Source organism: Lissotriton helveticus, chromosome 6, assembly GCF_964261635.1.
Source record: "Lissotriton helveticus chromosome 6, aLisHel1.1, whole genome shotgun sequence".
NCBI lineage: Eukaryota > Metazoa > Chordata > Amphibia > Caudata > Salamandridae > Lissotriton > Lissotriton helveticus.
The window spans coordinates 288,978,134-289,050,222 of record NC_136067.1 but is presented as its reverse complement, the minus strand read 5'-3'; the positions used below and the strand labels follow the sequence as shown (position 1 = coordinate 289,050,222).

General features: G+C 43.6%; 1 pseudogene; it reads right to left on the bottom strand.

Moving 5' to 3' along the window:
- Positions 1-30,262: 30,262 nt before the first annotated feature.
- LOC144762264 (uncharacterized) lies at positions 30,263-61,668 on the bottom strand (annotated as a pseudogene).
- Positions 61,669-72,089: the final 10,421 nt, after the last annotated feature.

Here is a 72,089-nt window from a genome sequence, read left to right as displayed (position 1 = left end):
AGACAGCCTGAATTGGGTCTATCGGCATGGTCATGTATGCATACAGCAGTGTATTATTTATTGGTACGCAAGGGCTTTTGGAAAGTGAGCAATCAGACAGCACGAAAAGCTGTGCCCTTTTTCTTCCCTCTGTTCCCCTCGCTGTCCCTATGCTCTCTCTGCCAGGTCTTTCCTTCTGTACCCCTCGCTGCCCGTGTCTCTGCCCAGTTTTCCCTTCTGTTCCCCTCGCTGCCCCCGTGCCTCTCTACCGGTTCTGCCTTCTGTTCTTAGCTTCCCCTATATTTCTGTATTCTGCCTCCTTGCCTTTAGTTTTTTGTGCCCGTCTGCCCTCTGTGCCACTTGTTTTTCTGCCCCTTTTGCCTTCTGTTCCACTTGTTTTTCCCTCCCTTTTTGTGCCTTTCTGCCCTCTGTTCCACTCGTTTTTTGTGCCTTTCTGCCCTCTGTTCCGCTTGTTTTTTGTGCCTTTATGCCTTCTGTTCCACTCGTTTTTGCCCTCTGTTCCAATCGTTTTTAGTGCCTTTATGCCCTCTGTCCCACTTGTTTTTTGTGCCTTTCTGCCCTCTTTCCTACTCGTTTTGTGTGTCTTTCTGCCCTCTGTCCTACTCGTTTTTTGTGATTTTCTGCCCTCTGTCCCACTCATTTTGTGTGCCTTTATGCCCTCTGTCCCACTCTTTCTGCCCTCTGTACGACTCGTTTTTTGTAACTTTATGCCCTCTCTCCCACTCGTTTTTTGTGCCTTTCGGTCCTGTGTTCTACTCGTTTTTGTGTCTTTATGCCCTCTGTCCCACTCGTTTTTTGTGCCTTTATGCCCTCTCTCCCACTCGTTTTTTGTGCCTTTCTGTCCTGTGTTCCTCTCGTTTTTGTGCCTTTATGCCCTTTGTCCCACTCGTTTTTTGTGTCTTTATGCCCTCTGTCCCACTCGTATTTTGTGCCTTTATGCCCTCTCTCCAACTCGTTTTTTGTGCCTTTCTGTCCTGTGTTCCACTCGTTTTTGTGCCTTTATGCCCTCTGTCCCACTCGTTTTTTGTGCCTTTATGCCCTCTGTCCCACTCGTTTTGTGTGACTTTCTGCCCTCTGTACCACTCGTTTTGTGTGCCTTTATGCCTTCTGTCCCACTCTTTCTGCCCTCTGTCCCACTCTTTATGCCCTCTGTCCCACTTTTTATGCCCTCTGTCCCACTCGTTTTGTGTGACTTTCTGCCCTCTCACCTTCAGTTCTGCTCGTTCCCCACCTGCGCTGGCCTCTCGTATAAGTATTGCTGATAATCAGAGCCCATTCACGGGCTCCGATTAACAGCAATACTTAAACAAAAGGCCACAGTCTGCCTCACGCTTTACTAACAAAAGCGTTGATACTTTCCAAACACAGCGCATGCTAAAGTACACGCTGTGTTTGGAAAGTGTCTACGCTTTTGTTAGTAAAGCGCGGGGCAGACTGTGGCCTTTTGTTTAAGTATTGCTGTTAATCGGAGCCCGTGAAGGGGCTCTGGTTATCAGCAATATTTAAACAAAAGGCCACAGTCTGCCACGCTCCCACACAGCCGCAAGCGCCACAATTGCCACAATCGCCACAATCCCCACCAGCCCCCCGCCTCCTTACCTGCACTCCTCACGCCCGCTCCGCCGCCACCGCCATCACATGGAAAAGTGCCTCATGATCACGCCGCTCGCTTTTTAAAAGCAGCGGGCGGTGCGACTCTCTAGCGACGTCCACCCTAGGTGGTGCGCGCTGACGTCAGGGGAGGTGCGCGCGTGCGCGTGGCCTAGAGGGAACGGTGTTTACATGTAAATATCATGGGAATGGATATGTATATGTGTGGAAGCAAAGAATTGTAAAATAATATCGGTGTAGGGTAAAAAGTCAGGTGACAGTAGCACTATCAAGCCAGACCCAAACATTCAAAGAGGTTACTGACTGTCCTCCTCCCAACTGTGCTGTGCCAGAGAAAAACACCATAAATTATATAGTTATCTAAGATACTTTAATAGCATTACAATGTCATGTGTATGCCGCTGAAAGTTCAAGCTCATGCAGCTGGATAAACAAAATGATCACAGCTGTTTGAAGGACAAGGACATTTTTTGTGGAAGCAAATCCAAACATGCACTCCTGGCTTCCAACATGAAGGTGGAGCTAAAGCCCCTCTCCTGGTGATTCTTACATAATTTTATGGCAACAGCCATAACAAACCAGACCATAATAACCATCAAGAAGAGTGTTCTTCAGTGTCACAGTTGGTGAACTTCAACTGCGGGTCTGCTCCTTTTTAAAATATTTTATATATTTTTGCCAATTTTCTTTTTCATATTGCATAGGCAAATATATTTTTAAATCACACACTTGCCAAAACCAGACCAGTAGGTGCTGCTACTGCTTGTTTAATTCAGGGGACAATTTCTCCTTTTCATGCAATATTTCAGATGCACCAAAGGTGATTTGAGTGAACTGTGTGTAATAAACATTGAAACTTGCTTATCACTGGGTGGCTTCATTGCCACTCCAATTAGATTGCTTATTTGTTTGCTCATGTGGGCTTTCCTTCCTCGTCTTGTGTTTGTCCCTTTCCTAGAGTATGTGCGCATTACTTGCGTCCTTCCACTGCTCACTTTTCAGGTACGAATTGAGTAGATGTACTTCTTTCATAGACTTCACAAAAATCTATTATAAAAAGCATCAATATCTGAGGTTACACTACCCTTAAATCAAAAGATTTTATTCCACAGAGGATACAGTTGTTTATGTTTATTTACAAAACACAAATGCACGTTAAGTTTAACCCTTCTTCAAACCACCTGTAAGCATGTACAGGCATGACAAGTGTAAATATAGGAGTTCCCCTGTTATTGGATAAGTTCCGAAGTCAGGGATACAGCAACAATTGTATGAAAAGTTACTTTGGCAACAGCATAAAATGGGGGCATTAAAGTATAAATACAAAAACCCAGATCGTGAATGGCAATCAAATCTTTTATTTACATCAAAAAGAGAGTAAAACATCATCATGAATATGCATTTCAATGTATATATCAAACAAATTAATTAAAACGGACTTTCAAGTTGATATATAATGTAACAACCCTATCACTCAGTCATACTTATTCATTCAACCTACAATATTGCTAAACTGTCCATATGATTCAGTATTCCATGAACATAACAATAAAGTCACAGGTCTATTAAATGTTCTCATTTATATCTCACATGGAGGGTTTTTGTATTTATACTTTAATACCCGGATTTTCTGCTGTTTTCTAAGCATGTACATGCATGGTCATGTTTTTTCGCCTCAATAACACACTGCAAATTTGCACGAAATGACACTCAAATGACAAAACACAGTGAATCGTTCGTTTAACTATTCAGATTCAAGAGCTTCACTCCAAACGTATAATTTAACAAAATCATTCGTTGAACACCATTCTTCTGCATGGAAACCATAACTGGCTTGCTCGGTTAGGGATCGAATAACAATTCAGCCTATGGTGCATTTTTGGGATAGTTGAGATACTTTTTGCAACATTTCCAGTACTGAAGCAAGGAAATTGTCTCTGTTAGTTTACTGTAATACATTGTTCAGTGATCTTCCACCTATGGTTTGTACTTCTATACATCTTTCTCATTACTTTAACTGTACTTACGCTGCTATATGGAAGCTAACACAACAGCAATGTGACTGGAGTATTTATTGAGGAAGCCTACAATGAAGACAGTTCATAACAGTGCCAAAGTGGTTTCTGAAACATGGTTATGCAGGTGAAAGCTGGACTCTAAATGACCGGCACCCACAACATTGTAGGTGTGGCTGGTCCATATACATCAATCGTCTATCATGAAGATATTTTGCAAAACAGCGAAATGACTCCTTTATCAACATAGACATGACTTGCTTTAATAATTTCTCAAGTCAACGATACCTTTCTGGGACCCGTCCATCATATTTTCAACTCGGAAAGAAACTGCACCCTATAGTATAGTATAGGTGTACAGCATGAGAGAAATTACTTGAATGGGTTCTTGCAGATGTATACAATATATGTGTGCGTCCCAAGGTTTTTGACTGCCTTCCTTGTCATTGCCAAGATCTTTTTTGACCATTATACTTTTGAATCTTTAAAAAAATGGAGAATGAGATTATCCACCCTTGTACTGGGTGAATCAGGGAATGATTACAAGTTTGCCGGTCCAGTAGCCCGCTGAACCCCTGGTGGAGGTGTGGTTGGGGACTGCCGCATCAGCAGTCCAACTACCGAATTACGAGCATGGTGGTCGGAGAGCTTTGGGATTGCTGCAACAGCCAGGGATCCACGATCCCGGGCGGTGGCCTGGGGAAGCAATATAAATAGCCGTGCCACTGCGGCACCGCTATGCATATTACAAATTTCCCCAACGCCAGCCTTTTCATGGCAATGATCCACCCATGGAAAGGCTAGCAGTGGGTAAACAAAGGGGGCCCTTCCCTGTGCATTGGGATGCATGCAGGGGGGACATGGTGTGCCCCCCTGTCTGCATGCACCCACTTTCCTGCACGGCATGGACTGGCAGTCCATGCCGTGCAGGAACAACCTTAGGCGCTCCCATTGCGGTGCCTTTTCAATAGGCACCACAATAAGACCGCTGCGCTGCCCGCCAGACAACGAGGAAACTCATAATCTGGAGGGCAGGTGACTTTGGCGATCTGGGAGAGGGGCGTTGGTGTGGCAGCCCGCTCTATGACAGTTAAAGTCATAATCAGGCCCTTACTGCCTTGCAGGGCTAATACTGTTAACAGCACTACAAGTAATAATACTGCAGATAATTTACTAAAGAAAATGAATAATACATGTTATATACCACCTAGTGACACTGCTTGCCTATTAAAGACCTGGCTTTGGGCTCTAATTCCATATCCGGGGACAACAACACATGGCAATCCCAATGCTCTGCAAGGAATTGTACTATGAGATTTGAACACACCAGAAGCATATTGTGTTGGCTCCATGTTTAAGGGGTCACAATGCATATACTGTGGGCTAGGCAGCATTGCCCCAGTGAGCAGCGTTTAAAACCCAGCACTATCAGTCAGAAAAAATGGAAGTAACTACGCAGTATTGCAACTTTTTTATCTCATGTTTTTAGTAGAACTTTGGGTTTCATTGGCATTAGAAGAGATGTTGTGAGAGGCTGGCCTGGTATATGATATATGATGTACACTTATGTAAGTGGACACCCTGCACCAGTCCAGATAACCCTTATGGTGATTTAGGAGGTCCTAGACAACCATAGAAAGCTCTCTAAGTGGTAGTTGTGGAGAACAGCCTTCAGGCTTAGTCCAGAAGGAGTGTAAAGTAGCTTGTTTTACCAAAAGGCAATCTTAGAGGTACAAATTAAATGAAAAAGAACCACACAAGGTATTTATAAAAATATGTATTTATTATATAACACTCACTAACACGTACAGATATCTCCTATCCGGAGATATACACAATGAACACACTACTTTGCATAGAAATCAAGTAAATAGCACGGAATGCACAGTGGACCCCGGGGGGGCCAAACCATATACTAGGAAAGTGGTATTAGAACCATGACTCATGTCACGACAATGCCCAGAGGATGTAGAAGTGCTGGGGACCCAAGAAACCACCCAAGGTGTGTGACTAGGAACCCCACAGAGAGCGTGTGAAGTGTGTGAACACAACTACGTTCTCCGTACAAATCAACGTGTAAGTCGCTGAGCAATTTTAAAGAATAAGGACCCTTCCCAGTGGACCCTGAAGAAACCCCTTGGAAGATAGAAGGTTGGAGAGCCACCCCACCCGTGTATACCCCAGTACCCACGTTGCATACACCAGGGAAGCCGGGTGCATAGGTGTTTAAGTGGTGTCCGAAACCGCCATGGAACTCAATGGAGAATTTCAGGAAAATGGTGCTGCTGGAGAAGGAGAAAGTGTCCGGTGGAATCCAAAGGAGAGGGCACAGAGTATATGTCACTCAGGAGTGACCTGGAGACCTGGAAGACCTACCGATGTCGTGAGTTGCATGAGAGTTCACAGTGACCTTGACTCTGCAGCTGTGAGGACCAGGTGACGCTATGGGAGACCAGGAGCCATGCACAAGCTGTCCCATGTCAGATGTCGAGAGTTGAGGGGTCGGTGTCCATCTGGAGCACCAACAAACCTTGGCAATGGCAAACAATGTGAAAGTCGAAGAAGGTGTAATTTCAGGACCAGCAAGGAGAGGAGTCAGGGCAGGCCCGAGCAATCAGGGGAGCCCAAAAGAAAGAAAGGTGACCCTTGACAGGACCCACAGGCCAGAGGCACTGGAGTCGCCAGAGGACCCCGAGCAGCTCACCAAAAGATGCAGGCCACGGTGCAAATGATGCAATGTGGAGGAAAATTTTGGTCACTGGGGATGCTTGAGGTTGGGGCTACTTGAGTCTGAAGATCTTGGTGGAAGGAAGCCAACAAGTCTTTGCAACAGCAAGTCAACGCGGTGCATAGGGGTTCGGTTCCTGCGGCTCCTACAAGGGATAATGGCCTCAAACTTTGTGAGAGGGCAGGACAGGCCTCAAGAGCCGTGGAGAATCACCACCTGTGTTGCTGATCCTTTTGCAGTCCGTGGACATCAGGATCAGCAGACCAGTCAGATTAGTTTTGGTGCCTGCAGATGCAGGGAAGTGACTCCTTCACTCCAAGAGAGATTCCTTAAGGTGTCGTGGATACTCACAGGCCTTGGAAGGTTCCTGTATGGTACACAGGCACAGACAATGCAGCAGACTGGAAGGGAGACTAAGTCGAGCCCAAACGAAGTTCAGCGAAGTCCACAGTGCACAGACGGTCGAAGTTGAAGTGGTATCTATATTGAATCGTGTCCCATGACGAATCTAGGCACCTACACCCAGGTAAGCCCTTAAGTACCATAAGGAAAGGGTTGGGACGATTGAGGGGACCCTCCCAGGGGAGAGTCTGGACAGGGGGAGGTTAATCCCATGTCCTTTGTCCAGTTTTGCACCAGAGCGGGAGCCAATGGCTCCCAGGACTGGTTTGAATTGGACTATGCACAGGGATACCAAATGTGACCCTCATGCAGACTTAGTGGCGTTGGCAAGCACACCCATCCGGTGCCAATACAAGAAATCCTGTCTGGGAGGTGGTTACACCTTTCTGTGACACGATCCATATTGTTCTGCCTTCCCCTGCTCGAGCTTGGCTCAGCAGCAGGGGGGCATAAATGCGTCTCTGGTCGGCAGCAACCATTTTGTGCTGTCCGGGCCTAGAATGTTGGCACCGGGACCCCTGAGAGCTTAACGGAGTGCTTTTCCAGTGCTTGGAATGTAACCTCCCCACCTTTTATGGTGTGGGGGTATGATTCCAATATGATTGATACCAAACATGATAGGTTTTGTTTCAACCAATTTCGAGATGGTCATCGCATAATTACACAGTCCCCTCTATATGGTAAATGGCGGCTTCACTTACAACCCGGGATAATGGACTCTATAGGCTGTAGCAATGTCCTGCTCATGCAGGGGCAGCCCTCACACTTAGAACCAAGCCTCCTACCTTCAGGATTGCAAAGGCCTGCTAGAGGGGCGACTTATAGATTTTAAGTGCAGTAACCCTAGATATAGGAAACCTATATATTTCTTAAGTGGTGCTAGCAGGCCTGTAGTTACAGTTTGAATGGTCTCCCATGGGCGGCATAATACATGCTTCAGCCCATGGGAGACCTCTGGGGTACCTGTGCCCTGGTTACCTTAGTACCATAAACTAGGGACTGATAAGCGTACTTCAGTATCCAATCTGGGATGTACCTAAGTACTGAACATAACAATTTAGGGGCGAAAGCAGAGAGACTGTGGTCCTGATTATCAGGATTCCAGTCAGACTAGTCAAAACCAGTTTAGCACCAGGCAAAAAGTAGGGGTAATTATGCAGAAGGATCCTACCTTCCTGCAGATGGTGTATGAGAGTGCATTTGTATTGTCTGGATGTGTGTGTGCAAGCATGCATGCATGTTCGTGTATGTGCTTATGTGTCTGTACATATGGGTGTGGAGGGAATCATGTGTACTGTGCAAGAATTGGAAGAGATTGATAATCCCTTTAGTTTCTCTATAATTTTTAGAAAATCATTACATGGTGCAAATTTGAGTTCAGACTGGACAGATGATAATGGGATCTTATCTGACTGTCAGTATGGGTTTCGCCCAGGGTGTTCGACCACCGCCCAGTGTCTTAACTTATATTTAATCCTTAATAAATATACGGTAGTGCATCCCGGTACAATTCACCTTGCCTTCATGGACTTGTCTTCCGCATTTGATTGTGTTAATAGAACTAAATTATGGCAGTCCATGGAGGCAAGATCTGGTGGTGATATAATTCCTAGCACAAAGGTTTTTTCATATCTTGGAGTCCTCTTTGATGACCAGCTAAAATGGGACCCCTTGATCCAAAAAAAAGGGGATATGGCCCGGGCAAATGCGGCAATCTTCAACTTTACCTCAAAGGTGGGAAAAAAAACTATAGGAGCCATGCTACAGGTTTATAGAGCCAAAAGTATAGCAATAGCAAGCTACGGAAGCGAGCTCTGGGGGCGAGGCCCTATTACGTCATTACAGATTGAGAAAAATAAGTTTTAAAAAAGACTACTATGTGTCCCCAGGGTACTCCAAATCTAGTAGTTCATGAGGAATTGGGGTCCCTTATCTGTGTGACCTTGTGACAATGCGCCCCCTGATCTTTTGGCTGCAATGCTGGCTCAATGGGGATATCCATCTTACTCATGCAATACTTAAAGATTGCATGTCGCTTGACAACATGGCCCGAATTCCCTGGTTCAGCTACTTAAAAAAGAGTTTTGATCAACTGGGAAGGGGTATCTTATTTACCAACCCAGAATCTATCTTAACCCCTTCGCTGCGGCTGCGATTTTTCCCCTGTGCGGTAAACAAACGAACAGGGCGGCGCCGTGACAAACCCCAGCCGTCATCAGCACACGCCCACTGCGGGGCGTGACGGCTGGGGTTCGTCACCAGCCTGGGAGGGGTTAAAGAAGGACATTGTATCAATCAAGACTGCTTTTCTGATCCAGAAGAGATTAGATAGGGAGGCCGCGGAGTCTATGAAACCATGTGTCTGGGCCTATCTTCCCCTTATCACGTCTCCTTCTGTGGAACCCTATCTCTTGGGGACATTCACCTCACACGAAATGTTTTTATTAACGAGGCTACGGATGAACACCTTCCATCTTTTGCTAGCTAGACCAAAGGTGACCTCCAGAGGTCAGGTGCTATCCCCTTGTAGTTGTGATGGGAAGTCCCCACAGGATCTGTTACATTTTAAGTGTCTTTGCCCATTATATTCTGACCTTAGAAAACTTTTCTTGGTACCACTTTTAAAGAAAAAGAATTTTGAACAAGTCAGACCTGCACTGATGTTTTTTAACTATTGCCCATTGATTGTATATATTTTATTGTTATCTTTTTAAAGTCTACTGTGAAATCTAGATATTTTATGGATATTTAATGTATTCAATGGACCCGCTCTCCTTTTGTAATTATAATATTAGCCTGATATGTCTTCCCACTGCTGAGTACTTGTTATATGTATGTGTGTGACTTTTATGGATTTATAACCTAAATCTGAATAAAGATATTTTTGATTTGATTTGATTTGAGTTCAGTCAAAAGTGTCCCTTTATGTGCCATCTGTGCCCATAGTGTTGTCCCTGCAGTTCTGTGCACTACAGCATGTCAAAAAAACTGTGTTCCTTTCTGTGTTATTTATCTTTTTACTTTGTGACCAACAGGCCTACACAAGAATATCAACGTTGCTAGTATCCAGGGAATGGTTTAGGATAATTATTTCTACACAACACTATGTTTATCTCTATCTCTTTCTCTCAGCAATTTATTTTCATCACATTAAAAATCATTTGAACAAGGTTCATGGTTAATAACAAAACATTTGGTTGTATCTATTCAATTTAAAAATTCCTAGACTAATACACATATCAATCCTAATCTAATTTAAAATGAAAACAACAAATTAATCTTGTTATCTCAGATACATAAAATTATATCAGAGTCCTTTGTCGACGCGTTTCGGTGCACTGGTTCTTTTAAACACCTTCCTCAGGACAGTAATTATATATTAAAAACAATCGATCTTCATTCTAGAGAGATTCAAATACATACAGTTAGTATATTTCATTTTAATGTGTGCTTATCTTAATTGCTATAGTGTTGACAGTCCTTATTTTAATTACCAAATCCCTTTAAGTCTACAGTTAATAACGAGCGAACATTCTTACTTGGAATGTTTTTGAATCAAATGTTGCCTCTATGGGATGTCCTCCTTTATTAAACTGGTCCCAAATCGAGAGATTACAAATTTTGCTAGGAACAAGGACAATATATATATTTAGGACCCTTTATTCTGCATTTGTCACTTATATTACAATGTGACAGTTACCGTTGTCAGTGACACTTACTTAAAAACGGGAAATTGTACTTCTTTGCGGCGGAGTCTTATGTCTTTCAATCTGCACAAGATCTCACGTTTGTTGAGGGTTCTGGTTTTAACCTATTGGACAATATTTGATTAAACCAATGTCCCAGAAAAGTAGTCTTTTAATCTCATCTATCGTTAGTTCAATAACGTCCACATGACTACATACCTTCTTGAAACTCCTTTTACGTCTCTCTGTTGTGTACGCGAGAGATTCTTCACTCTTTTTAGGTACTTTATTTCGGGTTTTTCCTCATTCAGTTGTTACAGGAATATCTTTAATGCCCGTACCTATACATATGGAACATAGATATATTTTGCATCAGTTCATGCCTTTATTCTATTTCTATTGCCACATATTTTATTATATTCTCGGCATGTTCGAAACTATTATTATTTCTACTTTTCCTTTTATATCGCTTTATTATTAAGGAGTCCCTTCTTATTTGAGGCCACATTTTCTATCTCTGCCTCATTTTGCCACGTTAAATCGGCATTCAAGCTCTACGTTATGCCGGTGTCCCATTAAATACCACCACTATTCGATGATACTAGCGGGGCTGCTATTAAAATTTATCTGTTATTGGAGCTACTTGACTGTTTGCAGTGCCCATAGTTGTTATTACAAAAGTACTAACCCCCGGATTAACCAGCCCTCGAAACCTTTAACTACAGTTGTATTTACCCTTTCTATTGGGTGGTATTAAGCTATTCTATCGCTGCCATGAAAGTAGAAAATGTTACCGGGTCGTATCACACTCATCTTAACCTAAAGCGATCGCTCACCTGATTCTTCCTTTTAGGAGCCGTCAAACACGTCCTCTTTCCCGTGGGTATACATCGAGATTAGTTTTCGGAGCTCAGGTTTTATACTTTTTTGAAAAGCCAATTTATATTTAATTGGCAACCGGTGTGTCCGTAGGATCTTTACACTTTTAACCGCAAGGGTGTATGTACCTCTTTTATTTCGATATTCCCCTTATTCGTTTTATTCATTACTGGCAAAGTAGTTTCGTGTCAGTGACTTTATATTTGTCCTGGGTCATGGGTATATACGGCAATTTTGATCTTTTTGTTTTGGTGGGCGTCTCATAATATTTTATCTTTAAGAATGGCCGCCATGATAGTAGTTTATAACATATGAACTACAGAGTCATCCATTTTTGTAGTTTGTTTACGTTTTCACGAGACGCTCGATCTTTATTGTTATTATTTCTTTTTCGGCCGATCATAATGTCAGTCTGCCGTTTCTATATTGACATTCTTTTACTCGAATACATATATTTACCCATGTTAACCCAACAACGAGACATTTTCGTAAACACATAATCAATAGAGTTTGTTTCCAAATTCAATTATGGTAAGACGACTATGTCTTACGGTTGTGTTTTCATTTACAAGTCAATTACACACATGTACAGTTATATGAATCGATTTGACAAGAACTGTGAGTTTTTATACATCAGGAATGTTCTATCAGACCACTTATTGCTCGTTTTCAGCCTATATATACCATTCTCTTAAGTATATTTCTGTTCAAATTGATGACACATTATATACATTATTACACATACTTTCACGGGTATCGTCAAATCTCCCTAAACCTTGAAACCTGCCCGCTCTTTTTGCTCAGATAATTTCTCCAGTCTATTTGTTAGTATTTTTAAACAACCATATTAATGTAGTACTCATTTATCATATTTTTTCAAGATGGTATTTGTGACGCGTATTTACCCAGTCCTTTCTGGTTTTCAGGGACACTCTCTTCTTTTGAAGGACACTACAGCATGTCACCCAAACTGTCCACTTTTATGCAATATGAGCTAAAAGCACAGCTACTCAGTTTTATGCTCTAAATAGTAGTGTCATGAACCCCCACTCTACAATCTAAGGCGCGGGATGGGCAATTACTATTGATTCTGGTGAGTTGGTAGTTAGGGTGCCCTAAAAATTGATTGGTTCTGTATGGACCGCTTCTGACTACACATCTGCAAAGAAAAGTTCACAGATGACAATGTAAGTGGGAACAAGGACAGGTGAGAGGAGCCGCCAGGGCTGCCAAGGGCTGCCAGATGAACAAAGAATTGTGAACCAGACTGAGAAGGGAAATTATTAAAATGCAGGGGCTCGGAGGAGAGAAAGAGAAAATAATAGATGGACGAGGGTGAAAGGAAATATGAAAGGAAGGAAAGGTGAACAGAAAGAAGGGTGAAAGGAAAGACAGAATGATGAATATAAGACGTTGATAGGAAGGAAAGCAAAGTGGAAGGAAGGACAAAAGTAAGGCTGACTTGTAGGATGAAAGGATAGGTTCAACAGTGAAATAATAGGTCTGTAGACAGAAGATTTGGAAGTATCACTGAAGGACACAACAATGGACTGAAGAGGGAAAGGTTGAAACGATGCAAAGATAGGTGGATGGATGAAAGGGTGAGTGGATGGAGAGGTGAAAGAAAGGATGAAATTGAGAATGGAAGTACAGATGGATGGGTGAAAGAGTGTTTAAGTAAATGGATGTATTGATAAACAGACTGATGGATGGGCGAACCTATGAATAGAAGGGAAGGTGTAAATCAGTCAATCAATCATGGAATTGTGAAGCGCGCAACTCACCTGTGAGGGTCTTAAGGCGCTGGAGGCAGGGGGTGCATCTGATGTTGACTGGGATCTCATTCCAAGCCTTGGCTGCGATGTAGGAGAAGGCTCTTCCACCCACTCTGGTTCTGCGAATGCATGGGGTGTTGTCTAGGGAGAGGTCGACAGAGCAGAGGTTTAATTTGGGTATGTGGAAGGAGATTCTTTCATTGAGATATTTGGGTCTCATGTTGTGAAGACATTTGTAGGCGTGGGTGAGTAGCTTGAAGGTTACTCTCATCTTGACGGGGAGCCAGTGGAGGTCTTGCAGGTGTTGGGTGATGTTGTGGAATGCCGAGGACGAGTCTCGCTGTGGTGTTCTGGATGGTCTGGAGTTTGCGTAGCAGGGATTTGCTGATTAGAGCGTAGAGGGCGTTCCCGTAGTCCAGTCTGCTAGTTATGAGTGCGTGGGTGACTGTCCTTCTGGCTTCGGGGGATCCACTTGAAAGTCTTGCGAAGGATGCAGAGGGTGTGGAAGCAGGTGGAGGCGACGGAGTTGATCTGGCGGGACGTGGTGAGGGAGGAGTCAAGTATGATGCCAAGGTTCCGGGTGTGGTCAGTGGTGGTGTGGGGTTTGCCGAGGGCAGTGGGCCACCAGGTATTGTTCCAGGCTGAGGGGGTGGGCCCAAGGATGAGGACTTCTGTCTTCCCCAAGTTGAGCTCCAGACAGCTGCTACTCATCCAAGCTGCAATGTCTTTCATTCTTTCGTGGAAGCTGCGTCTGGTGTCTTCGGAGTTCTTCGTGAGGGAGAGGACGAGCTGGGTGCACCTACAGATGGATCGGAGGATGGATGGATGGGTGGAAGGATGGGTGGGTGGATGGATTGATAAATAGATGAATTAACGGAAGGAAGGGTGAAAGGATTTCAGTGAACAGATGCGTAGATGAGGGAAAGCATGGTGAATTAGTTAAATGGTGTATGACAGAGTGAAAGGGTGAATGTATGGAAGAGTGGATTGGTGTGTGAATGGGTTAAAGGATAGTTGAATGGGAAGGTAAGTGAGTTGATAAAAAGGTGAAAGCATGGATAGCGAAATGGAAAGTAGGATAGAATAGTTACGGGATAAGTGGGCGAACAGATGGAGGAAATTACAGTTTCCTGTGTGGATTAAAGGATGGATAGGTGAATGGGTGAATGGAATAGTGAAAGGAAGGACGGAAAAAATGGTAAAAGGATGTATGATGGAATGATGAAAGGATAGATGGACGCCAAAAGTTTGCATGCTTAGATGGATGGAAGGATGGAGCGTGAAATAAACTTCTATGGAGGTTTGGGGTTGCCTATCTCACCAGGCTGGTACCATTGGTAGCATGGCTGAAAGTAGGGGTGTTTTAAGCTTCTGGGTACTTCTATGTTTCTGTGACAGGTGTCACACATGCCGCCCAGTTTGATTCACTGGTGCATCACGCAAACTGCGGCACCAAGGGCATGACTGAGAATGGGAATCAAAGAGATTTTCATTCTTACTTATTAATTACATTAAGATGACGAGTGTAATATGGGGGTCTAGCCTCCCCGCAGTCACGTGACCCACGAGAAGTTATCGCAGGAGGACGTGACGCGGGGGGCTGGCATTTCGACTGCGGCTCAGCAGAAGAAGGACCGCTCTCCCCTTTAGAATACTTATATACTTAAATAAAGTAAGCAGTAACTCGCCCCATAGTCTCTGCTCATCATTTCGTGGGGCCTTGCATTGATATATCCCACAACGAGTAAGGTCATGAGCCAGCCATTATGACTACTCAAGAGCAAATCACGTTTCTTTGCCTTGTGTTGCTCCCAGCTTGAAACTGCCCCGCCACCTCCAGCATATGTTATTACAAGTGACTGGCGACCCAGATATGTTTAATGCCTATTGCTTGTCAGTGACAAAAAGGCACCCAAATGTCCATGGTATGGAGCAGGAAATGATTCTGCGTTTAACATGCCCCCCCCCCCACTCCCCTTTGTTTTCTTTCGTTTCGGCTTCCTCCGAACACACTGCCTCCTTTGTCTGAATCACATCCACCGCTCTCCCCATTCAGAAGTGTTACGTCATTGGCGAATTTATTATTTCACTGCCTGTACAATCATCATGTCTATTAGACTCGAGTCCTTTTCGGTCTGTATTTAGTGCAAAACGCAAATGATTTAATTGCCTTAAATGTATGCAAATTACTCTGTCCACTTATAATTTTAAATGGCTGCGGTTCCTACATTAATGCGCCAATTATATTGTTCCAATCTTGACAAGCAAAAGAATAGAGCAACGAGCAAGGAAGGGCCCAGGGCTCGAGTACATGGGAATGTTTTGCAAGTAGTTTATTTGAGCAGCTATACTAATCTGAGGGTCTTGGTGTTCAAACATTAAATGGAGTATTTCCTGTTCTTTGGATAATCCCCAAAACTCTGGCTGTCTGTTTTATTAATCAAGATGTCACTTCCGCCGCGTTCCAGTGCGTGCCTGCACCTGTTTCCTCCCAGAGGGGAGCAATTTGGAATTCCACTGAATAATGCGCCAGAACTATCAAGCCCGCATGACTTCCGCAGGTCACGTGCTGCTAAAAGAGAAGGACGCCCCACCTCCCCGCCTGTATCCCCCCACCCATTACTCTGTGGCTGTGCTCGGCGGGCCTCCCCTTCTTATATATAGAAAGTGCATACGGGTGCACCCTTCACAACTGAAAGCAGAGTAAATTATGATTACTAGGTAAATCCATATCACAAAGGCACCTAACTGGTTTCCCCTCCTGTGGGCCCATGTAAAAATATCAGCGCATCGGAAGGTATGGTGCTATAAACCAGCAAAATGGCTTTATGATTTACCACTCGCCGCTGATATCTGATGAGATTATAAGGTTAATTCCCAGGTTACTTCCCAGTAAAATTTATTATACAAAGCTCTGATCAAGCCCGAAGCCAGCCCCTTTATTCAGGAAAGGGAGGGATTGGGAAACCTTAACTGTGGTGAGGAAGACCTGGATTTGGAGAAATGAAGATTATCGGTAAGTAACCAGGGCATGACCTCCTCATCCATCTTCCTCACCGCAGTCTGATACCAAACCAGATTTTGGCTGCATGATTGACTCCAAAACAAGAATGTGTTGCAGACAACAACTGCTAAACAAAGATATTATTTTTATTGTAAAACAGTGCAACCATTCCAACATTGTTCGTATATTACTTCACATATTATCTGTGTCTGTAAATGCAATACTGACAAAGCAAATGCTGTCAAAGAACTTTCCCCTAGCTGTAAATGATAGTGATTCAGAAACATGCAACGGGCTGCGAACGTTCCTGTATTGCAAATATCCTCTACCAAAGCTCCTTTGAAAATGCCTGAGAAACCAACATACCTCTTGTGACCTGCTCTGCACTTGGGGCACCAGCTCTTTTATCTGGGATTCATTGGCTACAGTAATGGTCTGTTTTATCCACCTACTCGTCTTGAAACTAGAAGGTTCCAGACCACTACATGCTTGACAAAAGTCACAAATAGGTTATCAACCCTCTAGAAACTCTCAGGTTTCACCAAATAAACCAGAATTGCTTTCTTCACATCCATCCAGTGTAACAGCAACTCCTTGTCTAACACCACATTAGGAGCCAACACTGGGAGCACGACCTCTCTGCTGGTATGGAGCTGTGAAGGAATCTTTGGAAGGAACCTAGGGGCATATTTACAAGCCCCTATTGCCACAGCAATGTCACAATTAGGTAATCACAAATTCAATGTATGAGCCACTTGCAAATTGCAAATGGTGGCAAAATGGGGATTTTGCATGTGCAATTTACCACCAACTCAAATCGGGTGGTAACAAGGTGCAACCTATATAAACAGGCCCAGAGTGCATCAGCATTTTCCACAATGGCTGCTTGCTCTGTCATGGGGAGGAGGGTGAAGATCCAGGCAGGTTTCCAGACAAGGAGGAGACAAGAGCGCATTTTCAGAATGCACATAAGATTGTTTGACCAGACTGAGGAGGAAACCTATGAGAATTATAGATTACATTGTGCCATCATATGTAAAAAAATTACCTTGTAAATTTTATCTAGTACCAGGTGGCCCCTTGTATTCCTAGTTGAAGGCCCAACAAATACCCTCCTCACTTCCCGGACGGCACATTAGTTCTGATGTCTTCTCCTTAACGTCTGGATTATGTGCCCCCTTTTTGCCGTTTTATTTCTCCTCTCCACCGCTTTCACAGTAACACCCTTCTCTTATCCCCCCCACCCTCATCCGCCTCATTTTCCCACCATGGCGACTACTCGAGTTAAGGATGGAACTAATTGCTACAAAATCATTTATCCTCACAGCCTGACTAAAGCTGCAATAAAACGATTGAAGCATAACACTATTGAACGTTTCCCGGATTCCCTTTTTGTTGATAAATTTTACAATGGTCGTTTTGGGAGGCTCAAAAACGATTTCATTTTCTTCACCCACGACAGCCCCTCTTGGTCCATCAGCTTATACAATTCCCTTAACGTCACCTCCTCCTCCTCTATCCCTCATGGTAGACAACTAAAAATGTCCCCCTCTGCGCGTTTCAACGGTTACCTCACTATCTCACTCTATAACAACTGTACTGTCATGATCCAAGGCAAAGACACCTGTCTCTCGCTCTTTGACCACCTCTTCCCCTCCCTACTCCCCTCCTCTGTGACTAGATTTTCCCCTGACTCTCCTTCTAGCTCCACCCATTACTCCCTTTCTCCTCCCCTGACCCCCCTACAATCCAATTGGCTGCACTCTCGAGAAGCACAGGTCGGCCCTCTTCCCTCCCCCTCCCCTGTGACCTCCTCTCCTATTCATCCCCCTTCACAGTATGCCCCCTCCCACATCAATTCAGCCCTACCGCTAGGTAATACGCTCCTCGTCCAATCTGCACCATCCCGGTACTCCAATCTCTTCTCCTCCCCCATTTTCATTCCAGTCACCCCCCTTTTTAGTCCACCTCTCCTCCAACCTTCTCCCCCAGTAAACTTTGCCTACGCTCCCCTTATCCCTTCTTCCATCCCTCCTTTCCACCCCTCCTCCCCTCGTTATTCACCCGAATTTGTCCACAATCCCATTGCATCTCTCTTCTCCCTCCCACTCCTCCAGCAATGCTGTGCCACTCCCTTTCCCCCCTTGGTAACCCTTCCCATTTCCCTCCCTCGGGTCCAGCAGTACCACTTCCTTTCCCCAACTTCCCTTTCTCTCAACCCCCCCACTCTGCCAGATGCCCGTTCCCTCACAGCCACCTCTTCTAGCTGACATGCCCTCCACAACCACCTCACCTCTTTTCCTCCCAAACCTCCTACATTCCCATGACTCCACACAGTCCTGCCCTCTCCTTCTACCCTACCGCCGTGTTCCGCACCCATCTCCCCCTAAATTTGTCCTTAATTACTCTCCTTCTTGCAACACCAACAAAGACAACTCTCCCTTAACCTCCGATTCACTAACTCCCGCTCTCAACCTCCACCTTTCCCCACTTGTGAACCCTACACCCCAACTCACCTCCTGTCCCCCCACCTCTCCCTGCCTTCCATCACCAATTCCGCCCCCTCCTGTTTCCATCGAGCCACCCAACCTTCCGTGCTCTGCCTTACTCTCTCTGAAAAATAAGCTAGGTTCTCTTATCACCTCCATCTCCCAGCTAACAGCTGCCATTTCACTTTTAAGCTCTAAGATTTTCACCTTTCCTTGCACCTCTACTCCTTCCCAACTTCCCACGAGATGCACCTCGCCCCCTCACCCCAATATAGCCAAGCTCAACCTGTCATCTGCAAACTTCGTTAACTCACACAAGCCCTTGAACGCCGCCCTTCTTCAAACTTCATACCCTAGCAACCCTACTATCTACACTATTCCGACCATCTCCTCTGTCAGAACCAAGCATCCACCTAAACCCTCCCGAGCACCCCCGCATATGTACAACATCCCGTTCACCCTTCAGAGCCCAAGTGCCCCCGTCACCAAAACAGTTTTAACAGAGCTGCGCTGTCTGCTCCACAACTGCAGATCTGCAGTAAAACACGAACTTGAAATCTCCGATATAATCACCCATCACAATATTGACATGCTCTTCCTCACAGAGACCTGGTTCAAAGATACCTCTCACTCTATGTTTGATCTCCTATTACCCACAGGCTATCCTATATTTAGGAATGATAGAACTGACAGCACGGGGGAGGTGTTGCAGTCATCTTTAGAAACTTTAGAAACTCCCTTCAAATTAAGGAGATCGCAAACAGCCCTGTGGCAGAGGGCTTGTGCGCGGCTATTGGAGCGCTGAGGCAACTCAGTTTTAACTTTATTTTTCTGCTGACTACGAGCAGGGAATTTTAATTTCTTAAACTCCTATTCTGCTGATTACGAGCAGCTGCGCTATTTTTAACAACTCCCCTTCACTTGCCCTGCTGATTTCTAGCAGGGGCACTCACCTTCCATCCTGCCTGGTCCTCCCTAGAAGCCAGCTACCCGCTGTGGACTAACCGCCTAACGGTGCTCCCCAGCGACCGCGGGCGCCATTTTGGATTGGGTTGGTCGGCGAGTTCGACCTCCGCCACACCCCCAGCGTCATATCCTATTTTAGGAACGTCCTTTTCCTCTCCTAGAGATCGCAAACAGCCCTGTGGCAGAGGGCTTGTGCGCGGCTATTGGAGCGCTGAGGCAACTCAGTCTTAACTTTATTTTTCTGCTGACTACGAGCAGGGAATTTTAATTTCTTAAACTCCTATTCTGCTGATTACGAGCAGCTGCGCTATTTTTAACAACTCCCCTTCACTTGCCCTGCTGATTTCTAGCAGGGGCACTCACCTTCCATCCTGCCTGGTCCTCCCTAGAAGCCAGCCACCCGCTGTGGACTAACCGCCTAACGGTGCTCCCCAGCGACCGCGGGCGCCATTTTGGATTGGGTTGGTCGGCGAGTTCGACCTCCGCCACACCCCCAGCGTCATATCCTATTTTAGGAACGTCCTTTTCCTCTCCTAGAGATCGCAAACAGCCCTGTGGCAGAGGGCTTGTGCGCGGCTATTGGAGCGCTGAGGCAACTCAGTCTTAACTTTATTTTTCTGCTGACTACGAGCAGGGAATTTTAATTTCTTAAACTCCTATTCTGCTGATTATGAGCAGCTGCGCTATTTTTAACAACTCCCCTTCACTTGCCCTGCTGATTTCTAGCAGGGGCACTCACCTTCCATCCTGCCTGGTCCTCCCTAGAAGCCAGCCACCCGCTGTGGACTAACCGCCTAACGGTGCTCCCCAGCGACCGCGGGCGCCATTTTGGATTGGGTTGGTCGGCGAGTTTGACCTCCGCCACACCCCCAGCGTCATATCCTATTTTAGGAACGTCCTTTTCCTCTCCTAGAGATCGCAAACAGCCCTGTGGCAGAGGGCTTGTGCGCGGCTATTGGAGCGCTGAGGCAACTCAGTCTTAACTTTATTTTTCTGCTGACTACGAGCAGGGAATTTTAATTTCTTAAACTCCTATTCTGCTGATTACGAGCAGCTGCGCTATTTTTAACAACTCCCCTTCACTTGCCCTGCTGATTTCTAGCAGGGGCACTCACCTTCCATCCTGCCTGGTCCTCCCTAGAAGCCAGCCACCCGCTGTGGACTAACCGCCTAACGGTGCTCCCCAGCGACCGCGGGCGCCATTTTGGATTGGGTTGGTCGGCGAGTTCGACCTCCGCCACACCCCCAGCGTCATATCCTATTTAAACATTTACCATGTGTCAGAGCAGCGGACGAGCGCAGCGGGCGCGTCGTAGTCGCGCCGGAGTTGCGCCTGAGTTAAGCCCGTCTGCGCCCGCCCGCGGCCGGCCGGGGCTAGGGGCTCTCCCTTATGCCCCTTTCATCGCCTATTCCTCAGAGAGTCTTAAACATCTGCAAGGTAATTGGCCGCTTCCATTCTCAATTGTTGCCCCGTTCATCCCCTCCTACCCTCCCTCCTCCCCTGTCCTTCATCCTATTGAACACCAGATCGGCAGTGAAACACCACCAAGATCTGTTTATTCTGCTTGACTCCCATAAGCCTGACATACTGTGTCTAACCGAGACGTGGTTTTGTGAGTCCTCATTGCCATCCCTCTTGGCTGCTCTCCCCCCTGCTTATGCGGCCCTTCGTGTTGACCGCCCGGCTGGGAAAAAAGGGGGTGGCGTGGCATTTATTGCTAGATCAGAGTATAACTTTCAACTTCTCCCTTTCACCTCTATCGACTCCACTGAGTACCTCGTGGCTCGCTCTGCCACTTTCTCCCCCCCGCTTGTTTGTCTGTTAACATTTCGACCACCCCAGTCTACTCCCTTGTTTATATCGGTGTAGCGTGGGGGTGGGGGAGAGCACTCTAGGCTCGTCTGGTAACTCAAGAACAGGCTGAACGCTATGTCTTCGCAAAGAAGGTTTTATTCTGATAAAGGTTTTTCTAGTCCTGAACGTCAAGCGTTCTTTTGCGAACTCCACTCGGTCCGTGGTGACTGGAGGGCTGTCTTGCGGATACGCTGTTGGCTCCCCGTCAAGAGATGGTCTGACCTGTTCAGCTCCGCAACGAGAGAACCAACAGAAAGGGATACCGTCAGTTCAATGCACTGATAACGGTTTTACCACGGGGATCCCAGTGAATGTGAAGGGCACCAGTGCTATACAAATGCTACTGTGCTCGGTGTGCAAACAACAAGGGGGGGGGAAGAGCGTGAGGATGGAAAGGGCGGATAGGCGAGCAGGAAGGGGAGGGTTACTTCGGAGGTAAGCGGGTAGGGTAACTGGAGGGACTAGGTACAGAATTTACACGGGCTCCTTTACTCCCAACCCAAGCTGCCCAACGCTGCCGTACCTGTGACAGCCACACTCCTCCCTCGGGAGTGTGGCACGGCGAGTCACCGGGTCGTTGGCCTCCTGGCTCTCCACCTCTGTCCTCCACTCGTTTCGCTCCGTCTTCTCCTCGCACGCCGTCTTCTCCGCCTCGATTCTCCACGTCCTGACTTCCTTCTTCCTGGGTGTCGACACCCCCCCCAGTAGAGGGCTTCCGGGCCTTTCTCCAGTCCTGGTCCTCCGACGTCACACGGGGGTGTGGCTTCCTCACTACACTGGTCCCAGTTAAAGGCGCCGCTCCTCAGGCTTTCTTCGTCGTTCGGTAGTAGGGGAGCGGAGTCCCAATCCGACTGAAGGGAAGGAGGTGAAGTACAGTCACCTTGCCACCAGTCCATTGGCCGTGCCGCCCCCACCCCGTTACAATCGGCCTTTCAGGATTTACTGGGCACGTTAGTGGTCAACTATGCTTCCGTCTTGGTGTTGGGCGATTTCAACTACTGGCCCAACGATCCGTCTGAATGCCCAGCTTCAAAGCAATTTACTGAACTACTTCAGTCGCTAAATTTTACCTCTCATATCCTAGTCCCCACACATATAGGTGGCCACGGGTTAGACCAAGTCTGGTCTTTTAACCATTCCATCTCTTCCATATCAGTGTCCCCTTGTCCATGGTCTGACCATGCTTTTGTTTTTTTCTCTCTTCACCTCAACCTTGCTGCTAAGATCCCGCTGGTGAAAAACACCTGGGCACGGAATTGGAACCGTGTTGACCTGACTTCACTATCATCCTCTCTCTTACTTTCTGCACCCGACTTGGTCGGTTTACCTTCCTCGTCACAAGCTGCTGGGATTGATACCTAGCTTGCGGAAGGCTGCAATCTATTAGCCCCCCTACGCCGGATATCAACCAAAAGACCTAAGGAGGCGAATCGGTGGTTTAAGGAAGACCTAAAGGAAAAAAGCTCTTACTCCGGCGCGCTGAGAGATCATGGAGAAGGGAATATTGCCCCCTGCAGAAGACGCACTACACCACATTATTGCAGGAATACAAAAAAGCTATCTTACAAGCCAAAACCGCCCATTTTTCATCTAAAATCTTAACAGCAGGTAATCAATCGAGAGAAATTTTTACCATCGTCCAGGAGCTAGCTTTTTCGGAGAGGACTATGTCTAAACCTCCCCCACTCAATCTTTGTGTGATTCTCTGAACCACTTCTTCCTTGAAAAAATTGCGAATATCAAGAGCAATATCCCTTCTCCTTCTGCCACTTATGTGGATCCCCTCCCTCCTATCCTTCAACCCTGTCTAACTTCAATCCCCCTTTTCACGGAAGAGGTGTTCCTGGAAACACTCCTCAAAGTCAAGTCAGGCTCTCCAGCCGATCTTTGTCCGGCTCGCATTCTCCAACAAATCTACTCCGTTTGTACACAGCCCCCCATTATCTTCCTAAATAGTTCCCTGGCACAAGGGGTTGTGACTCCAGCCCTCAAAGCGGCCACTATTGTGCCTATTCTGAAGAAACCAGGCGCCGATCCATCTACTCCAATTAATTACCGGCCCATCTCCTTGCTGCCCTACCTGGGCAAGGTGCTTGAGCGCCATGTTGCCTCAGCACTTAGCGCTCACGTGGAGGTTACTGGAGGTTTGGCATCCTGTCAAGCGGGTTTCCGTCCTAAGCACTCCACTGAGTCTGTCGTGGTGTCGGTCCTCAACAACCTCAGGGAGGGCTTGGACCAAAACAAACATCAAGCTCTGGTGCTCCTCGATCTCTCCGCCGCTTTTGATACCGTGGATCATTCCATCTTGCTTTCACGTATCAGAGCGGCGGGAATCGGGGGTTCAGCACTAGTTTGGCTCTCGTCCTTCCTGCGGGATCGCACACAGGCGGTCCGGCTGGGGGAGTTCACGGCAACTCCATTCAAGATCACTTGTGGTGTCCCTCAGGGTTCTTCTCTCTCTCCCCTACTGTTCAATCTTTATATCTACCCTCTAATCTGTGCACTTCAGCAGCTGGAGGTCAATGTATATAACTATGCAGATGACCTCCAGCTCGTTTTCAATCTCTCCTCTTCCCCCCACGCTATCTCTAATTTTCAAACTATCATGATCTTTATCAGGGACTGGATGAGCCACAACCATCTGAAGCTGAACCCGGATAAAACCGAGCTGGTGCTCACTGGTGGCTCTTCCAGTCCCTGGAACTCTTCCTTTTGGCCCTCTTCCCTTGGTTCCTCCCCTGTCCCCTCTTCCACAGTCAAGACCCTAGGTATAAAAATCAATAATCATCTTACCCTTCACTCACAAATCAGTTCTGTTGTCTCTTCTTGCTTTCTCATGCTCCGCACTATCCGCACTGTGTCCCGATTTTTTTCCCCTCTGGCACTTAAACTTATTATGTCTGCCCTTGTGATCTCCCGGCTAGACTATGCCAATGCCCTGTACAATGGCATCCCAGCCTATAGCCTACGTAAACTCCAGCTCGTGCAAAACCAGGCAGCACGGCTGGTGTACGGTCTCTCCCGCTTTCATCATTCCACGCCACTACTGAAGGCGCTACACTGGCTGCCTGTCCAGCAACGTGTACTCTTTAAAACTGGTTGCATGGTCTTCCAGGCACGCCAGGGAATGGCCCCTGTTTTTATCTCGTCCTTGTTAACAGAATATGTCCCCACCAGACAGCTTCGATCATCTTCCCAATCTCTTTTACAGGTCCCTCGCTACAAGAGGAAAAAAATGGGAGGGTCCAATTTTTCAGTTTTGGCTCCCACGTTTTGGAATTCCCTCCCAGACCATCTACGAGCGACCAAACATTACTCCCTCTTTCGCAAGGGCCTGAAAACTTTTTTGTTCGTCCAAGCTTTCCCGCAATAATTCTCTCTCTTTATTTTTTTGCTTCTCATGCCTCCTAAAGTGCCAAGAAACCGTCTGGTGTACGTTGCGCTATATAAATATTTTAAATTCAAATTCAATTCCTATCAGCTCCTCCCACACCTTTGAATGCCTTTCTCTTGAGCTTCAATTGCACCACCGTTCACCCCTCAGATTCCATGTCATTTACCGCCCGCCTCGTAGTGGCCCTTCGTTCTTGGAGGAACTCTCTGACTTCATCAGTGACCAATACTCGCAAAGTGACAATCAGACTTTCGTGGGTGACTTCAATCTCCACTGGGGCCTACCCCAACTCTCTTCTGCAAACTCCCTGGCCACCTTCCTCTCTGCAAACGATCTTATCCAACACTGCACAGAATCAACACACTCTAAGGGCGCAATCTTGGACCTCGTTATTTCTAAAGCAGGCATGCTTTCTATCACTACCCCTATTCATGTAGATTGGTCTGACCACCTACTCATCCCATTCTCTCTTCAACTATCACACTCCATAACTCTTGGCCAACCCAAGAGGGCTATCTCCTGGTTCCGTGATGCAAAAAATATTGATGTCGGTCCCCTCTGTGAATCAGCTTTTTTTATCACTTCCAAGGCTAGACCAGAACCTAGATGTTGACGAACTCACCTCCCAATGCCTCACAGTTCTTGCAGCCGAAATCAACAACGTCGCTCCACTCAAAAGCAAAAGGATAAGGCCCACTCCCTCAGCACCTTGGTTCAATAAATCCCTCTATGAAGAAAGGAAGCAGCTAAGATTCCTGGAGAAACAATGGAGACTAGTGCCCTCCACCGATAACTTGGCCACGCTTCGCTCAGCAAGATCCAAGTACCACAAGCACATCTTCCTTGAGAAAGCGGCGCACTTCAAAACCCTCCTTGACTCAGCCAAAAATAGATCCAAAACACTATTCGATCTCATCAAGATTACTAACTACTCTCCCCCAACCTCCAAGTTGGAGGATTCTGCAAAGAGAGCAGCGGATTTCGCTATTTTCTTCGATGAAAAAGTGAAATCACTTGTGGATCAGGTCGCTCATCCTACCCCTCCAGAGGAGTGCAAATCCTTAGCCATTTGGCAGAACTTTGACCCCATATCTGAAGATGCCCTTCTCAAGTGCATCCGCGAAACAAAGCCCTCCAACCATTATCTGGACCTCATCCCCAGTGCCATTGCCATTGACTTCTATACCCTTTCCCTTTTCTATTGGACCACTCTGGTTAACCTCTCCCTCTATCAAGGCTCCCTTCCTGTCTCCTTCAAAACTGGGCAGGTCACCCCTCTGCTTAAAAAAACAACTGCTGATGCGACTGACCTTAACAACTTCCGCCCCATCACTAACTTACCCTTTCTTGCGAAGATCACAGAAAGATGTGTAGCGAAACAACTCTCTCGTCATATCAAGGACAATGATCTTCTTGACAATTTCCAGTCTCGCTTCATTCAAAACTGCAGCACTGAAACAGCCCTACTGCAAGTGGTTGATGACGCGCTGAGGATACTCGACTCGGGGGTGTCCTGTCTTCTAATTCTCCTTGACCTTTCTGCAGTCTTTGACACGGTCAATTACAACACGCTCCTCAACATTCTTCAACAGAGAATGGGCATGGAGGGCACTGTGCTTAAATGGTTTGCTTCCTTCCTCTCTGATAGATCCCAAATTATCAAAATAGCGAACAGTCTTTCATCTCCTGTGGCGGTAGGTCAAGGTGTTCCTCAAGGCTCTATACTTGCACCCACATTGTTCAATCTCTATTTAGAACCACTGGGAAATCTCCTAAGTAAATCCGGGATCCACTATCATCTCTATGCAGATGACACTCAAATCTACCTCAAGGTTGCCTCCACTCACAATCTCTCTTTCCTCAGCTCTACTCTCGACTCCATTCAAAACTGGATGTCAACTCATCAACTGATTCTAAATCCCTCCAAAACTGAATTCCTCCTCTTCCCCTCCTCACTCTCTCCTCCCCCGGTGCAATCATGGATGGATCAGATGAATCTACTTAACAACAAACCCATCATTGTCGACAGCGCAAAATCCCTTGGTGTCATACTCGACAAAAAACTCAATCTAATCTCCCACATCAATTCCATTGCAAAGTCTGCTCGATACCAACTGCGCCTTCTTTGGGGAATCCGTCTCTTCTTCCCGGAGCAGGACCTTATAACCCTGGTGCAATCGCTGGTCCTCTCCAGACTAGACTACTACAATTCTCTTCTTACTGGCCTCCCCAAATCCCGCTTGTCCCCCCTTAAATCTGTTTTCCATTCAGCAGCCTGTTTCATTTATGGGGCCAAAAGAAGCGACCACATCACACCGATGTTATCCACCCTCCGCTGGCTTCCCATCGAGGCTAGAGCTATCTACAAGACTGCTTGTATCACCCACAAAGCCTTGCACTCCTCCTCTCCTCGCTACCTGGCGAATAAACTGAAACTCTCTGGAGGCTCTAGACCATCACGTAATGCGGAAAATCTACTGCTCGAACCTCCCACTTTCAAGAAGGAAAGAACGATGGCCCAATCCTCTTGAGGCAACGTGGTGAGAATCTGGAACTCCTTTCCGCCTCAGCTCCGGACCACCGCCTCCTCCCAAGCCTTCAAAAGGGCCTCAAAGTTCTCCTCCTCCAAAGACACCTCCAAAAGTAATTCACGTCCTCTCTATTATCTGAAGGAAGACCTCGCATTTCTGAGAATTCTACTCTCCATGACTATGGAAGTGCCTTCCTAGTGTGTTCTTGTGGTGGGAATGTTTGCCATTTATTGCAGTATTATCCTTGTACTTGTGTTTGGTACTCTTTTGTAACATGCACACACTACTTTTCCCTTGTAACACACGGTTTGCTACTTCTCGCATTTTGTTTGCCTTTGATACTTGCACAAGTGCCACCATTGCCTACGTAACGTTTGTTCTTGTGCCTGAGTGTCTAGCATATATTGCAGTATTATACCTCTAATTGTACTTTGTTTTCTCTTGTAACCTGCACACTTGTCACTTTTTCCTCCTGTGCACTTTTTGCTACCTCATGTACTTTGTTTGCTCACAATTTACCTTATGTAACTTAATGTCTGCTTTTGTAATCTGTTCACGTGTAATGTTCTCATGTATCAGTTCTGTTCCTATTGTGTAGAGCTCTGACGCCTTCGGGTAAAGTCCGCGCTATATAAAAATGCATAAATAAATAAATTAATTAATTAATAAATAAATAAATTATTTTAGACTTAATAGCTAAACTGCACCCACAACTGCAGCGTCACACTCGCAGGACCAATGCTATTCTCACTCATGTGCAGATTTTATGTTCCCTGCACCTCTTAGCCTCAGGAAGCTACCAGGGGGTACTAGCTGCAGCAGGAGGAGAGTCCCAAATTCCACACTTTTTTAATGCATTTATAGATGCACTGCTGATGAAAATAATAATAATAATCCACATTTGTAAAGCGTAAACAATCACCCGTAAGGGTCTCTAGGCACTGGGGGCCGTCAGGAAGATTAAGCAAGCTATTTCCCAGAGTCACATGGTGCTGGGCTAATCTGCCACCGGCACCGGGGATCGAACCATGATCCCCCGATTCTGGAGTCAGTCAACCTGGCAGCAGCGCCACACCTCTTCCTCTTCCTCAATCCATACATTAGATTCCCTAACATACCACAGGACGTGCAGCTCACTAAATTGAAATTTTACCAGATAGCACAATTCCCACATGTCATTGGCTGCATTGATGAGACATATGTTGCAATATGTCCTCCCACTATAAATGAGTATATTCACAGAATTAGGAAATGTAGCCATTCATTAAAAATACAAGTGATATGCAATCCCTCAAATATCGTAACTGATATAGTGGCCAGATTTTCTGGTAGTATGCACGATTCCTTTAGTTTTTGCTATGGTGGAATCTACACACGGCTAATTGGTGCTAAATTAAGAAAAGGATACCTACTAGGTAGATTTCTTTCACACTGTGTAGCATATAGTACATAAGCAGTAACTCATGACAGTGAATCATTTTTTCTCTTGTCATTGTAGAAGACAGTGCATATACTGTTCGTGCATTCATCCTCACATCATATGTAATTCCATACACTCAAAGCGAGCACCACTACAATGCAGCACAAAAAAGCACAGGCATTGTGATAGAGAAGACCTTTCACCTGCTCAGGAGTTGATTCAGAGGTCTACACAAGAGTGGTGGTGCACTACTGTACAGTCTTGAAACAAGCTGCAAAATCATGGCTACATGTGCCATGTTGCACAACATAGCTACAACAAGAGGCATACCCATGGACCTATTCAACAACACAGAGGGACAAAAAAGGGGACAATATTTATGGGGGTCCAGTGTATGTGTCCTATAAACTAATAACCAAGTGATGTACAAAGTTCCCCAGAAGGTAAAGTTTATATGGCTGAGGACGTCTCTCTCTCTCTGAATGGATGTGTGCAAAGGCGTCAGGGAATAAAGGTAATCCCTTATCGGAACTTAGGATGCCTCACACAACTAATCAGCTTGACGACTGTTGTCATCCTGCCAAATGGTTGTTTCGTCTCATCATCGGCCTCCTGCTCCAACGACAGGCTGGCGCTGCAATGCCTGCCGGGTAGCACGGAGTGCTACACTTTTGTGGAGTTCTTTTGTTCCTGGCCGTCGGTTGAGTGCGTGTGAGGGGCCTAAAAGGTGAGATAGTGAGCGTGAAGATGTGTTTAAAAAAAAGGTAAGTATAGTCCACTCAGACAACTTTATTCATGTGGCTAACTGCCTTATTAAAATGGTGAAGGGAGGGGTACCGAAACTCAAAAATGAGGTAGTTTGGCTTCGTTCAACCCTCACCTATAGTATGGTCAACATGTTTCATGCCTTATAGGCAATTCTTCAGGACCTAAATGTGCTCATAAACTTGTGATAAGCCCATCCGGGCTAAAAGGTATGTTATATACAACCTGCGCGGTCAATTACCATGGCAGGAAGGTATCCTGCGTGGAATTCCGCCCCTCAGTCCCTGATAACGGTCCCCACAGACTGTCCTTGTGGGGCCTGAGCTGCTGGGTAATACCTGGTTTGCTCGAGGCCGTTGCCTATAGGCACCTACCCCCACACCGCGGCGAGACTGGGCATGCAGGACAGCTGGCCCATGGACCTGTCTGATTCCGCTTCAGATGATGATGATGTGCCATGTCCACTCCGTCAACATGCAGATGGATCAAGGGCAACAGAACGCAGACAAAGACATTCTGAAATAACGCCCAATTATTTTTAAAGTAAGTAATGATGAGACAATGCATACCATGAGCTTGGTGCTAATTTTCCTATTAATTACCTTAACCTCAGTTTACACATGCTTTCACCCAAAAAAAGTGTTGCCATAATGCACAATTTGTGCAAAATCCAATGTGTCATCATAGACAAAACAAATGTAAGATTATGTCCACAAACAACATACATAGATACATGTCTGTATTACTTTTTCCTTCCATGCACTCCACTAGGCCGTTCAGTGGGCTCTGCAGTATGTCTTGGCGAGGCCTCTGAAGCTGCACTGTGTCTAGAACTGTGAAGCCTATTTTCCATCACAGGGCTAATGACACTACTGAGGCTGGAGAGCTCCTCACTATCCCCTACACCTAAACTAGTGTTTGCTGCAATCCCAGTGGTCTGCATGTTCTCAATTGCGTTTGTGACTTGCACCAAACCTCTTGCAACGTCTCCACTACAATGTGCCATCCCCACTTGCATGGTCACAGAGTGTCACGACCACAATGCAGCTGCATTTGTCAGGCGATGGACAGATATGGTAAACTCATCCAATCTCCTCATTAATTGGTGATGACAACTACAGTGTGTGACATGGTTCTGCTGCATGACTGTGCAAAGTTCCTTGATGATTTTTTTCATTTACTTTAAATTCACAGCAGTGGCTTTTTGCCCGTCCTCCACTATTGCATTGAGCTACCTGATACCATCTTTGATATCACACGTATTGTTGTTCAGTGACACCAACTGTGTGTGCATTGACCTCATGTGTTACATTGTAGGCACTGCACCTTCAACATTAATGCCTCCAGACCTCAGGATACAGCTGAGCCATCAGCTTCCGCTGATGGGCGTCTTACAGCCACTCTACTCCTCATGAGGGGATTGTATTGACAACGGACAAGGGACTGACGTCTGTGGGAGGGTCTATCCTCAGATGGTGGTGTAGGCATGTCTGTTGGAATAACATCCGCTTCTACATCAAAATCAGAGAGTGGAGCCACTGTTGTCCTGCATCTGGTTGGTGCAGTGGGTGGTGGGGGGGACGATATTTTCACACTTAGACAATGGCAGAGTCTCTTTAGTTTTCGCAAGTTCCGTTTCTGCAGCATGTGGTGCAGGTATTTCTGTGACATGAATAAGACACAGTTAAGTTCAAGAAAGTATTTGTTTTTCTCAGTTAACATTGATTGTTTGGAATAAAAAAAAAACCTGACATGGTGTTTCTGCTTATCATTTGCTAAGTCATTTTGTATGGGTAAACACAGTGCCATATTATTTACCATATGTTAACTGTTGTATTACAAACTACTGCTCACATAATGTATTGGTGTGTTGCAAATAAAATGTGGCCTGGAATGTTTTTTGCTTGACGTTTAATACTGACTTCCTAATTGGTAATCTTGTAACATATACCTTTTATATGTTGCAATTTATACATCTTACCTTTGCTGGTACTGGGTGCAGGTGTGGTGTCAATGTCTGTGACCCCAACAATAGATTCTGGCTGCAAACTTGCCTCTACCATTTCCTCCAAAGGGGTGGATGGTCCTCCGCCAGTTATCCTTGCATCCGCAAGCCTGCTTGCTACCTTCTCCTTGGCCTGTGTCCATGGGGCATACCAGTGATCCAGCGGCCTATAGAAAATATATCATAAACAACGCTACCCAACTTCATAACCTATAAACAAAATTCTATACTAAATATGGACCCATTTATAAACCTGACATATTTTGGGCCTACTGAATCAGGTGGTCAGATTAAATCTATATACACATTATCTACAAACTATATACATATTTATACATCTGCGGAAAGAATATTGTCATTAGAATAAAACTTGACCATTTAAACGACCACCATTGGCGACGTGATCTAGCTAATAGTAACCTACACTCCTGAATAACCAAGACCAGCTTGTTTGTCAAAAGTAAGATTTTATTTACTAAATTATGGTATATAAGTTGATAGTTTTATAAATGAATTTTATTAGCAATAGAGCAAGCATGATTGTAAAGAAATATGAGAAAATACAATTTAAGCAAGTAAAATCAAATTTAAAGTGAATATATAAAGTTTAGCATTTCTAAAACCTAATTTCCTAACTGAACTAAATAGATAGAAATTAAAGTAAAGTTCTTTGAGGATTCTTACGTGCTCCACGCAAAGTCCGTCAGCACTTCACCCTCATCGGAAAGTCAGAAAGCAGCAGCCAGCCCATCCCTAGGGGCATGACTTTTTATACCTTTCTATGCTAACTAAACTACGCAAAGGAAAGTTTTCAGAAATCTTCGACGTCCCATTGGCTGAGAGTGACAAGTGACATGTCACCCATTTTTCAAAACTTCCATTAAATCACATTTCTTAGAGACCATTGTCCCTTCCACGTGAAACCAGAAGCTTCCTGAGTTTGCAACAAATGTATAAAGTCATTCTCGCAGCGTCCATTGACTTTCAATTGACTTCCGCGGATGCCAAGTTAAGGACTGACAAAATGTTCTTTTTCGACCTTGGCCATGTCCGACAGAATGATGACAGCACATTAGTTTTTGCTTTGTGAACGCAGCTTTTGACGAATAATTTATTTCAGAATGGGCGTCTCGTGCTTTTGCAGAATTACAAGTCAGCTCTTTTCTGCGACTCAAGTGACTAGGCCCAAAGGCAGGCAATTTAAGCTTTCTAGTATAAAACAAACACAAGAAAAGTATTAATGTAAGAAATAATGTAGATTCTGTATCCACCCCAGGATTTACTAATTAATTAACCCACCCGATTAATCAAAATGTTACCTAGCCAATGCAAACAAATAAAGCAGCGTTTATATCTACCAGTCTCCGTTATTCCATGAGACTCATATGCACCTAGAATAGTAGAAATGACGTCACACAGACAAGGAAAAGCAAAACAAGCACATGCTTCTTTTAAGTTTGCAGCAGTTAGTAATGACAAAAACGAAAACAATAAATTATTTTATTATTTTGCACGAACAAAAAGATGCAACATTTATGCACGTTTATGAGCACACATGTTAGTCCCCCCATGTGTAAAGTTTAATCTAAGTTGTATTAGCACAACATATCACAAATCATTAATATTATTATTCATGTTATGAAAATATGACTTCACGAGATTAAACAAAATTTTGTTTTCTATCTCGCTCCATCAACTCCCTCATCTGGTGATTAACAAATCACCACACCAGCACTCAAAATTTTGATAATTTAAATTTCTAAGAAATCGATTCAAATTCATTTGTATCAGTAAACCTAAAAGTCTGTTTCTGCATAATCTTTGGAATTAGCATAACGCTCTCTATGTAACTCCTGTAATTCGATCTCTCTTTCTTCTTCTTTTCTGAGTTTATAGATTCTTTTCTTTTCTTTCAACTGTTTCTTTCTTTTATGTAACAAACAACCTATTTTGGTCAAAATAAAAATGAATACTATTATAATCAAAGGTGCCAAAATCTTGCCAAGAATTGAACTTCCGATATTATGAAACCAGTTTTTAATTGCTTGAAACCTTTTTGAAAGTTTCCCTGTAAAATCATCTTCTTCTAAAGGAATTATCTCTGAATGCATTTGTGTAATATTTTTAATATACATTTCAATATTCTTACTTTCATCAGGTATATATGTACAACAATGTTGTACATGTAGAATGCCACAGACTCCTCCCTCTTTTGCTAGGAGTATGTCTAAAGCAAGGCGGTCTTGTATTACCATAGATCTAATTGCAATAACTTCAACATTCACTAATTGAAATCCATCAGCTGTGTCAGTTGACAATCTATCAACTATAGTGGACAATTTTCTGATTCTCCCTGCATTTAGGGTTATACCAACAAAAGGTATTACAGCTTGAAAAATATCTCCCAGAACTTCAGTAAAAGTTTCTCTTTTAGCTCTATTTACATAATTATGAATTTTAAACAATCCTTCTGAATCTCTGTCAACATGAAACACTTTAGGAAAAACAATTCCCACATAACAAGTTCCATACCAGTGGTCTGGAAGGTTGTAGTAGGCTTTGTCACCACAAACAAAATAAATCCCAGGAAAGATAGGATCTTTTCCACCTTTAAATCCCCAACCTCCCAAAATCTGATAAGTATCTTCACAGTTACTTGCACCTACAAAGTAATTATCAAAAAGTGTATTATCTCTTCTAATGCAAAGTTTTCCACTAACTGGTTTGTCTATGTGAATTGCAATATTTTCAAGCATTTTGCCATTTAATTTCTCATCCTCTTTTTGCCAGAAAGCTGACTTAGTCTGCTTGACTAATTCATTCCTCTTATAAATTGCTCTTCTCTCCTCAACCATGTTCAAAAATTTCTTTCCTTCAGCACTTAATTTACATGTTAGATTATTCTTGTAAGCATACTCGTAAGTGAGTTCATTAGTAACAAGGAAAAATTCTCTCATTTGTTTTGCTTTCTTATGCTTATTTAAAGCATTATCAATCTTAATATTTGCAAAAATTTCATCATAATTTGAATAGTAATATTCTAAACGTCCAGTTTGATAAAATAAACTAGTTAATACACTACATGTTACAGCATAAGTGAGAGGAAGCATATTATATGTTACTCCCTCAGAAACAGAAGCAGGTAACTTAACGCAGACATAGCAGTCTTTTGCATCCATTACCTTAACATATTCACTCAATAGCTTTGTGAATGTATTACTTGAAAAATCACCAATTGATTTATCTTGATGAATGTTAGGCTGATGATCAATAACTTTTGCAGACGCACTATGTTTAGTTTGGCTAACCAAAGCTTTGCTTGTTATGTTAACTTTGTGTAATTCTCTATTCATTTCCAAAGGGATAATCACAGCTAGAACTAACCAGAGCAGAACTAAAATGAGCAGACACACCAGAGTCATCTTACAGCATCTTTTAAAAACAGAACACTTTGAAGTGCTCTCCTTAACATAAGGCATTCTTGGTTAATTTTAGCCTCAAAAAATAAAAATAAATTTTAAAATTCTAAATTTATATACACCCCCCTTTTAAAATATTTTTTTTTTTTTTTTTTTTTTTTAAACTCTAAACAAGATTTCTTCGACCTTATGTCATACATAATTTCTCTTCAACTAAACAGTTTTTCTTCGACCTTGTGTCAACTAACAAATTTTCTTCAGCCTTTTGCCAATTTAATATTTCTGTACTTCAATCATTGTCACTAATTTCTTGGATTTCGTTTTCTTCTTCACTACTATCATATATGTCAATAACAGGTGGAATTACTAAGTAAGTCCACTCAGGAGACTTGTATTTTTGGTTTGGTCTTATTATTCTCTTCCCTTTTCTCGATATCACTTCAATTTTTCTTCCAACTCCAACTTCTTTTCTAGGACTCTTTTGACTACTGATTTCTTCAACTTGTTCTTTTGGCTTTTTGATCAATCTGACTCTCAATCTTCCACCTGGCCAGTAGTCTGCTTTTCTCACGTACTTCTTCTTTGGTTCAGAATTATTTGATTCTGACTTCCAAGTCCTTTTCTTTCTGTTTTCACTTTCACCTTTCACGTCACTTTCTTCAGTTTCGTAGTCTGAAATTTCAATTGACTCAGGAACTTCTCTATTCGGCAATTTCACTCCTTCAGGAACTTCACTTTGTCTTCCATCACTGGTACTTGGTAATTCGTTTTCCTCCTCTTCCTCAATTACCTCTAACTTCCCAGATTTCGGATTTCTGTTCCTTACTTCAGAGTTTGTTCTCTGCCTTTCGATACTCTCCTGGTCTGAAACTTCTTTTTGTTCTGCTTCTTTGTCTTCAATGGAGACAACCGAATCCTCAGTTATCTTTCCTTTTAACAGATTCTCTTCACCTTCAGAATCTATTTCAATTATTTCCAAGTCTTTTCTTGTCAAATTTCCATTCACTGGCACAGTTTCCAGATGTCGACTTTCTTGTCGATCTTCAGAATCTGGAATTATTTCACCTTCTGTTTTGCCTTCTGCTTCAGAATCAGAATCATCTGTAGTATCACTTTCAACATCAGAACTCTCAGGAGTTGGTACTGGAATAGTATGACTAGGATGTATCCAACGTTTTAATCCTCTGCACTTTACAGCATTAGTAGTGATCAAGATTATCTGCCTGGGTTTCTGCCATCTAGGAGCTAGACAATTCCTTCTCCGATGTACTTTCGTTCTGACCCAATCGCCAGGTCTCAGATCATGTGTCAAAACCTTTTCATCTGATTGAGCTTCAGTTCCCACCTGATTAGACACAGAAGTTACCATATCAGATAACCTTTTACAGTAATCCAAAATTGCACTGTCATTTATGCTCAACAGTTTACCTACAGGTACAAAAGCTTGCCTCATAACTCTTCCCATTAAAATTTCATGAGGACTCAAACCTGTCTTTTTATCTGGTGTACTTCTTAATGACATCAAAACAAGTGGAAGAGCATCAGTCCATTTTATACCTGTTTCAAGACACATTTTTCCAATTCTGTTTTTAATTGTTCCATTTATTTGTTCAACTACTCCTGATGCCTCTGGTCTGTATGCACAGTGTATTTTCTGCTCAATGCTCAAAGCTTCGCAAATTAACTTCATCAGTTTATTATCAAAATGGCTTCCTCCATCACTCTCAATAGTGACTGGAAAACCGTACCTTGGGATGATTTCTCTGAGCATTAGTTTTGCCACTGTAATTGAATCACAATGTCGTGTAGGGAAAGCCTCTACCCATCTTGAAAATAAGCATACAATTACAAGTACATATTTCAAACAATTGTGTAAGGGCATTTCAATGAAATCCATTTGTAACCTGGTAAAGGGACCACCTTCTCGACCAATTATTCCTGTCCCCACCACTGATTTTCTGTTTGGATTCATTTGTTGGCATGACAAACACCTTTGACAAAAAGATTCAGCAATAGTTCTAAACTTGGTATTGAACCATGTTTCTCTGAAAAGTCTAACCATAGAATCTCTTCCTAGATGTGCTGGACCATGATATAATCTGGCCATATCAGCAATCAAGCAATTTGGTAAGACTACTCTGCCATCTTTGTAAACCCACACTCCATCTTCTTCACGTGGTCTACAATCTGATCTTAACCATAAGTTTTTTTTCTTCATCTTCTGCTTCATTTTGTAAATCTCTAATCTCATGCCATGTTTCTACAACAGTTGTTAGCATTAATGAATTTGAATCAGTTTCTTTACTCCTCTCCCGATTGTATGAATAATTTTTCCTTGCGCAGTATTTAGCTGTTTCATCTGCGAAGGCATTTCCCTTGGAAATATAATCAGTTCCTCTAGTGTGCGCTGCACACTTAACAATGGCGATTTCTTTTGGCAATTGTATTGCTTCAATTAATCTCCTAATGAAGACTGCATTTTTAATTGGTGATCCTGCTGATGTCATGTATCCTCTCTGTGACCAGAGTTGTCCATAATCATGCACAACTCCGTACCCATACTGACTATCAGTAATGATGGTAACTCTTATATCCTTTGATATTTCACATGCACGAATTAAAGCAATCAATTCAGCCACCTGTGCTGAACGAACTCCTTCAAGACATGATGCTTCTTCAATATCTACAACTGTACAAACTGAATATGAAGCTTTTAAGACACCTCCTTCGGATCTTAAGCATGACCCATCTACAAAGTAGACAAAATCCGATTCAGACAAAGGTCTGTCTTTGATGTCTTTTCTTGGTTTAGTGCAGAATTCCATGACATCTAAACATTCATGTTCTGTTTCAATGTCATCAACAATTTCAGAATCAGGCAGTAATGTAGAAGGATTCAGATTTAAACATCTTGAAATCGAAACATTATCTGCTCCCAGTATGATTTTCTCATACTTTGTCAATCTACTACTTGTTAAATGTTGAGTCTTACCTCTTGTCAGTAATATTTCAACTGAATGAGGCACAAAAACTTTCACTGGAAATCCCATAATGATCCCCTCACTTTGTTCGAGGCTGATACTTGTAGCTGCAACTGCTTTCAAACAACCTGGTAATGCTTTAGCAATTGGATCAAGAACTGCAGAAAAGTATGCAATAGGTTTCTTTAAATTTCCATGTCTCTGAATTAACACAGATAATGCACATCCTTCTCTCTCACTGCAATATAGTTCAAAATCTTTCTCATAATTTGGCATACCTAAAGCAGGAGCTTGGCATAAACTCTTTTTCAGGTTCTCAAAAGAGTCCATCTCAGCATCATTGAGAATAATTGGATCTTTTACATCTGACTTTGTCAGTCTTTGTAGTGGTTTTGCAATTACTGAAAATCCACTTATCCATTGTCGACAGTAACCAACCATTCCCAAGAACATTCTGACTTGTCTTTGTGTTCTTGGTGGTAACATTGCTTGAATCATTTTTATTCTTTCTATTGTTACTTGTCTTTTTCCTTTTGCAATTCTGTGACCAAGATATTTTACTTCTTGTTTGCAAAACTGTAGTTTTGCTGGGGACACTTTATGTCCTTCTTCTGCAAGGCGATTTAACAGAATTATTGTGTCTGTTACACAATTTTCTCTTGTCTTTGCAGCTATTAACAAATCATCAATATACTGCACTAGCGTAGACCTGCCAGGTAAGTCTAGGTCTTCTAATGATCTTTTTAACAATTCGTTAAAGATTGAAGGACTTTCTGTATAGCCCTGAGGGATTCTTGACCATCCGAGGGTCTTACCTTGGAATCTGAAAGCAAATATTTCATAACTGTCTGGATGTAAGGGAACAGTAAAGAATGCATTGCAAAGGTCAATGACTGTATACCATTCAGCATCATGTGGAATCTGAAATAGAATTACTGCTGGATTTGGAACCACAGGACAACATGGAACAACAATTTGATTAACCTTTCTCAAATCTTGTACGATTCTAAATGTTCCGTTAGACTTTTTAACTCCCATAATTGGTGAATTACAAGAGCTACTCTCCATTTCTTTTAATACACCTTGCTTGATTAATTTTTCAATTATAGGTGTAATACCTTCAATTGTTTCTGTTTTCATTTTATATTGTGGAGTGTTTGGAAATTCTATTCCCTGTTTCAATGTAATCTTTACTGGATCTACATTTTTCATCAGACCCATCTCATTTCCAGTAAAATCCCATATTTCAGATTTCACTGTTTCTTTGAGTTCTTCAGGTAAATCTTTTTCTTCAAATGCAGGAAACAATTTTGTTTCTTCTGCTTCCATCATCATCATTGTCATTCTGTATAAACCATCTTCCTCCATTGTTTGTAACTCAACTCCATCAGGAGAACAATATATTCTGCAATTCATTTTACATAGGATGTCTCTGCCCAATAGATTCACTGGACTACTATTACAAACTACAAATCTGTGTTTGTCTCTGTAATTTCCAATTTCAACTGGTACTGGATCAGTTAAGTCAGTTTTAATTTGCTGATTACTTACTCCGACAACTTGGATGGTATCCCCAGAGAGAGGTAGGTTTTCAATTTCCACTGATCTAACAGTAGAACGGGTAGCACCAGTGTCCACTAGAAAAGTGATGTCTACATCATTAACTTTCCCGTTTACAAAAGGACCAGACTGGTCAACCTCAAGAGTGGCTCCAACAACACACTCTTCCTCCTCTCTCGGGCACCGTCAGCAATAATCATCAGAATCGCTGTCTTGACTTTCTGCTAATAAAAATTGTTGTGAAGCATTTTGCATTTGAACCCTTTGCTGCTTTTGCTGTTTTTGTGGTTTTATTACCTGTTCACTTCCCTGAAATCCCACGTTTGGATTATATTTTTGAACTCCCCCACAATTCGGAAAAGGTGGTTGTGGCAATTGGTCTTGACGATTATTCACCTGTTGTTGTTGCTGTTGCTGTAACTGTCGCTGAATATTAAATTCGTTTAACCCCTGTTGTATCTGTAGCTGTCGCTGCAGGTCAACACCATTCTGCATCTGTGGATTCAATAAGGGATTCTTTAAGTTTTTAGGAGGATGAGGACACTCGTCTCTCCAATGTCCAATTTCGCCACAATTAAAACAAGGTAATCTTTGCTTCAATTCCTCAATCTTTGGGCTAAATTTCTTTGGGAAATTATTATTTTTAAACTTTCCTTGTATCTGGTTTGTATTTCCAGTTTGAACGAAATTAGTGTTCTTATTACCCATGCTGGCAATCTGTTGCTCAGCCACCTTTACCTGAGCCCACATGGCTTTTTCCTTCAGCTTCTTCTGTTTTACTTCTATTTCATCGCTGCAATACTTTGCTTTTCTTAGAATATCATCTACTGATAGGGATTGCCATCCGACAATACTATTTCTGATCATTTCTCCAATTTCAGGTTTTAGTCCATAAACAAATCTATAGACAAAATGGCTCATGTCTTTTTCATCTAATTTTTCATAACCACTGTATTGTTTAAAGATTAACAGTAGTCTTTCATAAAAAGAATGAACTGATTCTTTTGTTTCCTGTTCTGTCCTTTCTATTTTAACCCAATCGACTTCTTTGGGTGGAATTTTGTTTTTCATCCAAACAATTACTTTTTCATAAAAATCCATTACAAGTGGATTTGGAGCACCTGTTTCTTTGATTCGCTCAGGTTCTGTTTTTGGCCAACTAATCGATATCTTGCATTCTGTCCAAAGATCTGATGGAACAACAATATCAAAAAATCCATCTAAATCAATCCACAGAACTTTTGATACTTTGATAAATCTATCGACTTGCCTGTACCATTCAACTGGTTTTTCCCTCAATTTTGGAAAGTCATTTGTAAATAACAGAATGTCCTGTCTCGACCAAGGGACATGAACATATCCTCCACCTGCAATTTCTCTCATTGGAAATTGTTTTGACAATTTTTCCAATCTTTCATCTTCCTTCTTTTTCGTCCATTTTACTCTCCATTTGTTCAGTTCTCCTAGCTTTTTGATATAGACAATCAAATCTTTAATATGAACTATTCTTCCCATTGAGTTTAAACTCTCAATGTCACTTTCTGAAAAGTCTAATCTGTAATGCTTTGCAAAATTCTTTTGTTTACTCACATCGATTTCAAGTTCTGCTGCTAGATCCTCTAGTTGATCATATTTGTTTTTTGTTTTCCACTGAATGCTTTTACAAATGAACAGTAGTTCATCATCTCGATAGTAATTTAAACTATCTGGACCAATTGTTCCAATTATTAATTCTTCGATATTCGCTTTTAATTTGGCCACATCAAGTTTTGGTGTGGTTACCCTGACTTCAGGACTCCCTATATCTGATATAGCACCCATTGGTGTTTTTGGAGATAAATCCTCATTAAAGGTTAAATCAGGCATTCTCGATTTAGAAGAGTTTATTTCAGATAAGTCTGAATAAAATTTTTCAGCAGCCTTTTGAATTTCTGCATTTAAAGGAATAGTTAATCCAGTTTTATTTGTTTCCTTTTGGTCAAATACAGGCTGAACAGGACCAATTGTTACTGGAACTGTCACAGCTTCCATGCCTTTTGTCATTCTTTTTATGAATTCTTCTTTTGATCTTAAATATTCATTATAATCAACATCTTCAACATTTCTTGCCTCTCTTGTATAATCTTTTGGAGGTTCTCTTGCTCTTGGAGCCATTGTAAAATGTCTACCTTCATTTCGAGCATTCTCGAATTCTGGTCTTCTAGGAGTTTCAATGATTTCACAATTATTTGGATAAAGTTTAGGAGCTTCATTAATTGGAGGTGCACTCGGTGAAGTTTCAGTAGAAACCACCGGAGTAGACCATGATCTAGGAGGTCTCAAAGGCTGATTCTTTCTAGCAGTTGTATATATTTCTTCCATAACTGCATCCTCAGATTCACTTTCCATTGATTTCCCTGTAGGAGTACCCATTACCATTTCATGAATTAAATACAATCCTTCACTCATGTTTCCCTGTCTCCACATTCGCAATCTATCTTCATGAGTTTCTCTTCTCCAAGGTGGATTTTTAGAAGGTCTTTTAATTCCACTAGCTTCTCTTTGTAATTGATACATCTCGTCTTCCCACTCAACTAAAGCTTCAAATTGAGTTGGTCTCGGTTTTGGAACAAGAGCATTCATTTTCTCTCGTAAATTTCTTAAAACTTTTACATTAAATGAACCATCATCAGGCCAAGTTAAAACACCGTCGTTTTTAGTATATCGTTTCCAACTATCGAACCATAAGACAGTATGATATCCATATTCACCTTCCATATACGCTGCAGGTGTTTTATACTTATGAAGTAGTTTACCACCTCGCGTTTCGATTTTCTTGTCAGGTGAAAATAAATTCTTAAACTTCTGAAATAATGTTGGCTTTTTCTCAACATGTTTAAAATGATAACTCATTTTTAAGAGTTAAATCTAATTCACAAAATCGTTCGTAAAATATTTCCGGGATGTTCCGTACAACAACCAATCCGTGCGCGAAACACACCAACAAGCCAATGACAGTTGAGCTACGTCACTTTTCTGCTCAACCAATAAATTTGGAGTTTTTCCGAAGGACCAATCAGCTCACAGGTCGTCAGAGACTCAAGAGCCAATCAGAATATAGCTTGTGACGTAGGTCACCCAATCCCAGCGCGGCTCTGTGACGTACACAGCAGCTGCGGTTTCTCGTTTCACACTCCTGGCGCTTACCCCTCCTTCACAAAATCTTTTCACAGCGCCATTTTAAGAACACTTTTCAGTGTAAATTAATTCTTAACGATGACTATAAAGACAACATCTGTTCGTTTCACTATTTAGGATAGTTTACATACATTCAAGTATCCACACTTCGGAATAGACGGCGCTATTCACACTAAGGATAATATTCAATTGTCAGTAGAGTAACCCTTACCCCACCCTTCTAACACGTATAATTATGAACTCGCTTTGCTCTGAACCCACCGCGAAGTGAAAGTTCTAAGAGTTCCACTTGAACATAAAATACAATTCAAACTCGCACTTTCACACTGAAATTTCCCTAATTTCAAACACACATGAAATCCGTACAGGACTCTCACCTGTTTATAGAAATCATGCACCGTTAGCAAAATAACGACGTTATCCGTACAGGGCTCTCACCTGTTTATAGATATGAAACATGTACCCGTACAGGACTCTAACCTGTTTATAGATAATCATGCACCGACGCTAATTTACCCTTCACTCAAGCTCGGATATAACTAATACTCTCATCACAGTGAGTTTTATGGAAGGCGCTTTGTCCCTATTCTCATGCTGCTCTAATTTCTTAGAAAACCCTCACTTTACAAGATTCAGACCTAGCCCTAAAACTGTGCTGCTCGGCGACAACACTATGGTACACGGCGATACCTCTTGTGATACTCGGCGATATCACTACAAACAGAACAGATGGCTTGCGTGACTAATTTCTCGCCACACAATCTATACCGGTATAGCTTACAGATAGCACGAAAAACGAACTCAACATGTGTTAAAACATCGATCCTATTTCCATACCATAACACTTTAGTAACCCTTAGCAACCAACATATTACCTTGGTTACCCTTAGCAACCATCCTCTGCTACCAGAGAATTGATCCAGCGGCCTATAGAAAATATATCATAAACAACGCTACCCAACTTCATAACCTATAAACAAAATTCTATACTAAATATGGACCCATTTATAAACCTGACATATTTTGGGCCTACTGAATCAGGTGGTCAGATTAAATCTATATACACATTATCTACAAACTATATACATATTTATACATCTGCGGAAAGAATATTGTCATTAGAATAAAACTTGACCATTTAAACGACCACCATTGGCGACGTGATCTAGCTAATAGTAACCTACACTCCTGAATAACCAAGACCAGCTTGTTTGTCAAAAGTAAGATTTTATTTACTAAATTATGGTATATAAGTTGATAGTTTTATAAATGAATTTTATTAGCAATAGAGCAAGCATGATTGTAAAGAAATATGAGAAAATACAATTTAAGCAAGTAAAATCAAATTTAAAGTGAATATATAAAGTTTAGCATTTCTAAAACCTAATTTCCTAACTGAACTAAATAGATAGAAATTAAAGTAAAGTTCTTTGAGGATTCTTACGTGCTCCACGCAAAGTCCGTCAGCACTTCACCCTCATCGGAAAGTCAGAAAGCAGCAGCCAGCCCATCCCTAGGGGCATGACTTTTTATACCTTTCTATGCTAACTAAACTACGCAAAGGAAAGTTTTCAGAAATCTTCGACGTCCCATTGGCTGAGAGTGACAAGTGACATGTCACCCATTTTTCAAAACTTCCATTAAATCACATTTCTTAGAGACCATTGTCCCTTCCACGTGAAACCAGAAGCTTCCTGAGTTTGCAACAAATGTATAAAGTCATTCTCGCAGCGTCCATTGACTTTCAATTGACTTCCGCGGATGCCAAGTTAAGGACTGACAAAATGTTCTTTTTCGACCTTGGCCATGTCCGACAGAATGATGACAGCACATTAGTTTTTGCTTTGTGAACGCAGCTTTTGACGAATAATTTATTTCAGAATGGGCGTCTCGTGCTTTTGCAGAATTACAAGTCAGCTCTTTTCTGCGACTCAAGTGACTAGGCCCAAAGGCAGGCAATTTAAGCTTTCTAGTATAAAACAAACACAAGAAAAGTATTAATGTAAGAAATAATGTAGATTCTGTATCCACCCCAGGATTTACTAATTAATTAACCCACCCGATTAATCAAAATGTTACCTAGCCAATGCAAACAAATAAAGCAGCGTTTATATCTACCAGTCTCCGTTATTCCATGAGACTCATATGCACCTAGAATAGTAGAAATGACGTCACACAGACAAGGAAAAGCAAAACAAGCACATGCTTCTTTTAAGTTTGCAGCAGTTAGTAATGACAAAAACGAAAACAATAAATTATTTTATTATTTTGCACGAACAAAAAGATGCAACATTTATGCACGTTTATGAGCACACATGTTAGTCCCCCCATGTGTAAAGTTTAATCTAAGTTGTATTAGCACAACATATCACAAATCATTAATATTATTATTCATGTTATGAAAATATGACTTCACGAGATTAAACAAAATTTTGTTTTCTATCTCGCTCCATCACCAGCACTTGCAATTTTCCTCGACTCCCACTGCGCTGATCCTGACCTGGATGTCCTTCCTTGTTCTCCTTTTTTTCGCTCTCTGGTACCTGTAGGGGGCTCTAGCCAAAGAGCTTTTCATGGCTTTTCAACACCTCCTCTGTGAGCACCTCCAGTTCTTGCTCACTGAATAGTAATGTTCTTTTGTGCCCTCCAGCCTTCTTGCCATTGTCATCAGTGGCCTTGATATGTTCTGTGCACAAAAAGCACTCCAAACAGTCACCAAAGTAGTCTGCTGCAACAGTCTGCCTCCTCCACTGGCTCTGGTTCCTGCAAAGAGCATGGACGGACTCACTTCCTGATTGTGAGGTCATCAAGCTGCTCCACAATGCGACATTTGCAATTTTGCTATTACCTAATTGCGATGACCTACTTAGGTAATCGCTATTTGGTAATCGCAAATTACAATTGCTAATTTTAAGGACTCATAAAATCATTACCTATTCCTATGATACATTGAAAAATGTGATTGCCAAATAGCGATTCAGTGAAATTCGTTATTTAGTCATCGCAAATTCCGATTTTGATACACATGCCCATAGATTTATATTATTATTTATTAATTTTTAATATTGTTTGTTTTCACAGCCTGGCTACTGGTGGCAGTCGTGTTTACTTTGTCAATGTAGTGAATGGCATAATGGGGGCTGCTGTCCACTTGTGATATTTAAATTGCAGGCCGCTGGTTAGCAGGGGTAAAGCGCACAGAGTCCTACAGCCAGCAAAAATAGGGGTGAGCAAAAAAGTCAAAACTCAGGGTGACCCTGCAGAATGGGCACATTTCCAACAGAGAGGATGCTGTAGTGTTTTTTAAAGAGAAATGCGTTCTCAAATCTTTCACAAATTCGATCAGAGTTGGGGCAGTCTAGATAGATACAGGGATCGTATGGTCGCGAAACAATAGTACATCACCCTGTGAGTCGCTGTTAAGAAGCGACGCCCTTGGCACACCCCTTCCTAATAGCTACTCGCATACCCTATTTTGCAAGTAGGTAATAGTTGGTTACCGACTCGCAAAATAGCAATTTCACTAGGCCTGGGCGTAGGACTACGCTACGCTCGCGTAGTTTGCGCAACTATGCACTACGCGAATTGCACGTAGCACAGTGCAAAAACGCGTAGCAGGCATTTTTTGCTTGCTCGCGGTCCTCAACGTCAAGTTGGCGACCGCTAGCGAGCAAAATAACATCCCGGCGAGACTTTTTCCTCGTTCGCGATCTGCAACATCAAGTTTCCGATCGCGAGCGTGGAAAATAAACCTCCCGGCAAGATTCTCAACGCGGGGAGGTCAAGTTTCTCATGGCGAGTGGTCGAGCATGCTCGGGACCGCTCGCAATGAGAAACTACCAGTCCGCGTTAAGAAAGCTGCCGCTAGAGTAAAAGTCTACTTGAGCGGCAGAAAATGACCGCTTGCACTGTGCAAGATGCGGGTTGCACTGATTGCACAGTGGGGACAAGCATCCGGCACTGTGCAATCAGTGCGAACAGCATTCTGCACAGAGCACTGCGCAGTTCGCGTAGCTCGCTTAGTGCGAAGTGCACTACGCACAGCTACGCGTAGCGCTGCTACGCAAACTACGCCCAGGGTTAATTTGTACATGCTCCAACTTGAAAGCGGCCTGATTTTCTGTTTGCGACCAAAAAAAATGGTAGTACATCTGGCCCTAAGAATCAAGACCTTTTAGACCCAGCAAATTCCTCTAATTAAAGCTTGGAAGAATTCATGCAGTGAAACATTGTGGCCCAAAGTATAATTTGAACTAAATTTGACAAACTTGCAATGACCCAGAGAGTGTTCCCTCTGTAAAGCTGGTCAGGCTGGTAAAATCACTATATCCTTGCAAAAAAAAAAACAGGATTTAAGTCTGTGTATTAAGAACACTGGTGATGAAAGGACAGATGCTACCTGGAAGAAACTGTACTGGCAAAACAGCTTTTTAAGTGGGGTTTATGTGCAAACAAAAGGTTGCAAAGATCGATTTCACATGCTGTTTCCCATTGCAGGGCACAAAATTAATATCAGGTGCAAAAACTGACCATGTTGTATACAAGCATTATTTCCTTGGGCGCTTTTAACGCTCGACTCCACCGCAGCACTCAGAATGAGTTCAGAACAAGCTGTAATCTTTCACATTTAACTGTCTCGCACTGCGCCATTTCAGTCTGGAAATTACCATCTCCTGGGAACATCAGAAGTGGGGGCAAAGGACTCTGGGAGGGACTTGTACCATCATAGCTGGTGGTGCTGAACTCAGATACTTCTAGTAAGCATCTATTGGACATGATTGAAACAGAAGCATAAAGCTCTTTTTAACAGCATGATTTTTATGAATAGATATACAATGTTTCTTCAGCAGATGGAAATCCTCAGAGAATGAAGAGGACCACATTTTTAGCATTCACCAAAGTCAAACACAGAGCAAAAACCTCTGCATGTACTCAAGCTGAAGTCAAAGGTGTAAATAATTTCGAAATGTGTCACAACGCCTACCCACTCCGCCGGCCACATGCTCGACCCCGTCTTCTCCTCAACCTCCCACGTCTCCTTCAGCCACACCACGGAACTCCTCTGGACCGACCACCGCTGCATCCACTTCACCTTCCAGAAACCCATCACACACCACCGCACCCAACAGATCCCCCGCCACTGCTGGAGCAAAATCACGGAAGACCAACTACACGCAAACCCCGCTCTCAGCCCACCCACCGACACCTCCAACATCGACGATGCCACCTGCAACCTCAGATGCTGGATCAACGACTGCGCCAACACCCTCGCCCTGTTGAAGAAACCCACCCACAGAGACACCAGCAAGAGAGCTAGCTGGTTTATTTATTTATTTATTTATTTATTTGTGGTTTTATATAGCGCTAGAATCACTCCACCAGGCGTATCTCTGCGCTTTTGACCGGTAACTCCGCGAACATATTAATATAGTGAGGTGTTTAGATTAGATTTTTGAATAGAATGGTTTTTAGTTGCTTACGGAACGTTAAATGTTCATTACATTGTCGTAAGGTCAGAGGCAATTTGTTCCACATCTTTGGGCCTAAAGTGGATAGAGCTTTACCTCCATGCCTGGCCTTTTTGACATGGGGGACCACAAGTAAAAGGTTGGTGCTTGATCTGAGGGACCGCGCTGGGACATAAGAAACAAATCTCCGTTCGAGATAAGTAGGTCCCTGTCCGTTCAGACACTTGTGGATTAAGCAACAAATTTTAAATTTGGCCCTTTGTCTGACTGGGAGCCAGTGCAGTTGCTCAAGAAGAGGTTTGGAGGGAGTTCTCGGAACTCCCTCCAAACCCCAGAACTCCACCCCACCCCAGAACTCCTAGCCTCCAAGCGAACCTGCCGGAAACTAGAGAAGAAACGGCACAATGAAAAGACACCGGCACAATGAAAAGACACCGGACAGCCTCACAGCCCACAAAGACGCCATCCGCCAACACCATCACCTCATCAGGTCTGCCAAGAGGATCTCCTTCAAAGACCGCCCCGACAACAACACACACAACAGCAAGGAGCTCTTCAACATCGTGAAGGAACTCTCCAACACCAACGACATCCCGCCGTTGCAAGCCCTGTGCAACTCCCTCACCAACTTCTACCACCGCAAGATCGCTGACATCCACGACAGCTTCAACGCCCAGACATCCCCAACAGACAGCAACACAACAGACCCTCCGCACACCATCGACCACGACCCCCTGCCAGCCTGGGCCAACGTGAACATAGATGACACCATCAAGACCATGAGCACAATCCACTCAGGCACCCCGTCAGACCCACTCCTGCACCACATCTTCAACAGAGCCAGCAGCTCCATCACACCCCACCTGCGCAACGTCATCAATCTCTCCTTCAAGAGCGCGACCTTCCCAGAGAACTGGAAACACGCCGAGATCAACGCCCTACTCAAAAAACCCAAGGCGAACCCGAGAGACCTCAAGAACTTCCGGCCCATCTCCCTGCTTCCGTTCCCAGCCAAGGTCATCGAGAAGATCGTCAACAGACAGCTAACCCGAAACCTCGAAGAAAACAGCATCCTGGACCCATCCTAGTCAGGGTTCCGCAGCAACCACAGCACCGAGACTGCCCTCATCGCCCCCACCAATGACATCAGGACTTTGCTGGACAACGGTGAGACCGCAGACCTCATCCTCCTGGACCTCTCTGCCGCCTGTGCCACCGCACACTACGCACACGCCTCCACGACACAGCGATACAAGACAAGTCCCTGGAATGGACCACCTCCTTCCTCTCCGGCAGAACCCAGAGCACCTGCCTCTCCCCATTCCGATCCGAAGCCTCCAAGATCATTTGGGGAATACCCCAGGGATCATCCCTCAGCCCGACACTGTTCAACATCTACATGGCCCCGCTCGCACAAGTCGCCCGACAGCACGACCTCAACATAATCTCCTATGCTGATGACACATAACTGATCCTCTCCCTCACTAAGGACCCCCTCACCGCCAACACCAACCTCCACGAAGGAATGAAGGCCGTCGCCGGCTGGATGAAGATCAGCCGACTGAAGCTGAACACGGACAAGACAGAGGTCCTCATCCTCGGCTCCAACCCTTCAGCCTGGGACGACTCCTGGTGGCCTACGGCACTGGGAGCAGCCCCAACACCCACCGACCACGCACGCAACCTGCGAGTCATGATCGACTCAACACTCTCCATGACCAAGCAAGTCAACGCAGTCTCCTCCTCCTGCTTCAACACCCTCCGCATGCTCGCAAGATCTACAGGTGGATTCCGACAGATACAAGAAGACCAGTCACCCAGTCCCTCTTCAGTAGCTTACTCGACTATGGAAACGCCCTCTAATCGGGAGCACTGGCCAAGCTCATCAAACGACTACAATGCATTCAAAATGCCTCCTCACACCTGATCCTCGAAGTACCACGCCACAGCCACATCACCCCCCACCTGAGAAACCTGCACTGGCTCCCCGTCAACAAGAGGATTTCCCTCAAGCTCCTCATCCACGCACACAAGGCACTCTACAAGACCGGCCCAGCCTACCTCAACAGACGACTCTTCTTCTACATCCCCAACCGCCAGCTCCGTTCTGCCGACCTTGCCCTCGCCACCATCCCTCGCATCCGAAGAACAACCACCGGCGGCAGATCCTTCTCCCACCTCGCCGCCAAGACCTGGAACACCCTCCTACTGAGCCTAAGACAGACCCAAGACCTGCTGACCTTCAAAAGGCTACTTAAGACCTGGCTGTTCGACCAGTAGCGCCCCCCCCGCCTTGAAACCCTCACGGGTAAGTAGTGCGCTCTACAAATTCTTGATTGATTGATTGATTGAAGGATCCTGCGCAAGAATGTTTTGCCAAAGCCTTTGTTTGGAATTTCTTTTTTTTTCTAATGCAGATTTATACTGCGCAAACTCGACCCAAAGGTATTGGAGCGCTTTACATGAGCACTGGTTCCGTTACACAAGGACACAATCAGGCACAGGGAGATTAAAGAGCATATATTTACAAGGGCTTTATCTCTGCTTTTTTGGCTTAAAAAGCCAAAAAAGCAGATATAAAACTAGCGTAACTGGGCGTACCCCGGATGGACAACCTTGCAAATATTGCTGATTTTCACATCGCAATATTTACAAGGCTGCCCCAGCATTTTAGCACACATTAGTTTTTGGAGAAAACCGCTGTTTTCTCCAAAAACTAACGTCTGCTAAAATGCAGACTTACCTATCCCAAACATTGGGTGGATTATGCTGATTCGACCCTGTAGGTCATATCAGCAAGGTTGTTGCCATTTTGCAGGGAACATCGCTGGTTTCCATGCAAAACGGCGATAACTTCGCTATCTCTGGAATTTTTATCGCCTTGGAGAAATGCGCAACCAGGGCGATAAATTCCAGAGACAGCATGCGATAATAAAATTATCGCTAAGCACGGGCAGCGATAATTATCGCTGGCCGTTGAAAATATGCCCCTAAGTGATTTGCCCAGAATCACAGGATATGGACGGGAAGCCGAGGCTAGAACCTTGGTTTCCAGCACCAAAGTCAGCAGTCTAGCCGTGAGACCACATGATCTATTAGGGGATGGTTGAATGTTTCCATTGACCATGTTATTTGCAAGGTAGGGGGGCTGGAATTGCCTCCAACATCTGGCACCTTAGGCACACCATGCAATTACTTCCTCCAAACTACTATTTCATATACATTTTTCAGCATTTTATTTTTTCTCAAGTTTAACACCACATCCTGGTAGGTGAACCCATATTTTGATTATATGGAGGGACAACCACAGCGTGGTTGAACATGTAAATGGTGCCCTGTGTCTACCGTGTGGTGTTGTACCCAAAACTAAAAGTTCATCATGAAGTGTTTTTGAACAGGTGAATAAAGTGGATTGACTTTCAGCGATAGCCAAATAGAGGGTTCTACCACTAATAGACGAGTTGCAGGAGTAAAAATGTGATAATAAGCACCCCCGCTAAATGCTAATACCCCAGAGTGTGGTATTTACCACCTGTTTAGTTCAATATAAGGCATAGCATGTGGTGTCGATAGAGAGTGAGTTACAAAAAATGAAGTGAGACATAGGGCCATCCTAAAATGTCGGGTTGCTCCCCTTTGTTAGCATGTTTATGTCATATGTCCTACTATGAATTCTGAGCAATTGGGCCAAGTAACCCTTCAGCACTTGACTCTAAGGAATACCGTCGCCTGAGCAGCCCAAGGCTCCCTCATGGGGGAGGTGTGGATTCATGGGAGTGAACACAGGCTCACAACTCAACATGCGTGCAGCAGCAAAAAATAATTGTCCAGCCAAATACTCACTTTTATGAACAAAAAAAGTATTTTATTTCTACAGTTACCGACACAACATTCACAAACAACTACACAGCCCCTCTGTGGTTAAGGATCTAATGTTTTGTTAGGCAGTTCCCCAAGCTCCTCTCCATCTTCGCATATCGCGGTAGTGGTTATTCCCCATTAACTATACCCAACAACTTGGGTAAGCCCTCTTGTAGTCCAAGTCTCAAGATTTCACTATGACTCTGCTTTTAAAGTCAGTAATGTTTCAGTGCTGCAGCACCAATTAGCAGCAAGTTACGCCAGGTCCGATTGGCTCAAAATCATTCTTACCCGCACCTCGCTGGATTGGAGTGACCAGAATTCCTGCACGTGCCCTTCCAAGGGCACAGAAGAGGCAGCAGCCAATTCAATTGAGTGTGCTGTACATGGCCCAACCAGTTTGCAATCCTCTGTCAGAGAGTACTCACATGCAGTTGTGTCTTCACATCGAGCGGTGGTTCTTGGTGGCTCCTCTTTACCGGGTCTCTGGCTCCTCCAGTGACAAAGGGGGGATGGTGATATGAAGATCCTGGTGCGAATCTTTCATTCCAGGGAAGTGCACAGGGTCTCACAGGTACCTTACTCCTCTCTGCATTGATTCAGACAAAGTTGCACATCTTGCTGGTCCTCCACTGCATAGAGGTGTTACCATAGCCTCATAGTACATGGGCTCTTTCCCGATCAGCACAGTGCAGTCCACAGCTTGGCATACAGAGTCGCAGCCCTCTACCACACAAGGGCTACAGCTCTTACCATATGGCAGTCCTCTTGTGGCGGCCCCTCTTAGTATACTGTGTCCGTCTTGCCAACAATCGATGCAGCAAAGCACACAGCTCAATTCACGGCTGCCCTCCTATGGCATACAAGGGTCACCGAATCTGTTCTGCACACAGACAATTACCCGATCGGACACAAGCCCTCTCCTCACACCTCACAAAGGGAAACAACTGGACAGGGCTCCCCACTGAACCTCACACTCTCCAACACTCTCCTTAATCAATCAGTGATTTGTAAAGTGCACAGCTACTCCAAGAGTATTCCGGTGCTAAAGAACACTACAAACATATTCTCTCACAATAGATTATCACTTAAAGGCTGTCTTAATTAATCAGGCTTTAAGAGCACGTGTAAAGCAGTTTTCCTTCTGCAAAGCTTACAGGCCAGGATGAAGGGCATTCCATGCCCACGCAGCAAGATAGGAGAAGGACGCACCACGCCTTTTTTTCTGCTTAACTCTTAGTACACGTGCAGGCCCAGCCTCAGAGGAACGGGGGTTCTAGCTGGATGATAATGAATGATCCTCGCAGAAAGAGAGCCAGGGCCCATCCAATAGAAAGCTCTTTTAGCTCCAACTAAAATTTTAAACTGAATCCTGCCCTTGATAAGGAGTCAGTTCCTTCCTTACAGGGCACTCTCCTCTTCCTTCCTTACTGGGCACACTGGTCTTGGCAAGCAGGCAGGTGCTGGTGCTCCAGGCTCCAGGGCAGGTCCCTGGGTGATGTCTGCTCACCAATCAGTAAGACTAGCAAGCTCTGTCCCCCAGTCCTGGTCACAGGCAGACTTCCTGCAGAACTTCGCTTCCTCACACAGCCCATCTGGCTGCTAGGTAGATGAACATTTTTGGGTTCCAAGCTCCCCTTCTTATAGTCCATTGCCAGACATCAAATGTGATTTAGGGTCTGAGTCTTTGATGTTTATGTCGGGGGTCTTCTCTTTTTGAGAGCCCATTCCTCTGCTCTTTTCTTCCTCTTGAAATCAGTCTGTCTAGAGTGATGAGAGTTCACACTTGGATGTCAGCTGCAGTGATGTGTGTTTCTAAACGTTAGCCAAAGGCACCAGCCCTACTCTTTATGATTCTCTAATCAGCCCCATCTCCTTCCTGAAATGTCCCTAGGCCCCTTCCTTGTGACCTATCACTAAATCAAAAGAGCACCTTTTGAAGTGCATAGGGGAAGCCTGGCTCTGCCCTTTCCAGTGTGTGTCCCACCCAGCTTACAGGAATGCAGCAATACACAAATATGTCAGGGGTGATTTCTATAAGTCCATGTGTCATCATGAAGGCCTCAAAATGTAACCTAGGGCTGTCTCCATCCACAGACACAGGTACTCTGCACACCTACACACATACTGCCCAGCACAGAAACACCACTCCTGTGTTGTGCAGCATTACACACCTAACCGATGTAGGTCAAGGGTAGTTAAGTACATAGCAGTGGAAGTTTAAAAGTGAGTTTGCCTGTATGCCTCACTCCAGTGACACAGGTTAAAAAGGACGTGTTCACGCCTACAGATCACTTCACTGGCCAGACCTATGTCATAGAACAGACATATGATCTGTGTTTGTCTATGATAATAACAATCAGCATTAGGGATCCAGACATCAGAACAGTTGGGCATGCAGGGCAGGGGTGCATGTTCATTACCAAGCAGAAGACTTTTCAGTCCCAACAGTATTGTAACATCCACCTGCTGTAGTGTGTGAAACAGCGGATACACATAATTCAGTATGAGCAGTGCCTTTTGCCAGTGCTTAATCTGAGCCAGTGGTTGCCAGTGGGGGCCACAGCAACACATTCTGGGTACCGTCACTCATTTTACCTCATCAGATATTTACTGAGAGCAACACAAAGGGGAAAGAAGGAGGAAGAAAAAGACAAAAAAAAGTCACAGAGATAGGAAGCAAAAACCTGAAAGAAGAGGTAAGGGGGCGGGAAGGGTCTAGTAGTGGATTAAAGAGACACAAAGTGGGGGGGGCGTGGCTAAGCGCCCGACGCGGATGGAAGCAAACGGGTAGCGGCTCCGTCCGTACCGGAGTCTACAGGCGGTTCGCGCCCCTCCAGTGAGACATGGAGACCCGCACTTCACGTCGGAACTGACCAGGCACCTTCCAGGCTGGTTTTTACTGCTTCAGTGCGTCGACGGTGCTTCCATTCACCGGATTTCGCTCCTGTCGCGGCTCCTCCGGATCGCGACCGCCATTTTGTTTTCTTGCCGGTGCCACTCGCAGTTGCGCGTTACACTGCACACATCTCCACCAGATCTAATGGACCTTTTTTGATGCCGTTTTTCATCACCTCATGATGGGAACCACTCTTAATCTGCACAGGTGACTTATTTTCACTTTTTGGCACTGATTTTTTGTGATTGCTCCGAATTTACTGTTCTCCTCAGGCTGGGCGGCCATTTTGTTTTGCTTCATTTTGCGATATTCCTGACACCTGATTTTTCGACGCCTCAATGGCGCAGCATTTTGACAAACACCCTAAGCGCAACTTTGTAAAGTATTCTAAGCTGTTTTCAACGCTGGCTAATATAGAAACCTCCACAAACCCTCCCATCGATACTGCGACAGCTGATATGGAGGCCTCTTCCTCTCAGGTGCCAACCAAAGCCAACCCAAAAAGGCTGAAGAAAGACCCACCCTCCCCCTTGCAAGCCTCTTCCTCTATCTCACTCGAATTGCTCCTCGAAGAAATACGAGCCCTGCGTCCCTACATGGAAGACACCAATGCCAAGCTGCAAACGCTTACCGACAATTGGTCAAACATAGACGCCAGGGTCTCCACTGTAGAAAAAGATGTCTCATCTCTTCAGGAAACGGCTACCAGGGTTGTCCATATGGATCTTCAGATCTCTTCTCTTCAAAAACAGGTCGAAGACCTTGAAAATAGGAATAGGCGCAATAACCTCCGTCTTTACGGCCTGAAAGAGGGAAGCGAGGGGAGTGACCCTATTGATTTCTTCCAGTCCTTTCTCCCCAAGCTATTGCATTTACCTGAAGGTACCTCACTCAACATTCAGCGTGCCCACAGACTCGGACGACTCCCCTCCTCTACTTCGTCCTCCACTAAACCTAGGGGTGTGATAATGTACTTCCTTGAATACACAGACTTATTGAAGGTCCTCTTGGCTGCAAAGGCCTCTCCACGCATCATTTGGTCAGGCTCCACCTTATTCTTTGCTCAAGACTACGCTAAGTCCACTGCTGCCCGCTGAAAAGCCTTCCTTGATATGCGTCCAGACCTCCATTCCATTGGAGCAAGATATGGACTTTTCCACCCGTGCCTATTCAAAGTCACTTATAACAACAAGACTACTACTTATGAGGACCCTGTGCGACTCCGAAGTTTCCTGAATTCCTGTGGTTCCGCAGGCATGGAGTTCTCCAACTCCTCTTCTTCGTTTCCGCCATGACTCTTGTTGTTATTTTCATTGATTTTTTCCTCTAACCTGGTTTATTGTTCTTTCATGATTATTTAGTGCCATGTTTTTAGACTCTACGACGAGTTTATATATTCCTCTTCCTTGTTATTTGATATTGTTTTTTCATTTGTCAATACGATATCTGTTTGTGCTCTTGGTCCTGGTCTTTATTATCCTCTAACCCCGTTGTTCTCCTTTTTATACAGATTGTCAACAGCGCTCCGTCATGTTTTTCTCCGGTTGGACTTCCCGCTGCCCTGTGTGCTCGCCCTTCGTTGGTTGGTCTTACCTCCCTCCCGTTACCTCCGTACTGTTCCCCCTTGTCCTGTCGTTGACCGTTTCCCCCCTCCGACATTCCTTGTAAGTACCTCCCCTTCATCACACTGTAACATGTTAACATTCAATGCATTTGTTTTCTTTTTTGTATCCTTCTTACTTTTTTTAATTATGTTGGTGTCAATTCCGATCAGATTGTTATTCAATCCCTTCTCCCTTCTTTCTCTTCTCCCTATCAGCGTTCTTTGGTATTTTATTGTCACTCACGTTCTTTTCCTGTACTCTCTTACCACCTTACTCAGTCTTTCCTCTTGGTTTACTCTGCATCTTTCTTCTTGTCGTTTCTTCATTGCATTTTCTACATGTCTCCTATGGTTTCTTTCCTCCGCTGCTTTTTCTCATTCCCAGTTTGCATTTATCTTCTTACCACAACTCACTCATTCTCCCACATCGTTTTTTTTCTTCATGGTAATCCTTGACATTGTTCTTTTTGTTGTTTTCTTTCTCAAGCTTTCTTATGTCCTTCCCTTTTTGCTATTTCACTCTTTTTCATTGTTCCTTTTTTCCTCTTCATTAGTTTTCCGCATTGTTACAATCTCTCTTGTGTTCTTACTTCTTTTATTTCCTTTCCTCTCTTCCTTTCTCTGTCTCCTTTCTTCTCACCTTTCCATTTCTCCAGACTTTGAGGCTTTACTTGTATTCCCTATTTTTAGTGCGTTACCCCCTCTCAATTTTCTATGATGTCAATACGTATTATTTCCTGGAACGTTAAAGGTTTGCATTCACCCATTAAGAGGCAAAAGATCCTTTCCCACCTAGCTAAATTGAATGTAGATATAGCCTTTTTGCAAGAAACCCATCTCTCTGATGTCGAAGCTGCTAAGCTTAAAAGAGGATGGGTGGGAACTGTATTCTCTGCTCCTGGTGATGGTAAAAGAAATGGTGTTGTTTTGTTAATTCGCAAGTCTTTTTTACATTCAGTTTTACAGTTTGAATCTGATCCTGAAGGCAGATGGTTATTTGTTAAACTTTCCTCCAGTGGTGTCCCTCTTTCCCTACTTAATGTTTATGCCCCTACCGGTGGGAATCCTATTTTTTGGAGTGCGTTCGCCTCCCGTATCACTGAATATATGGAGGACAATTTTGTCTTAGCAGGCGACTGTAATATGCCTTTGGATCCCTTTTTAGACAGGCATTCCAAATCTTTTTTTGTCCCTAATAAATCTCATAAGCAATTCAAACATGCCATTTCTCAACACAAACTTGTTGATGCCTGGCGATTATGCAATCCGAACTGTAACGAATTTACTTTCTATTCCCCAGTGCACCACTCCCAATCACGTATCGACTATATTTTTTTATCCCATCACTTATCCCAATCCCTTACTCAGGCTGAGATTGGTCCCATAATGTTTTCTGATCACGCTCCAGTTACAATTAACATTGATATTTTACCCAAATCCATCGGTCCCAGGAGGTGGCGTTTCAACAACACCCTCCTCCTCGATCCCAAATTCACTGCCTCCTTCACCGATTTTACTACCGAATTTTTTGCTATTAATGACACCCCCTCACTAGCCAATCATGTCATCTGGGACGCTTATAAAGCTGCTGCCAGAGACTTCATAATCAGACATGTTTCTGCGAAACGCAAAGCTGCTCGTATCCGCACCAATGACCTGCTATCTCAGATCAAATCCCTAGAGCATTCCTTTTACACTTCCCATACTCAGGACAGTCTGACAGCTCTAGTTCATGCCAAAATGAAATATAACAAACAATCCACTGAAGATGCCTCATTGTATTTGTTGAAATCCAGTTCGAAATTTTATGGTGGGAAAAATAAGGCGGGGAAAGTTCTTGCTAATTATTTGAAAGTCAAGCAAAACAAATTGAATATTGAGTCTGTTTTTGATGTTAACTCAGTCTTGCAACACAAAGATGCTGATATCCTGGAAGAATTTTCTCGTTTCTATTCTACACTCTATTCTTCTGAGACTCAACCCTCTGCTCACTCTCTTTCCGCCTTCTTTGCAAGCATTCAACCTCCTCCCAATTTTCCTGTTGACCTTGCCACCCTTGAATCTCCCATCACTATCCGCGAATTACATACTGCCCTTCACTCCCTTAAAAAAGACAAAGCTCCTGGTCCAGATGGATTCACTGTCGAATTTTATCAACACTTTGCAACCCTTTTGTTACCTAAAATACACCGCCTTCTCGACTCCTTCAAAAATAGTGGTGCTTCCTCTGGTACTTTTTCAGACGCTTACATTTGTATTATACCCAAGGAAGGGAAAGACACTCAGCATTGCAAAAATTACAGGCCGATATCACTAGTCAACATTGATTACAAATTATATGCCAAATCTTTAGTCATTAGACTAGATCCTTTTCTTCCAGAGCTTCTTGGTCCCGAACAATCGGGATTTGTCAAAGGACGTTTCATTTCTGATAACACCAGACTCCTCTTTAATGTCCTTTCTAAGTCATCACGATTCCACGATTCCCTTGCCGCAATCGCCTTAGATGCTGAGAAGGCATTTGATAGAGTGGAATGGTCTTTTCTTTTCTCTGCATTGAAATGGTTTGGGTTTGGCCCTAATTTTATTTCCCTCATTTATACGAACCCTAGAGCAGCGGTTTGCGCCAATGGCTTGATTTCTTCGTTTTTCAGCCTTGGCAGAGGAGTCCGTCAAGGTTGCCCTCTTTCCCCTTTCCTCTTTAATTTGGCCCTAGAACCTTTCCTATCAAAACTATGTCAGAACCCAAACATTCATGGTTTCCAGCTCTCTAGTTCGCAGGTCAAATTAGCTGCCTACGCGGATGATATTCTACTTTTCATTTCCAAACCTTCTGTCTCCATCCCTGCATTCCTTACTGAAGTCAGTGTTTATTCTCAACTCTCTGGATATAAATTGAATAATGATAAATGCGAAATTCTACCTCTTACCAAATTCACCTTCAAACCTGATTTTGTGGCGTCTAACTTCAAGTGGAACACAGCTCATATAAAGTACCTTGGTTTGCATATCACTTCTTCTATTTCAGATACTATATCTCTGTGCCTTACTCAATGTACCCAAAAATTAATAGATCTTACATCCAGATGGCATCCCCTCTACCTCTCATGGTGGGGTCGTCTTGATACTATCAAGATGATGCTCTCCCCAATTGTCCTCTATACCATTTCAAACATTCCTGTTTCCATTCCTGTCAAATTTTTTACTAAGATTAATAAAACCCTTTCCTCCTTCTTATGGTCTGGTAAGAGGCCACGTATGTCTTTATTACGTCTGCGTCTACCCAAATCAGAGGGTGGGGTTAATTTCCCAAATTTCCCCGCATACCACAAAGCTTTTCTCCTAAAACAAGCTTCCATCTGGCTCAAAGACCCTACCGAGCCTCTTCCCCTTTGGGCTGAACTTGAACGTCTTTCTCTCTCTCCTTTCTCGTTTGCCGAATATCTCTCCTTCTCCCGTAAACCCCAATTCATCTCTACCCCAATTCACAAATATACTGCGAAAATACTCTTAGCTTCTGCTCCAGACCCCCCCTCCTCTGCTAATGAGTTTCTTAACACCACCATCTGGTATAATAACAGCGTTCTCATTAATCAGAAGCCTTTTTACTGGAAAACTTGGAGGCAGCGAGGCCTTATTTGGGTTTCTCAACTTTTTCATGGATCTATTATCCAGTCCTTTTCTGTCCTTAGTCGTACTTTCTCGCTCCCTCCTTCCTTCAGCCGCAAATTCGTCTTACTTAGGACTGCTGTTATGTCCGCTTATGATTCCCTCTCTCACTCCCCTCCTTCCGCTGCTTTCTCCAACCCAATCTCCTCACTTCATTCCCTATTAAGTTCCAGCTCTTCAGCTTCTTCCATCTATCATTCCTTTCACAACCCTCTTTTACCTAGGCCGAAATCGACAGTGGAGGAGCAGTGGGAATCTGATTTAGGCGCGTCTTGGCCTACCTCCCTCTGGGATAAAATATGGACTAAGCTCCGCAAATCCTCTAGAGCTGCTTCCCTCACACAAACACTTTTCTTTATTTATAATCGACTTCTCTACACGCCATCTCTCCTTCACAAGAGATTCCCCTCGACTCCGGACCTTTGTTGGTCCTGCTCCATCCCCAACGCCACGCTATTTCATATGCTTTTTCTATGTCCCCTCACACGCATTTTTTGGACTCAGGTTTGGGACCAAATTAATACTATATTTCACACTACTATCCCCTTATCCTTTACTGACATCTTTCTTGGCTCACTCTCACCCTCCTGGACTGATGTTGATGCAAATGTTCAAATTGTAGATTTGTTATTAGCTGTTGCTTTCCAACAGATTACTGTTCATTGGAAAAATTCACATGATATTACTTTCAAAGCTTGGTGGTTTAATGTATGTTATAATCACAGACTTGATACTGCATTTGTTTATCCCCTTCACCTTGCCCCGAAGAGACATTCTCTCTGGCTTCCCATCACCCTGTACCTCGATGTTTGTGCCAAACGCCCCTCTCATTTGCCCCCCTTTCAGCAAGAGGTTTCTAAACCTCCCTAAACTACCTTTCGTTCCCTTATTTTTTCTAGTATATTTTTTCTAGTATTCAATTCTCCATGTATAATTTATACTGCATCTCCCTATGTCCATAGCCTCATGTATTTTTTATCACTAGTCTCATTTTCTTTTTTTCCCCTACAATTTTCAATTTTTGGTATTTATTGTTGTTACCTAATTTACCTTACCTTTTGACGACAATGTATCTTATTTCTTCTGATGTGATGACACCTCTGTTATATTAATAAAAATGTATTTGAACTTAAAGAGACACAAAGTGGATTCAAGACTACGCTGCCTGAGTATACGGGATGCTGACATTCAATAGCACTGGTGGTGGGCTTCTGAGCAGAGCTTTGGGCTCCGGCACTCATTCTTTTACAAATTAAGTACTGCCTGCTGAAACTGCAGCATAGTAGCTACAAACATAATCTTAACATTGTACACATCTCTCCCCAAGAGAAAGGAAAACTTCTGGGTATGTGGTTCAAGATGTTGGGGCACCAGATACATGAACAGTGAAGGGAGCCAACACTGGCTTTTCTCCAGTGTTACATACCTCAGACAGACTTCATTACACATGGGCTTTGTTGAAAGACACTTACCTTGCCGTTCCAAACACTGTTTGGTGAGCACCATGTTCAGAAGGAATAGTGCAAAATGAAGATAATGGCACCCAATTTAAAGTAGACAGTGCTAGTACAGTCTACGGGTATAGACCTAGCCCACTGAAGATGAAATGGACCAATGAGACCCAGAGGGGTGGTTGGTGACTCGGAGGCAGCGCAAGTCTATGGATGATGAAGAGAAAGGAGGGAGACATGGAAGCCTACTGCAGACTGTGACCTGTATCCTCTCTCGTCCACAAGTGGCACTTCTTTAGAAGGGGAAGGACCTTTGTGGATAGTTGTAAGGGTAAGGCTGCAGGGAGGAGAGGAGGGGATAGGCCAGAAATATAACTGAACATATACCTCATTTCTGCGACAGGAAAGAGACTTTAGTCTTGATACAGAGTGAGAGATCGCAAGGGTTCACCCAGTGGCTCAATATGTGTATAAAGAGAGACTTCTTATGAACTTTCATGGACTGTGACACCCAGGAGCATATTAACAAGGGCTTTATCTCCGCTTTTTTGGCTTTAAAAGCCAAAGAAGCAGAGATAAAAATATTTCACTATCAACAACAGGGTGCTAACATGCAAAATTGCATGTTAGCACCCTTTTTCACTACGCTTCCCTTTGCATCTCTAATGAGATGCAAAGTGGGCGTTTCAGTGCAAAATAATAGGAGAAATGTCGCCAGGCGGCATTTCTCCTATTATCAAGCTTCACGCTAACCCTGTTAGAGACAAAAAGAGCAGCGCTAACCCCGGTTAACGCTGCTTTTTTAAGTCTGCTAATTTTCAGATTTAGCCATGTAATCCAATGGGGGTGGATTACATGGCTAAATACACCATGGCCTATCCTTGTAGTTTTATCGCTGCATTACCAGTGATAACCTCCCAAAATGTCGCTGTCACTGGATTTTTTATCGCCTAGGCGGTTAGCGTTGTTAATAACGAGATAACCAGGAGATGTTATCCAACGATAGCGGAAGTTAAAAAAATTAACGCTATGCGCCCTTAGCGTTAATTTTCCCTGTTCCCTGTTAATATGCCCCCTAGTTTCTGCAGTAATATCTGCAACAATATCAGAGACTGATAATCTATTTAATAAATCTTGGTGACCTCAGTGTCACTGACATTCACAAAGCAATTCCCAAATTCCATTATTAGCAGTAATATCATTTTTCTCCACTTGAGTGTTTTTCGCGAGTACGTTTAGGTAGTAACTTGTATGCCTTTGTTTTACTTTATAGACCCAGCCTCCCTACTGCGAGTGGGATGAAGTTATTGTAGGAGGTGTTTCGGGGGAAATAAATGGTGATGGATGCTCTCCAATGCCAGACACTGAAGAGTAAACATGTGACCTGAAGAGACATATTACTAAGCTGACAAAAAAATGGAAAAGGCATGATTGTTAGAAGGAGCCCATCCCTCACTTCCTATTTGTAACTAAACATATTGTCAAGAACATGATGGCTCATCCTTTGAGGAAGTTGTGAACAAATGTTGCTGTTAAGAACCAGAATACTTTTTTTAAATGTGTAGTTATAAAATGATATTTTTTCTTTTGTGTATACCTTAACCACCATAACCTGCATTTGCATAAAATAAAAAATAGCTGTTTAAAATAAATTTAAATTTTCCCACACAAAAGTTGTATCAGGGTGAATGGAAAATAGGGAAATCAACACAACATGAATTCAGATGCCTTGTTTGCCCCATCTCATAGCACTCCTAAGATCATGATATTAAAAATCCATTTACTGGATATTATTAATGGGGTAGCTCTATTTAATTCATATGTAGTAGTTACATCAAATGATAATGTAAAGAGAGTACCTTTCTTCTAAGGTCTTTTTGGTATTTTTTGGGAAATAGCTCCGATGTCTTACAACGGGTGTTTAGCGTCTGCATACTTTTATCCTTCCTGACTCCGAGATGCTGCCTTACAAAAACTGGACAGTGTTGCATTTGCAAAACCTGTCAGATTCCCAATAGATGCTTTGAACAATATCAACTTAACTGTTTACAAATATGATTCCTGTTCCGGGAAACCAGCGTGCTAGGAACTGAATCATGCTTCCTGGCAGTCTGTTTTGTCTAATACCAAAGACATAAGCAAACTTTTTTCAGTTTTCTTGTACAAAAGAAGATTGTTTTCTTGAAAGTCTGCAATTAACCTGACAATGTTGTTTGTGCAAATGTAACTTTTTTTGTGCTTCTTCAAAGATGTATTGTAGTAGCTGTGGAATTTTGTTTAGGCGGTCACTCTCTTAATGAAAACAAATGGATGCAAAAAAGCATTTGGTTCTGGTAAAGAAATGACACAAGGGTAAAAGAATGGCAGCACTTAGGTACCAGAATATACATAACACCCGTGACTTTGAAAGTGCTGTAGTCCATTAGGCAGTGGCGTAGGAAGGGGGGTGCGGTGGATGCGGGCCGCCCCGGGTGTCATCACTGATGGGGTGAAAAAATGGCAAAAATATGTGTTTTAAACACATTTTTGCCATTTTGTCAAGCCGGGGGTGACAAGTGTCATCACTGAGGGGTGACAAAATGGCAAAAATATGTGTTTTAAACACATTTTGCTATTTTGTCAAGCCAGGGGGGACAAGTGTCATCACTGAGGGGGTGACAAGATGACAAATATATGTGTTTTAAACACATATTTTTGTCATTTTGTCAAGCCGGGGGTGACAAGAAATTTTCCGCACCGGGTACTACCTGACCTTGCTACCCCACTGTCTTAGGGGCAACCACACAAAGGCTGCCCCTTTGTTTTTCATTTCTATACAGTGTCTCCAAATCTGGTACTAACATCTATTCAAGGTGAGTCACACTTGCTAATTAGATCACAATCAATCAATCAGATAATTTGTAAAGCGCACTACTTACCCAGGAGGGTCTCAAAGCGCTAAGGGGGGGGGTGCTGCTACTGTTCTAAGAGCCCCCTCCTCCCCTTTACCTAGCGCCGGTGCTGAAATCAGCTGCCACGCACCACGGAGACACCTTTGAGCCATAGTGCAAGGGTGTCTCTATGAGTCTAGCAAAAGTTTTGTACTGGAAGGGAAACCTTCCAGTACAAAATACTATACATAGACTGACTTTAAACCTTTCCCCTCTTTTTATGTGTGCTGTCAAGTACAGCACACATACCAAGTCAGAAAAGGAAGGATAAATTAAAGAATTTCTCCTTCATTGCACCTACTTCAAAAGAGCGCAGTTTTCTGACACTAAACCCTACCTAATTTATTTAGTAAATATATTCAGAAACCTTGGGTGGTTGCACGGGAACACCCATGCTCCACCATGGAATGCCCCCTTGGTGGTAAGAAATGCAGAGCAGCACCATTCGCAGCTTTGTGTGAATTTCACAGTATTTCCAGCGCTAAACAAGTTTAGCATTGGAAAGTAAATCGTAAAAAATATTTTGCATTGATTTGAGTAATTTGTATGATGCAAACATGATGTAAAATCCTAGCAAATCTCCCCCTCCCAGTGTCAGTGCTGTTAGTTGAGTAGAGACACACAAACACATCATGGTCTATAACATGGTGGATAGGTGATGGAAAAGCATAAGTACTGTTTCGGGCAGGACAAGGTGTCTGAATGTTTGTGCTACCCAGTATCTGCACCCAGGTAAGATATCCCTCACCCATTGGGACCAGGCACAGCCAACAAGTTCTTGTTAATCTTATGGCCATAGTCAACACCTTGATCTTGCTTTGGAAGACATTGTGCATCTCCCGGAGTCTCTCCACAATATTCACACTTTCATCAGCCAATGACAAGTCCTCAATTTGTTCTAGAAGCCATGGGAAACTGGGCTACCCAAATCATTGTTCACCTATTAAGACGACCAGAGGAATTGGAACCGTCAAAGGGTCCTCAGTTCCCCCATTTTCTTCTGGCCCCCATTTAGCTGAAGTGATGAGCTTCAGGTACAGTGTTTAAGCGCTTTACTGGGAAGCAATAACACTCCTTCCCCACAAGTTCTTGTCACACTAGGGAATATAGTTCCTATCATGTGAAGGTGGATGAGCCCTACTGAAAGGATAACACATACGCCGTCGTAAAGAAGATCATCCTTTATTCACGTCCAGTATCCAGCTCTCCTGGCAGCAACTGCCGTCCCGGGGATTCTACAATTACATTCAAGGACTGGAAGGCACGAGTACAATAGGGCTTGTGAGGAAGACTCGTGGCAATTAAAGAGACAGCATAAATACATGTTGATAACATCCCAACACATCCCCCTTCCCTCAATAAACAACAACGAATAAAAGAAAGAAAAAAAAACAAAATTATTTATACGTAACAACTACCCCACCCCAACCCTAAAAAACAAGAAGATAAAAGAAAGTGCAAATTTTTTATTTTTTTTTAATTTTTTTTTAATAAGTGACAAAATCCCGAAACTTCACAGGAACAACTTTGCATCTGGTGGAACATCGTTGAGGAATAACATCATTAGGGATAGAACCAGAACTTGAAGCGGGCAAAACCCGAGGCACAGTATTAGCAGGAAGTAAGCCTGAGTCAGAGGTGGGCAAAACTTGAGACCCCAAACCAAATTTGCTTTTCACAAACTCCACTTTGTGCTTAGGAACGACAGAAACACGACATTTATTCCAAACCTTGCCATTCTCTAGAACCACCACATGGTTCTTGACTTCCTTAATCTGAACAGGAGGGGAAAACCGAGCCAACCCCTTACGCAAAAGCACAGGCTTCCTGATTCTCACCCAGTCTCCTGAGCGCACAGGAGATGATCTAAAACTACCTTGAGCGTAATTGGCTTGAGTAAGACCTCTAACATCAGCCACTTTACCTAATTTGACTATATCAACATCTTTCCTCAACATCCAATCCTTGTTCAGTTCCGAACCGGCTACTCTACCCCTTAGTAAAGTAAAGGGTGCTACACCCGTGCTGGAATGAGGGGTAACTCTTAATGACCACAACATTTCGGAAATGACCTTTTTCCAATTCAGATCATTGATGTCAGCCAACTGCAATTGATCCTTAATTACACGGTTCAAACGCTCAACCAAACCATTGCTAGAAGGGTGATAAAGAGAGGTGAGAATGTGTTGGATGCCATGAGATTTAAAAAAACTTTGCATTTCACTAGACACTAACTGAGTGCCATTGTCAGACACCAACTCTTCAGGAAAACCCTCACGCAAGAAAACATCTTTAAGGAAATTGATAACGGTGGCAGAATTGATACCCTCAACAAACCTAATTTCCGGCCACTTTGACATGTAGTCAATCAAAACCAGCGCATACTTCGGAGTTGTACCAAGATTATGAAATGGGCCAGCTACATCAAACGCCAACTTATGCCAAGGCAATTCGACAACATGCACAGGAGTCACCGGAGAGGGACAAGTAACCTGAGACGTATCACTAAGGACACAAGCACCACAGTCACGAACACAGTGTTCGATCGCCCTATCCACTCCAGGCCACCAAAAGTCCTCACGTACCCTCCTTTTCATAGCGCGAATACCCAGGTGACCCACGTGAGCTAAATCCAAAACCTTTTTGCAAAGAACTTCCGGAACTACCAATAAACCACCTCTACGTAAGACACCATCAATTAAAGATAATTCATCGCACACTCTCCTGAAAGGTACCAACTCAGAAGGCAAAAACTTGTCATCGGGCCAACCAATAGTTAAGTAATCAATAACACAACACAAAGCCTTATTCTCAGTTACAGCAAGCTTCCAATCAGCCTCCGATAGCGTAATACCAACCTCTGACACAGCACTAACCGCACATATCATTTCCAAATCCTCACAACAGTGCTCCAATTCATCGTGGGGAAGAGGCAACCTGGACAAACAATCAGCCACATTGTTCCTAACCCAAGGCACATATTCCAGATGATAATCAAACTCACTAAGCCTGTACTGCCATTTAGCAATGCAAGGAGTAGCCCTGCCACCACCTTTAGTGGTGAAAAGATCAACAAGAGGCTTATGATCAGTTGTGAGAATAATGTGATTCCCCCAAAGATAATTCCTGAAATGCTGCACTCCCCACCATAAAGCTAACGCCTCCTTTTCAATGGTAGAATAGGTGCTTTCCGCTCCACGTAAGGTTCTGGAAGCAAAAGCAATTACTTCCTCTTTACCATCAGGCCTCTTCTGCAAAAGAACTGCCCCAAGACCCACATTGCAGTTATCAGTAATTACAATACATTGGTCATTGATGTTAAAAAGTTTGAGAGGACGTGCCTGTACTATTGCATCCTTCAGTAATTTGAAATCATTCGTACACTTCTGTGACCAATCATACTTCACATTCTTTTTCAACAAATTCCTTAAAGACACAGTCTTGTCAGAAAAATTACGAACAAATTTAGCATAATATTCAACTAGTCCCAAAAAGGAATGTAGTTGATCCTTGTTCAGTGGTTCTGGTGCATTTTGAATGGCATCCAACAATTTCATTTTGGGTTCCACCCCTTTAGCTGAGATGTGATGTCCCAAATAATCCACACCATCTCTGAGAAATTTGCATTTGTCCTTTCTCAATGTTAAACCAAACTTCCTTAGAATTTCCAAAACTGTTCTCACCCTGCTATTATGCTCATCTACAGACTTGCCATAAATGAGAATGTCATCCTGGAAGAAGACGACCCCCGCAGTATCCTTAAAAAGATTCCCCATAAGGCGTTGAAAAACTGCGGAAGCCGACGCCAGTCCGAATGGCATCCTCAAATAACGGAAGGCACCCTCAGGAGTCACAAAAGACGTAAGGTGTCTTGAATCTTTGCTTAATACAACTTGATGGTATGCCGAAAAAATATCCAGGGTGGTAAAATACCTGGCACCCTCCAATGTAGATAGCATTTCATTAATGTTAGGTAGTGGTTGTCGATCAACCCAAATGCAAGCATTCAAATCACGCAAATCTACACACATCCTGAGAGACTTATCGGCTTTACGCGCTAAAACAATGGGAGACAACCATTCTGACCCCTCTATGGGTTCAATCACTCCCAAAAGACACAATCTGTCTAGTTCATTCTTCAATTCATTACGCATACTTAGTGGTACTTTGCGAACCTTGTGGGCAACCGCCTTAACTCCCTTTTTCAAGACGATTTGGTGCTGGAAACCCTTGAGTTTACCCAACTTGTCACAAAAAACTTCTGGAAACTCATGTGTCCATTCAGTTTCACATGAAGCACTCAGAGAATGTACGGATTCAAAGTCAGGTAAAGAGGCATAGTATTGTTTAGCTTCACGTCTTGACAAAACCATGTCCTAATGGTTTGGATCAAGGATCATGCCAAGCTCACCTTGTTCATGCCAACCCAGCAAATTTGTACCATCTTTGACAACATAAATGATTGAAGATGTGAAATCACCTTTGTATTCAAGTTCAGTTCTAAATTTTCCTAATACCTCCACTCTTTTGCCCCCATAGGCAAACATTTTAATAAACGACTGAGACAAAAGAACTTTCCCCAAAATGTCTAAATCCTTAACATTGACAATGGAGAAAGGAGAACCTGAGTCCGCCAGAAATTTGATACAAACACTATTCACATTGATAGTACAGGTCGGGGACTTCCTCCTGCGAGATCCATCCATAGAAGCTATTTCAACAACGCCATCCGCATCCATGGGAGAAGCAGACAACATCAATAACTCATGATACTCATCATCATCATCAACAACATATTGTCGTTCATCAATGCTCTTCACTATGTGTGAAGAACCCTTTTGTACACTAGTGGCCTTGCACATACGTGCTAGATGACCCTTCTTGCCACATTTGAAGCAGGATTGATTGACAGCAAAGCAAAATTTGAAGTTTCCCAAATGAGATCTACTCCCACATCGATAACAAGACAAGCCTTGAGTATCATTTCTGGGCTTATTGGCAACAAATGAAGAACGAGGAGAGTTAGTATTGGATGTCCTCCGCTCAGAAGCCTTAATGGGCGCTTTGGTGGTGACGGCATTGATCTCAGAAGGTTCCGCTGAAACCACAGTAGACGACGCAGGAGTTGATGTAGGAGTATTCATTTCCTTCATGCAATATTGGGAATGCTCAACTGATTTGGCCAAGGTTAAAGCAGTTTCTAAGTCAGGATCACTAGAGGATAAAAGTTTTTCACGAACCTTCCTGTCACAAGTGCGTTCAATTAGTTGATCCCTAATGATTTCATCCCTAAATTCCCTGTAGTTGCAATTAACTGCCAAAATCCTCAAAGCTGCTACGAAATCGTCAATAGACTCTCCGGGCATTTGTGCACGCTGCAAAAACTTATGACGCTCTAATACAATGTTTCGTTTGGGGCTAAATCTTTTGTCCAGAGTTTTGATGAGAGTGTCATATTCATCAATTACTTGTGCATCACCGTCATTCCCTGAAACGGATATCCTTACTTCTTCAAGAGGTAAGGTTTCAAGAATGGACCTTCCTTCAGGTCCCAAATTGTACACTAACAACGCCTTTTTCTTTTTGGAGGTGAAGGTATCACCATCAATGGCTTTGATGTAGGCCTCAAACGTGGCCTTCCACTGCTTCCAGGGCATAGGAGGAGGACCAGCAGACTGCAAAAAGGGAGGTGGCGAGGCTACCTTTTCCATTTGCGTGGGTGAGTTGCTGCCACAAAATCCCAAGAAAGAAATCCAAAATAAAATAATATTTCTAAAGTGCCTGAATTCCTCTTTTAAAAAAAAATTTTTTTTTAAGGATTGTACTCACAAAATTCTAGAATAAAAATGTAATGTACATGTCATGTTATGCCCAGAAGTGCACAGAATAGCAGCAGCGCACGTCACAATGTAGGAGAATGCGCATCAAGATTCGCTGACAATTGCAATGACAGCAAGCGTCATAATGTGCTTCTAACACAGGTAGAAGCAGAACGAGAATGACAGCGCGCCGTGGAACAATAATGACGTGAAGAGGTCGCGTTGGCTTGAGAGGAGCAGAGCTCGCGCTATGGCAGGAAATTTAACACGGCAAGGTTTTCAAAACAGGAAAGTGGAAGTCATTTTTTTTTTTTTTTTTTTACTCACGGCACCCAATAAATCTGCAAGATTGCGTCAACGTCGAGCAGCTTCTGTACTTGTTAAAGCGTTTAGAAGATTGTTGCGATAATCCGACGTCACGGTTGCTCCGTCTTTTAGATCCTACGAAAAGCAACTCTGAGGAGATGAAGCACTGGACCCTCGTTGTCAGTGAAAGGATAACACATACGCCGTCGTAAAGAAGATCATCCTTTATTCACGTCCAGTATCCAGCTCTCCCGACAGCAACTGCCGTCCCGGGGATTCTACAATTACATTCAAGGACTGGAAGGCACGAGTACAATAAGGCTCGTGAGGAAGACTCGTGGCAATTAAAGAGACAGCATAAATACATGTTGATAACATCCCAACACCTACCCTGTTCTGTTCATCCACCGTCCACGTCATCTGGGGGCCTCTTCTCTCATGCAGACTCGGAGTGTCCTTTATGATCTCTGCAGTAGCCCACCATAAAGGGTTTTGGCTATGTAAATGTTAAGTACAGTGGGCCGCGCTGGAATAGGACACTTTACCCCGCGCACTTTTACTCCGTGTGCCATTACCCTGCAGTTTTTACACCACAAAATCTTTTATAACGCAGGACTTTACACCGCAAACTATTACAATGCATTCCCCATTATTATGCAATTTACTATTCTAACTCCACCGTGGCGTTGCAAAAGGGAATGGGTTGTAATTGTTTGCAGTGTACAGCTCTGCATTGTAAAAGACTGCCAGGTCTCTGCATGGTGCATAAATACCGTTAGTTGCAGTTCAGCCACTGCTTGATGATCTCAGCAGGCCTCCCTAACTTCCATCTGGGGGGGTCCTGCATTCAGTGTGTGCGCCCTTCCCATGTCACCCTGTCTAAGGTAAGCCACAAAGGGTTCCCAGATATCCCTAGGCCACACAGCTAGGGGCATCATGCCCCAGTATGTCGCAGCTCCTGGCAATGAGAACCATCCAAGCCCTGGTCTTGAACTATCTTCGACCTCCTATTCAGCATAGTTTGAGCCCTGGTCTACTGGACCTATTCTTTCTGTGCTCCCTCACGCTGTTCGGGGCACAACATTGGCACCTCTCCTTGCACTGAGTGGGTGTCAGTGGTGGGTCCTCTCTGATGGTGTTGTTGCTCAGGGTATGGATGTTGTAAGAGCAACCCACATTCCTCAGCCACATTGGTTCTGGGTAGTGTGGGCATGAGAACACCAGTGGCTTTGCTAATCAACTCACTGTTATGGGAACATTCTGGTTCAGGTAGGTTTCAGATACTATGATCTCCCCAAGTTGTTACTTAATCATTCACACCAGGGACCTTTTGGGTCGCTTCTTCCCAAGCACTCCATTTATAGAATACCCACCAGTTACCTCACCTCCCCTGGCCCATGTATAGCATTGCCACCTGAGAT